The sequence below is a fragment of the Schistocerca piceifrons genome, chromosome 6 (genome assembly GCF_021461385.2).
Source record: "Schistocerca piceifrons isolate TAMUIC-IGC-003096 chromosome 6, iqSchPice1.1, whole genome shotgun sequence".
Taxonomy (NCBI): domain Eukaryota; kingdom Metazoa; phylum Arthropoda; class Insecta; order Orthoptera; family Acrididae; genus Schistocerca; species Schistocerca piceifrons.
In genome coordinates this window covers 470,120,186-470,192,274 of record NC_060143.1, presented here as the reverse complement: position 1 = coordinate 470,192,274, position 72,089 = coordinate 470,120,186, and the positions used below count along the sequence as shown (strand labels likewise).

General features: G+C 41.9%; 1 protein-coding gene across 1 annotated transcript; it reads right to left on the bottom strand.

Annotated features, from left to right (window-relative positions):
* Positions 1 to 37,011: 37,011 nt before the first annotated feature.
* On the bottom strand, positions 37,012 to 44,395 carry LOC124802402 (cuticle protein 64-like). Its single transcript, XM_047263155.1, has 2 exons — positions 44,369 to 44,395; positions 37,012 to 37,291 (listed from the first exon to the last, which is right to left on the bottom strand). The coding sequence occupies exons 1-2, from the start codon at positions 44,378 to 44,380 to the stop codon at positions 37,052 to 37,054; spliced, it is 252 nt and encodes an 83-aa protein (XP_047119111.1). The 5' UTR covers positions 44,381 to 44,395; the 3' UTR covers positions 37,012 to 37,051.
* Between the last annotated feature and the right edge of the window lie 27,694 nt (positions 44,396 to 72,089).

The window sequence follows — 72,089 nt, the reverse complement described above, 5'->3', positions numbered from 1 at the left end:
TTGAGCCCCTATACTTGCATGGAGTTCCCATAGGTGGCGGCATTATACGTAGCCTTAAAATGGCGTCTTTAACGGCGGTACGTTCCCAGCCGAAACCTGTAATAGGCGCTTGCAGAATGTGTACGCAGACCTAGCAGAGAACAAAAGCAAGATGAGGCGTCTGTCATCATAACAAAGAGGTCGCACTAAGCATTCCGATCTCCGGCATGCCGGCCGGCCGTACACAGCCTCAGGAAACCAAAAGGAAAGAAAAACTGACTTCGGAGTGTTCGTCGCCAGAAAATTTCAAACGACCTGCTGCTTCTACGTGGAAAAGCAAGGCCTCACACAAGTGAGTCCTCCGAGAGGAGCCCGCAAAACTTCATTTGATTCTTCTTCCTCATCCACCCTACAGCCCGGCTGTGGTACCCTCAGATATCCGTCTGTTTCGTCCAATGAAGGATGCACTCCGCGGGAAGCAGTACGTGGATGATGTGGAGATTATTGATGCTGCTGCAAGAAGTTGGCTCCGACGTCGACCAGAAGAGTGGTAACAAACGGGTATACGAAGCCTTCCAGTAAGATGGGATAGGGCCGTCACATTGAAACGATATCATGTTGAAAACTGGTGTTCTATACCCGAAAGAGTGCGGGATAATATGGTATATTGGAATCCAGAATAAAACCAATCTGCTTTCAGAGAAAATGCATTGCTTTATTTATAAAACGTCCCTCGTATGTTGAAGTGTACTCTAAACTGATTAATATTACAGTAGTTTTGAGCTTTTTATGTCTCGAATGTCATCGTCGTTTCACATGACATGTGAATTACTGCCTAACAAGAAAAGCGGATAAACCTGATTGACTCATTAAAGGTGAAATTTTGAGAGAGTTCCTCCACCACTGTTCACTGACAACAGTGACTTAAAATGGTTAAATATAGATTTGAATCAGGTTATTATAAAGTTATCGACTCCCATTCAGTGACAACAGGATGTTGTCCAGTAACATTTAACGAATTCCTTATTTACCAATATGAAATAAATCAATGTGTGGCTGATCCTCATTTTTTTATGTTGGCAGGAATAGCTTGTATAACAGAAATCAGAAACGTCAAACTTCCGAATTTGATGGTTCCTGTAGGATTTTAAATTAGCTACAATAGTTGCAAAGATCAGAAATGGCTGCTAAGATAAGTCACTATATTAATGCGAATAGTTTCAGACGCAACAGATCACCAGCAAGCAATAATCAATTTTTGTGCATGACAGTGACATGCTGTTATTGAAATTTTTTGCGTTTGTAATCGGAATCATCATAGCAATTTCAGGGGGCACACTGTGGCGTACATTGAACGCTTGCAAGTTATGGGGCAGTATCTTTTATAATTACTCTCGTAGTCCCAATATATTCAATATTATTTCTCTGTGACTTTACACGTTAATTTAATGTAAATGGAAATTCAGATTGGTTTGCAAATTCTAGTGTTGTAATCTCCATCCACCATTAATAACCACGTTCTCGCAGTGACTTTAAAGTTCATCTTCGTTCCTTCTGTCGTTCTCCCTCTGTGGAGAAATGTTACACTCAAAGATATAACAATACTAGAATCAAATATTTTTATTCCACAACAGTAACAGGTTATTTACGCCGGATGTAAGGTGCCTATCATTGGGCGCCTTGACGTGCAAAATTGTGGTGGGTTCGTCGTCTCACGCTGAACAGCTTCCCAGCTCGTAATTTGCAAACTCCGAGTTTCGTATCTCTTTTATTCTGTGTCTAACGAAGAAGATTGTTGAAACTTATTGTGGCATCTGTAGCTGCCGGAGATGGTTCTGAACTTCGTTCCACAGTGGCTATTTTAAGGAGGCTGGTGTTCCTCATTCTGTTTTTGATCATCCGTGGAGTGTGTGTTTTAAGTGGTTTTCATGTAAATTGTGACTTGTTTTAGGACATATTATCCGCTTTGGGACTGGCGGCGGTTGTGTACGTGCCCGGCAGCCGTAGAGTTAATGATTTAATCATTTGTCACGCAAAAGAAACGTCCCAAATTCGGCGAAGACCGATGTGTCATTCAGTTGCTAGAAATGGATATTTTCTGTACGGATGTATCTACACTCCTGGAAATGGAAAAAAGAACACATTGACACCGGTGTGTCAGACCCACCATACTTGCTCCGGACACTGCGAGAGGGCTGTACAAGCAATGATCACACGCACGGCACAGCGGACAAACCAGGAACCGCGGTGTTGGCCGTCGAATGGCGCTAGCTGCGCAGCATTTGTGCACCGCCGCCGTCAGTGTCAGCCAGTTTGCCGTGGCATACGGAGCTCCATCGCAGTCTTTAACACTGGTAGCATGCCGCGACAGCGTGGACGTGAACCGTATGTGCAGTTGACGGACTTTGAGCGAGGGCGTATAGCGGGCATGCGGGAGGCCGGGTTGACGTACCGCCGAATTGCTCAACACGTGGGGCGTGAGGTCTCCACAGTACATCGATGTTGTCGCCAGTGGTCGACGGAAGGTGCACATGCCCGTCGACCTGGGACCGGACCGCAGCGACGGACGGATGCACGCCAAGACCGTAGTATCCTACGCAGTGCCGTAGGGGACCGCACCGCCACTTCCCAGCAAATTAGGGACGCTGTTGCTCCTGGGGTATCGGCGAGGACCATTCGCAACCGTCTCCATGAAGCTGGGCTACGGTCCCGCACACCGTTAGGCCGTCTTCCGCTCACGCCCCAACATCGTGCAGCCCGCCTCCAGTGGTGTCGCGACAGGCGTGAATGGAGGGACGAATGGAGACGTGTCGTCTTCAGCGATGAGAGTCGCTTCTGCCTTGGTGCCAATGATGGTCGTATGCGTGTTTGGCGCCGTGCAGGTGAGCGCCACAATCAGGACTGCATACGACCGAGGCACACAGGGCCAACACCCGGCATCATGGTGTGGGGAGCGATCTCCTACACTGGCCGTACACCACTGGTGATCGTCGAGGGGACACTGAATAGTGCACGGTACATCCAAACCGTCATCGAACCCATCGTTCTACCATTCCTAGACCGGCAAGGGAACTTGCTGTTCCAACAGGACAATGCACGTCCGCATGTATCCCGTGCCACCCAACGTGCTCTAGAAGGTGTAAGTCAACTACCCTGGCCAGCAAGATCTCCGGATCTGTCCCTCATTGAGCATGTTTGGGACTGGATGAAGCGTCGTCTCACGCGGTCTGCACGTCCAGCACGAACGCTGGTCCAACTGAGCCGCCAGGTGGAAATGGCATGGCAAGCCGTTCCACAGGACTACATCCAGCATCTCTACGATCGTCTCCATGGGAGAATAGTAGTCTGCATTGTTGCGAAAGGTGGATATACACTGTACTAGTGCCGACATTGTGCATGCTCTGTTGCCTGTGTCTATGTGCCTGTGGTTCTGTCAGTGTGATCATGTGATGTATCTGACCCCAGGAATGTGTCAATAAAGTTTCCCCTTCCTGGGACAATGAATTCACGGTGTTCTTATTTCAATTTCCAGGAGTGTATACTGGTAGATATTCAGATGGAGATACGCTTTCAGAAGAAGAACGAAAGTTCTCAAAACAGACATGAAATGCGACAGGACTATCGAAGCTTACACAATGAACAAATAGGAACGCCAGAAGGGGCAATTAGTTTTCTGCCGTAGAGTTTGTGTTTATTGTCGTGTCTTACAGCTTCGATACAACACAAGGCAGAATGCATCGTGAGTTGGCAGTAAACCCTGATACGATCTTACCAATCCGCGGCGTGCTTGACGCCACATCTCCTGCTACATGCACACGGAACATAAGAAGACTACGCCACGATGTCAGGACAGGTTACAACCAGCCTGCTTGCGAAGTCAGCCAAATCCTCAGTTAGTCTATAGTAGTGTTTCGGTATTATGATTATTTATGTCGATTAGGCTTTGTTAAAGGACTCTGTGGGGCTTACTGTACCAAGTTGAGTAAAGACAGTGCTATTCAGATTACGTATGCTTCTAATCTTTTTTGGTTTCGGTCCAAGCATCCACCTATTCCTCGGCACCCACCTCTGGCTGATACAAGAGCTATAATAGAGACAAAGTTAATGACTTGTGTAACGCAACGAGGCGAAATAAGAGAGATACGAAGGAAATTCTTCAAAAAATGGCTCTGAGCACTATGGGACTTAACATCTGAAGTCATCAGTTCCCTAGAAGTTAGAACTACTTAAACCTAACTAACCTAAGGACATGACACACATTTATGCCTGAGGCTCGATTCGAACCTGCGACCGTAGCAGCAGCGCGGTTCCGGACTGAAGCCCCTAGAACCTCTCGACCACAGGAGTCAGCGGAAATTCTTCCCTTGTAAATCCACAGAAGTAGGTTCCTGGCTATTTGTAATTACAAAAGACAAGGCTACTGTAATTTGGTACGTGCCAGAAAAGAAATAAGCGGTGATAATCATCAATGTATCATGAGGTACCTTTTGGCATCAACACTGAGAAAACGGAGATGACACAATTTAATACCCGCACCAAAGGAAGAATAGATTCTCTGTGTGAGATATGCCCCAACTACTGCAGTGGACGAAGTAAAAAATAGTAACCAACAGAAATATTTTATCAGATGGCAATTCATGTATGGTATACACCTCCTTCAGACGTCACAGAAAGACAGACTTGATTACACGAAGAATCTGAACAAAGCTCTCATCTAACCTCAACAAGATAGAAGACTGAGTGACATGGAAATAAATCGTCCATTCCTGGCGTGTTTTCGAAGAGTCCCGAGGGTATCAGATGCTCACACAGTAGCAGGAAAGCTCGAAAAGAGGAAGACCTGCTCCTTGTGCGAACCTGCGAACCACGTGAGAAGGGGAAGACATATTTGTTTTCTGCCTAAAAATCCAGTGTATCTTAAATCCACAAAGGAATTTTACAAACAAAGTGCAGAACGGTTTTGAAGTGCAAGTGATTTTCGTCGTTGCAAAAACATGTATTCTTTTGTTTACAATACAATAGTATTGTTTCTTTCAGTTGTCTCCTGCATGTATTGACAAGTGAGTTTTCATGTTTTCTTCATAACTGTATAATAGCTGTTAACATTATACACAAGTGTTTTTTTCTTCTTTACAAAACATTGCTGTTGTTCGTCATCGGTAAACGGATAGTTCCTATGTATTAAAAATGTAAAAAATCTATACATTACCATACATCAAGTTTTTAATGGTTCAGTTGCAAACATTCATTTCTAAATGTGCAATCAATTACTAAACATTTTTACTAATCCACGTAGCACAAAATTGGAATCAATATGAGTAATACTCTTTGAGCTTTTAAGTTGAATAAAGCATAAATACACAGAGTTTAGTCAGCATATGTATTTTATTGGTTGCTGTTAGTCGCTAAATACTATTCTGAACAATCAAAATACCAGATTGAGATTTCTAAAAAGCTGAGGAAAAATGAAGTAGTGTGGCCTGACAGACCTCATCTAACAAAAATTTAAATACCTCGCAACTTAAGATTTAAAAACATTTCTTTCCAGTAACACAAAGCATCAGGATAGCTAATTCCAAAGAACAATACAATTAGACCTCTTGCGGCAGAAAAAAACAACTTGAATTAAAGGGGGTTATGCTATGTTCCTTGACTCTGGTAAGTTTCTGGACAGTTACTCATTTCATAAAAGAATTCAGGTCCACTAATTCCAAACAGCCGGCTCAAGTGTAGCTCCACGTAACTTTACGAATTATTTTGCTAGAATTCTGTATCCCAAATGGCCAGGACTGTCCAGTAAAACAATTAATTTGACATTCGTAGAGAACCTCATCGCATTAAGTAGGCGGCTGCGACAGACCAATTAAACAGCATATTTAACATTTAAAGCAAATAACACAGAATTAAGCAAGTGGCCATTATTAGATATCAGCTAATACACAAATCATAAAATTAATACACCAACACGAAAATTGATGTACCGAATTTTGATATTAATTATACAAGAAGACAGATGAAATTACACAATTCTTGAAATACTTTGCCATAGATGCGCAGAAACAAAAAAATCGCGTATGCACGTAACCATTAAGAGAGGATAAAAGGAAGTAGATGTTTTCGTATTCATAGCTTTGATTTTATCGTTTCTATCATACATTAAAATCGCAAAGTTCTATTTAAACATGGCTGCTTGGTTCAGTAACCGTTTCTAAACTAAAATTGAAACAAATGAGCCCTCGGTCATCGTTATTTTAAGTCTTATTGACCAGGTATCAACACTTCTAAGAGTGCCTTCATCAGAATTAAACAATTAAAATGGCCTATAACATAGTTACAAATGTATAGGTAAAGATATTTTTATATGAAAAGTGTAAGTACTGACTAACAATAAAAGACAGAGGCAGTACTTACATGTCACATATAAAATAATTAAAAAGCCAGAAGGGCTTTAGTTCAAATGGTTCAAATGCTCTGAGCACTATGGGACTTATAATTCGGAGGTCATCAGTCCCCTAGAACTTAGAACTACTTAAACTTAACTAACCTAAGGACAACAGAGACATCCATGCTTGAGGCAGGATTCGAACCTGCTGTCGCGCGGTTCCAAACTGTAGCTCCTAGAACCGCACGGCCACTCCGGCCGGCGAGGGCTTTAGACACAAAATATATAAAAAGGAAGCGTGAAAGCGAGCCACTATGGGCTGCTCGTACCTGTATAGCCACAGGTTGCAACCTGGTCAATAAGACTTGAAATAACTGTAACCGAGGGCTCATTCATTTCAATTTTAATACTTTAAAATCTCCGATAGGTGAAGATTTCAAATTGAAGTTCTGCCAACTTGTCTAACGTACCATTCAGGTGCTATGGTATAGATGAAACATGAAAGAAAAACTTTTCATGAAATCGCATTCTAGAGACGTTTATTTTTACGTAGTTCATTTGCAATAACACACGCAATTCAAGCAGCTATAATGCGGCAACTGGTACGTCGATAATATCAACAATGGAAGTCAAAATACCATATTAACGAAGCTGTAAATAACATTGTAGACTAGTGGCGTTATTTCGCTTACTTTTGTGTAAGTGTTACTTTGTGGTCATCTGCCACTGTTAATTTGAGGCACGTTCCTTATTTTTAATTTCTTCATTTTGAATAAGTACGACTTCCGACTTCCCTTGTTATGCGGAAACTATATTTGTTTTAGGCTATGCCTAGAAGGAGAACGCTAACGAGTCGACTAAAAGACGCAGAGCTAGACAGAGAAAGTGACAGGAATGAGGACATTCATAATGATAATGGAAATGTTTTACTGAACGATATATTTAAATATACACTGAAGGTCATTCCATACAAGTTTGATAGTGATAATTTCGGTTTGATGAATTTACTGTGGAGATTTTGTAATGCAAAACACGTCGCATCAGACGTTACTGTATGTGATACAACGGCACCCACATTGTTTTGTCTTAAACGAAAAGGTAATTTGCAGCGTTAACGCAAAATTCCCCCCCATGAACCATGGACCTTGCCGGTGGTGGGGAGGCTTGCGTGCCTCAGCGATACAGATAGCCGTACCGTAGGTGCAACCACAACGGAGGGGTATCTGTTGAGAGGCCAGACAAACGTGTGGTTCCTGAAGAGGGGCAGCAGCCTTTTCAGTAGTTGCAAGGGCAACAGTCTGGATGATTGACTGATCTGGCCTTGTAACAATAAACAAAACGGCCTTGCTGTGCTGGTACTGCGAACGGCTGAAAGCAAGGGGAAACTACAGCCGTAATTTTTCCCGAGGGCATGCAGCTTTACTGTATGATTACATGATGATGGCGTCCTCTTGGGTAAAATATTCCGGAGGTAAAATAGTCCCCCATTCGGATCTCCGGGCGGGAACTACTCAAGAGGATGTTGTTATCAGGAGAAAGAAAACTGGCGTTCTACGGATCGGAGCGTGGAATGTCAGATCCCTTAATCGGGCAGGTAGGTTAGAAAATTTAAAAAGGGAAATGGATAGGTTGAAGTTAGATATAGTGGGAATTAGTGAAGTTCGGTGGCAGGAGGAACAAGACTTCTGGTCAGGTGACTACAGGGTTATAAACACAAAATCAAATAGGGGTAATGCAGGAGTAGGTTTAATAATGAATAGGAAAATAGGAATGCGGGTAAGCTACTACAAACAGCATAGTGAACGCATTATTGTGGCCAAGATAGATACGAAGCCCACACCTACTACAGTAGTACAAGTTTATATGCCAACTAGCTCTGCAGATGACGAAGAAATTGAAGAAATGTATGATTAAATAAAAGAAATTATTCAGATTGTGAAGGGAGACGAAAATTTAATAGTCATGGGTGACTCGAATTCGAGTGTAGGAAAAGGGAGAGAAGGAAACATAGTAGGTGAATATGGATTGGGGGACAGAAATGAAAGAGGAAGCCGCCTGGTAGAATTTTGCACAGAGCACAACATAATCATAACTAACACTTGGTTTAAGAATCATAAAAGAAGGTTGTGTACATGGAAGAACCCTGGAGATACTAAAAGGTATCAGATAGATTATATAATGGTAAGACAGAGATTTAGGAACCAGGTTTTAAATTGTAAGACATTTCCAGGGGCAGATATGGACTCTGACCACAATCTATTGGTTATGACCTGTAGATTAAAACTGAAGAAACTGCAAAAAGGTGGGAATTTAAGGAGATGAGACCTGGATAAACTAAAAGAACCAGAGGTTGTACAGAGATTCAGGGAGAGCATAAGGGAGCAATTGACAGGAATGGGGGAAATAAATACAGTAGAAGAAGAATGAGTAGCTTTGAGGGATGAAGTAGTGAAGGCAGCAGAGGATCAAGTAGGTAAAAAGACGAGGGCTAGTAGAAATCCTTGGGTAACAGAAGAAATATTGAATTTAATTGATGAAAGGAGAAAATATAAAAATGCAGTAAGTGAAACAGGCAAAAAGGAATACAAACATCTCAAAAATGAGATCGACAGGAAGTGCAAAATGGCTAAGCAGGGATAGCTAGAGGACAAATGTAAGGATGTAGAGGTCTATCTCACTAGGGGTAAGATAGATACCGCCTACAGGAAAATTAAAGAGACCTTTGGAGATAAGAGAACGACTTGTATGAATATTAAGAGCTCAGATGGAAACCCAGTTCTAAGCAAAGAAGGGAAAGCAGAAAGGTGGAAGGAGTATATAGAGGGTCTATACAAGGGCGATGTACTTGAGGACAATATTATGGAAATGGAAGAGGATGTAGATGAAGATGAAATGGGAGATACGATACTGCGTGAAGAGTTTGACAGAGCGCTGAAAGACCTGAGTCGAAACAAGGCCCCCGGAGTAGACAATATTCCATTGGAACTACTGACGGCCGTGGGAGAGCCAGTCCTGACAAAACTCTACCATCTGGTGAGCAAGATGTATGAAACAGGCGAAATACCCTCAGACTTCAAGAAGAATATAATAATTCCAATCCCAAAGAAAGCAGGTGTTGACAGATGTGAAAATTACCGAACTATCAGCTTAATAAGTCACAGCTGCAAAATACTAACACGAATTCTTTACAGACGAATGGAATAACTAGTAGAAGCCAACCTCGGGGAAGATCAGTTTGGATTCCGTAGAAACACTGGAACACGTGAGGCAATACTGACCTTACGACTTATCTTAGAAGAAAGATTAGGGAAAGGCAAACCTACGTTTCTAGCATTTGTAGACTTAGAGAAAGCTTTTGACAATGTTGACTGGAATACTCTCTTTCAAATTCTGAAGGTGGCAGGGGTAAAATACAGGGAGCGAAAGGCTATTTACAATTTGTACAGAAACCAGATGGCAGTTATAAGAGTCGAGGGACATGAAAGGGAAGCAGTGGTTGGGAAGGGAGTAAGACAGGGTTGTAGCCTCTCCCCGATGTTGTTCAATCTGTATATTGAGCAAGCAGTAAAGGAAACAAAAGAAAAATTCGGGGTAGGTATTAAAATTCATGGAGAAGAAATAAAAACTTTGAGGTTCGCCGATGACATTGTAATTCTGTCAGAGACAGCAAAGGACTTGGAAGAGCAGTTGAATGGAATGGACAGTGTCTTGAAAGGAGGATATAAGATGAACATCAACAAAAGCAAAACAAGGATAATGGAATGTAGTCTAATTAAGTCGGGTGATGCTGAGGGAATTAGATTAGGTAATGAGGCACTTAAAGTAGTAAAGGAGTTTTGCTATTTGGGGAGCAAAATAACTGATGATGGTAGAAGTAGAGAGGATATAAAATGTAGGCTGGCAATGGCAAGGAAAGCGTTTCTGAAGAAGAGAAATTTGTTAACATCCAGTATTGATTTAAGTGTCAGGAAGTCATTTCTGAAAGTATTCGTCTGGAGTGTAGCCATGTATGGAAGTCAAACATGGACGATAAATAGTTTGGACAAGAAGAGAATAGAAGCTTTCGAAATGTGGTGCTACAGAAGAATGCTGGAGAGCTGCATCAAACCAGTCTCAGGACTGAAGACCACAACAACAACAACAACGCAAAATTAATTTTTCTATGCACTATATGAAGGACGCACTTCAAATTAAGCAAGAATTCAAGCGAAATAAAAGAATTATTTCAATAAGATAGAAATATTTCAATAATATGGAAATGACACATGAAAGTAACATTTCGTGAAATTACATTCTAGGTACGATCATGTTTAAGTGTTGCATATCGTTCATTTGCAATAACTTACGCCTACCGGGCGGTAGCATTCCCACGGCTGTTAGGTCGCTGATGATGTCAGCCGCGGAAAACGAAACATCATAGTAATGAAGCAATCGAGGACAAGGATGACTGTACATAAAGTTTTTTGCTGGCTCCATTTTGTAACTTAATTTTGTCTCAGAGTAAAAAGAACTAACTTCTTATTCATTTGCCGCCGTTACCATTAAACCGGAAGTAAGCTCGTAACTTTCAGTTTCTTCATTTTGAATAGCTGCGGCTTCCCTTATTATATTGTATATATGCCTCTGAAAAGAACACAAACGGGTCGGACTGAAACACGGAAAGCAAGAGAGATACAATTTTTGCGTTCACAGAATGATACACTGAAGAGCCAAAGAAACTGGTACACCTGCCTAATATCGTGTAGGGCCCCCGCGAGCACGCAGAAGTGCCACAACACGACGTGGCATGACCTCGACTAATGTCTGAAGTTGTGCTGGAGGGAATTGACACCATGTATTCTGTAGGTCTGTCCACAAATCGTATGAGTACGAGGGGTGGTGGTCTCTTCTGAACAGCACGTTGCAAGCCATTCTAGATATGCTCAATAATCTTCATGTCTGGGGAGTCTGGTGGCCAGCTGAAATGCTTAAACCCAGCAGAGTGTTCCTGGAAACACTCTGTAACACTTCTGGACGTGTTTGGTGTCGCATTGTCCTGCTGGAATTGCTGAAGTCCGTCGGAAAGTCTAATGGACGTGAATGGATACAGATGATCAGACAGGATGCTTACGTATTTCATCTGTCAGAGTCGTATCTAGATGTGTCAGGGGATCCATATCACTCCAGCTGCACACGGCCCACATCATTACGGAGCCTCCACCAGCTTGAACAGTCTCCTGCTGACATGCAGGGTCCACGGATTCTTAACCGGGCGATGGAATTTGAAACGATACTCATCTGACCAGGCAACATGTTTCCAGTCGTCAACAGTCCACTGAAGGTATTTATGGGCCCAGAGCTTTGTGTCGTGCAGTCATCAAGGGTACACGAGTGAACTTCGGTTCCGAAAACCAATATCGATGATGTTTCGTTGAGTGGTTCGCACTATGACACTTGTTGATGGCCCAGCACTGAAATCTGCAGCAGTTTGCAGAAGGATTGCACGTCTGTCACGTTGAACGATTGTCTTCAGTCGTCGTTGGTCCCGTTCTTACAGGTCTTTTTCCGGCCGCAGCGATGGCGGAGATTTGATGTTTTACTGGGTTCCTGATATTCACGATACACTCCCGAAATGTTCGTACGGGAAAATCTCCACGTCATTGCTACCTCGGAGATGCTGTGTCCCATAGCTGGCGCGCCTGCACTAGCTTCACGTTCAAACTTACGTAAATCTTGATAACCTGCCATTGTAGCAGCATTAACGGATCTAACAAGTGCGCCAGACACTTGTTGTCTTATTTAGGCGTTACCTTCCGCAGCGCCGTATTCTGCCTGTTTACATACCTCTGTAATTGAATACGCATGCATATACCAGTTTCTTTGGCGGTTCATTGTAGGAATAATATGGACATTGATAATGATAATTCTATTGTTGTTTTGAAAGGTGGCGTTCAGGTAAGAAATAAGAATCTGTATACGAATAAATACCAATAAAAGACATTAGATATTCCTTAATATAACACAGTTAGTTGAATTTCGACTACAGACGATACTAGTATTCTTTAACTGACGGCGACCGTTATTGACCAGTAAAAGAAACAATTAGATAAAATATTTAAAAACAAAGTAACACAGCATTAGACAAGTAACCATTACTGCCCACCACTCAGCTTACGCACACAATACCAGGCACGTACTCAAAGAATGCTCAAGGACAACTAGTACATGAGTCTATGAATACGCAAATATTTCTTAGACACAGACAGCCGTACCTTACCAGTACAACAAGCAATTATATCCAATATTTAGAAGAAACATAACATAGCATTAACCAAGCGATACTAATACGTGGCACACCAAACTTATAGTTCAATAAAACAATACCAGTCGCCGTTATTTAGGTTTTATTTTTAGGCTACCATTTTGACGATACACTACGTCATCTTCAGGCCTACTTCAATCGAGTAACCTTCGTGTTACAAAATGCAGCAGCACTTTTAATTTGTCTCGTAACGATTATTACGGGCATGCGTGCTCCTTGGACAACTGTCAATCAACTAACACACATTGAAAGGCGCCGTTTTACGTAATCTTCTCTAATTGCCATTGCCATTGCCTCGCCACACTGTATAATGTAATTTCAGGAGCTGGGTAATTCACAGAGAGCACTAGTTCCACAGGCAAATCGTTCTCCAAACCGGATTGCAGCCTTCATCACTGCTCGGAGCCGTACCGGTGCTGCAGCCCTCACCCCTGTGCCAACAAGACAACCCCGGTGTGCCGCATAAACTTCCACTGACAGCGGTCGCCCGTTTCTCCTCGCGCTCTCATCCACTACGTGCGTGTACGCAACACCGGAGCCCAACGCTGGCCGTTCACAGCCGGTCCTCCGATCACTATAGCCTTTGATGGCTGGCGAGATGCTCTTTTCCCACAACTAGTGAACCAATGACAGCATGACTTTGTTGGCTTCACTGCGTTTCCTGTGTATATATCAGGTCTCCCTTCAAATGTTATACTCACATCTTCTGGCCTGGAGCCACGCGTCAGTGTCTTTGCCTGTCTCAATAGACACCGTACAAAATCGATAGGCACGCATCAGTTACTATTGCGAAACCTCAACCATTGCCTAGAAAGGACGATAATGCTTTAATAGCGATTTCGAAGGAAAAACTGTTCCTCAACATGACATCTGCATCAGCCTCCGTGAACGGAAGAAAAACAGACTCAGAAGTGGGGCACAACTGGAGTGTAACTGAAATGACCAGCGGTTGTAATGGAATGAGTTACGCTAAAAATAAGATACATCGAAGATAACCTTGCGACATCGAAGAAAACCTTGGGATAAAAATCCAGAGCGACCCATTCAAATACCAGTCGAGAAATACTACTTCCTACATCGCTCGTACATCTTGCGAATACAGTATTACAACAACTCTACTTTCATAGACTATTAGTTACAATATTTTTTACTTACACGCTGGGTGCGATTGTAAGGCAAAAAATTCTGTAGTCCATTTTGAAGTACGTGGCGTTTTATGGCTGGTGAGCTGCACTTTACCCACAACCAGTGAACCAATGAGAGCCTAACACTGTTAGCTTCACTGCGTTTCCACTTGCGCTGTGCGGAGCATTGAGCCCCCAGTTATTGTGTAGGAAAATTTTCCAGACCGTAAGACCTGTCCGTTTAAGGAAGAAACTGAACTCCGACTCCAATACAAAAGTAAAAAGAGATTTTGACATTCTTAGAGGTCGTATGAGATCTAACACATACATTAATTTAAGAATATTTTCCCGTTTTGTACGAGATGTAGAATTCAAACTTCATATTTTCTTAGAGTAAGCTACAGGCAAAGACGGTTAATGTACAATATATACAATAACCGAGATGCATATTCGAAACTTCACTTTGGTAAATAAGATGAAGGTGGCTCGCTGTTTATTGGTTCCTGCCATTCTAGTGGCCGATTTTATCCATAAGGTTGGACAGATTCTAGATTGGAGGAGAGGGAAATTTTCTTTTGTATTTAATAAGAGTGCTTATGACGAGTGAGGGTAGCAAGCAAGATCATGAGTTTCATCACTCATCTCTTGAACAAGCTGGCCAGCTGTGCCAAGTATGCAGTCAGCTTCCTTATATCTTGTCCAATCACTTGCGTGAAGTGAAAGGTGAAGAATATAAGACAGAACTCACTGACAATATGCCAGTAAGACATCTCCCATATCGGTTCTCCCCACCTCACATAAAGCAGATGAATATTGCCAATCAAACTGCTTAGGCAGGGAGTATTCGGCAATCCACAAGGCACAAGGCGGTGTACATCCTGCGACAGACTACTGTGCATTAAATAGAACGATAGTTCTTCAGTCGATACTACTAGCCAACCAGCGCATTTGATTTGAATGGTTTCAGAAAGAAATATTTGTACTACTCTCGACCTGAATCAGGCGTATTATCATATTACTCTATCTGAAGAATAGAAATCTGTGCCGGCTTTTACCACTGAGTGGAACCTCTACGAATACAACAGAGTTACATCTGGGTTGCCGACGGGGCCTGCGGTGCTGTCCAGGAGTTTAGACATTTCCCTGATGTTAAGTTCCGTAGCGTTTATCGCTACTTTGACGACCTGGTAATTTTGAGCGGAAGTTTCGATGAACATTTGGAACATATTAATAAAGTACTAGAGCGTATTCGCAAGGCTTGGTTCGGTGTCAAGCCATCGCAGTGAAGTTCGCGCTATCCGAAATTTCATTCTTGGAGCACTTAGTTTGCGCTACTGGTATCAGATTAGATCAGAGCCATACTAAAGGTATTCAGTCACTTCCACCTCCCAAGGATTACGAAATCAGTTGCATTATTTGTTGGGCGTGATCGCGTTTTTCAGAAAAACTTGTAATTTTCCCAGCTGGTGTCACCACTGTATGATCTCAGGAAAAAAGCGGAGGAAATTCGAAGTCTGAAATCTGCATTGGGCATTGGGCCAGTACTAGCAACGTCCAATTTCATAAAGAGTTCATCGTTCAATCAGACGCATTGATATTAGGGATTAAAGGCGTGTTACTACAGGAGGAAAGTGATGTAGCGTGTCCTGTTCCTTATGCATCGTGAGCCCTCTGGCCTGTTGCAGCAAAGTACTCCATATGTGAATTAGAGGTCTCGGCTGTGTTTTTAATCACTGAAAACGTCAAGATCTGCTTGGAACATCGCCATTTCTTGGTGTCTTTAAGACCAGAAGGTCAGGGAATACTATATATGGAAGGGAATAGATAAACAAATTACGGAATAAGTTCTTACCTGCAAGAAGTGTGCTATAAGAAAACTAGTGATTGATACCCGGCAGTGTTTTTTGTCATCTGAAGTAGTCAGCCTTTGGAAAGAATGTATATTGGTGATGTGGGTCCTTGTCCACATTCATGAGAGGGGAACAGGTACATGCTTTTATGTGTCGACGCATTTAAGCGTTTTGTTGGTTGACTCTGCTGCGAGTCACTACCTTCAGTGTTATCATGAAATTTCTCCAGTCAGTATTTGTCACATTTGGCCTGTAGGGTCTTGGTTGTGGGTAATGCCCTGAACATTACATCGGCGTCCTTCTGGAACCTGTATTTCGCTGTCGGCATTAGCAATACCACGACTATGGTGGTTTATCCCAATCTATCTTTTGCTGAAAGAGTTAACAACAAGCGTAGTTGGCGCTCATTGCCTCCCATAGTGAGGATAAAACGCATCGGGCCAGTTCCCTGCCCTGGTTGGGATATGCTTTTGACACCGCCACGCATGAGACCCACAGGCAAACTCTGGCCACGTTAATGTTTGCCTTTATAACTAATTCTCTGCTGTAAAATTTATGGACGTTGAATTACTTGTTTTCCAAGAAAGTTGATGCCATTCACAGTCGGGATAGCTAGAACTGCGTACGGAGCAATCTTAAACTCGCTCATGAAAAATCGAGCGCCGCTACAATGCTGGGAGGAAGCCGATATTGTTGAAGTCAGGTGTCAGTGCTTACAGCAGTAAGCCAGGGGCATGATAAGACAAAGGGGAAACTCTTGCTCATATTTGTGGGCCTGTTTCATGTCTTGCGTTTTCTGACGCTGGTCATCCTGCTCATAGAAATCCGAAGACCAAGAGACTATTTCGGGTACAAATTTCATAAAGTATGCCACTCAGGAGCACGATACTGCCAGTGAAAATAAATTGTTTAAATCTTTTGAGTAAGTGGTTACTTACGAAGTGGTTTTTGTATAGATTAGAGAGCTAGTCTGCTAAGTGCTTTGAATGTTGTCACTAGCCATATAATGAGAATCTGATGCTGTTCTACGCACAGGAGTGAGTAAAAGGATTGCATTTAGAGGTGGATTGTGATAACATTCATAGGATGATACAGTGCTGTAACCCAAAGGCTAGTATACCTTGTGAGTGATTCACTGTTCCCTCCCTCCCTCCCGTAAGGTTTTATCTAAGGGAAGGGAGGATGTGACGGTTCATTTTCGTCCCCGGTACCCACTGATTTGAATTCCCGCTCGCTGCCTAGGACTGACTGTGTGCAAGATACCACTGTTCTGTGTCACGTGGATATATCATCAACAGGGTACAATGACCAAGGCTCAGTTTGATATTATCCATTACACTCGTGACGTAATGATCGCCAAGTTTTTACGGTAGTAATTGGGAGCATTTAGCCGCCTCTCTGTCCTACGCACAGCTCAACAACCCATTTAAAGAAACAGTTCTCTCATCATCTGGCTTTATAACAGCTCAGGAAGCTAATACTCTCAGAAAAGGCTACCAAAAATAATAATTTCGGCATTCATAAGATAAAATAGAATGAAATCACATTGAACTGGGGGTCCTAGTCCTATATTTAAGTCAACACCTGTCAGTGGCCGTAGCATCACTACACCCAAGCAGGGCAGTATGGCACGGCCTGGTTGAGTGTGCTTTCAGATATTGAATAGCCTAATAGAGATGTCGGTGATTTAAATGAAAATCGAGGATCCACAGCCCAATGTGTTTTATTCCATTTCATGTTATGAATGCCGCATACACTATTGTTGGTAGGTTTCTTTAGTGTTACATGAGCTATCGTTTCCAACATGAAGACGAAAGCATTGTTTCTGGAAATGCTGTGTTGAGAAGACAGTACGACATAAACATGGTTGAGTGCTACAAATGATTACTGAGGTCCAGCTGTTGCCTCACTGTATTGGCTCGAACCACAGAATGTTGGTCAATGTCCCAGGCTGTTGCCTCGCGGCAGCTTGGCAAACGGTAACGCCACATTCCTGCTGTATGAGCAGGCCAGCGACGCCAGAGGACGTAAACACTTGCGTTTCTTCTGTAGAACAGGTTTGTCCACAGGCCTCGTATATAACTTGCAGTTGCTGGAGGCATTCTCCTTTCACCCTGCAGAGGGCACTATTCCAACACTCGAGATTCAAAAGAACGAAATAAGACTACTAACTGTTGTTAATTGGTACCGTTAGATTAAAGGAGAACTAAAGCAAACATCTGAATCTATATCTAAGTCAACATTCTGCAAACCACTGTGAAGTGCATGACTGAGAATAAGTCCTATTGTACCAGCTATTACGGTTTCTTCCCGTTCAATTCACTTATTGGGCGCATGATTGTTTAAATGCCTCTGTGTCTTCTGTAATTAATCTAACCTTTCCCTGACGATTCTTATGCGAACGATAAGTTGGCGGTTGTAGTACATTCCTAGAATCGTCATTTAAAGATGCTTCTTGAAACTTTATACGAAGGCCTCCTTGAGATAGTTTCCGTCTATTATTTAAGTTGTCGATTGTGAATTTTTATGAGTCTCATTATTTAGAATTAAAATTGTGAAAAATATTGTTAATAAATAAATGAAATTGCGTTTGGCACATGTATTGAGTGCTTAAACTCCAGCGTTACAACATTAAGGCTAGATTCTCATTTAAATGAGCCAAAAAGTAGCCAAAGCCTGGAAATTTTCTTTGAGACAATGACAAGACATAGAAAAGATCTATTTGGGGACTGTAACGGATCATACTTTGAACCTTATTTCAGATTAAAAAGAAATAAGACAATGGTGCCCATAATTATGGTTTCATCAACGGTCTACGAGTTTGAAGGACACAGAGTGCGTGTAGCGTAGCCCCATTCGCAGTTATCTGAAATCAAAAATGGATAACATAACTCGATACCACATTAAAATTATGGGAGATTATACCTAATCACAACGAAATAAACCTAAATTTAACGATATGGTGCCAACTAGAATTTTGAGTTCAATTTTCGTTTTTTTTCGCTATGTATGGCTTTACTAAAAAATAGTTAATGTTGAAAAATTTCATATATTATAGGAATAAGATCACAAGACAAATGTTTGCGTGACTGGGGTTATAGGTAGAAGTTAATAGGTTCAACCGTTTTTAATTTATGCTGCACGAAGTTTTCAAAAATCGTTTCTGGAGAAAAACCTGTTTAAAGTTTAGGGAAAACTTGTGTATGTATTATTAGTTCAATTTCCATAACAACTACACGCTATTATATATTTTTGATGTCGCTGAACATAAACCTGAAGTTATTTTTTTCAAAATACAAAATTACTAATCCAGTATGGCGGACCAAAAATTATGTTTTGACTCCTTATGACCCAAATTTAACCAAAAAAGTGTTTTCGTTACTTTCATTTAGTCTGCAATTCTAGGGCCGTATATTAACGCTTCCTGTAACTCGAATTGTTCCTGAAGAGCAGTTCCCTCGTTCCTCTTGGCGAGAAAAGCCGATCTGGCTCAGCTGGATATGCTGTGTATGGCAGCCTGCGCACAGTGTTCTCACCTTTTTCGTCGAAAATGTTGCATGCATGCTCCGATATAAATCACTTTGTGAACCTGCGTGACCTCACGACAAGTTTTTTACCTGAGCCGGGCGTTGCCGGTTGAGAGCGCCCCACCGCTGCCGTGACACTGCTTCGAATAATGGGCTCTAGAAGCTTTTGTAACACAGGGCTTAAAAAATCTTTTCGTCTCAACATTCTAGACACATATAGCTTTCAAAAAATGTAATAAACATTCGATTTCTCGACCATTTTGAATGAGAACCTGGCCTTAATTTGCTTTTGCAAATGAAATGCCGTTTTTCATTACAAGGTTGTTGATATCAGTATTGTCAGTTGTTAAGAGGTAGTACTTTTGTGTTGTTGATGTATACTGAAGCCCACAAAACTGGTTTCACGCAGTTCTCCACTCATGTTTACGCCAGTGACTGCTATTCTTTCATTTCACCATTCCTCCTTCTGCAGCTTCCTTAAACGGCGTTCGTAGTAGTACGAACCTAGATTTTCTGCCTGTTAGTTATGTTCGTTATTAGATATTTTTAGTCGTTGACTCGTTTCAGGACGTCAGACGTTATTCGATCAGTACATCAACACTCTCGTGTAAAATCACAAATCAAGGGTTCTAACCATTACAGTTTTGTGTTTCCAATTGTCCACTTTGCAAATCCACATACAGCTTTATTTATAACACTGCTTTTTCAGTCTGGCTCCTCTAGAGCCAGAGACAGGCTATGTAGCGAGTGACATCGCTCTTTTCCGTAACTACGTATCACACATACTAACTGACGTGACTAGAGTACTAAGTGAAGTCTCCCTGGCTTTTTTTTCGGGTCCACCACAGTTACTTAGAATTTTCTGAATTATATATAATTGCCATTTGACTGGATAGGATAGGATTTATTTAAATTACGGTCTAGATTTTGGCATTAGCCCAGTTTCAGTTGTCATCCTAGGAAGATGATTAAACAGTAAAAAGTACAAAACAAAGCGCAGGAAAAAAATTACACGAAATAAAAATTACTGTATGAGTTACATTGCTTACACTTCAAAGAATCTAACAATAGTCGTCGTCATCAAGAAATACTATCATGTTATGTAGGCCAATGCTTCGAAGATAAGTGTGAGAACATATCTGCGACACAGAAAATTGCTGGAAATTGGCATATCTGGCAAATAGAGTAAATCTGTGGTGTAACTTGGACGTCCAAAACAAGTTTTCAGGATTCATTACACTGTATCTAAACATCACCTGACGTGAGCGTAAATTAAACGATCGCAAAGGTCATCATAGAGATATGACAATCTGCATTATCTAATCTAAGTAAGGTTAAGAAACGAGGTAGTTGATCTGTTTATTTAACTTGCTGTTCATATCAGTTCTGTAATAAATTTGCATGACAGTATTTAGAGTGAATATCATGGAGATCCACTTTCAAACCTCACATGTAAACACGGTAAAATGCACTAACATAGTATAAAAGCAACGCATCGTGGATTATTTATTTCCTTACAAGTAATCATCAGAAATAAAATCGCTGACACTGGCGAACATGTTGGTTAAAATCATGAAGAATCATGGAGGTTCGACTTCGTGAAATAATTAATTTACCAGTCATTTGTGCATTTGGGAGGCACGGGGTACTTATAAAAGGAATGAATTTTTTATCTGAACGATTAAATTTCATGAGGCCGTCCCGGAAGGGCGCTGCATAATTTTGTAAACAAATTAATACAGAGAAGTAATTGTTATCGGGTAAGCAGATACGTTTCCAATCAAATTATGCCGAATATTTTGTAGCGCAGTAGATGGTTACTACACCATCACCGCTCAAAGATTTCCGTGGTGCATCCCTAAGAATTACCAGAATCTTTGTGCGATGTTTTTACAGCACTAAACATATTTCAGAGTGCTGAAATATTCGTATAAAAATTAGATTTTTAACGTCGTAGGGCAATATTTTTACCTTTACTGAGATCCTTTCTTAGACGCTCGTCCTTAAGTCAGTTGAGCTTTACATATCATTCCGTATACTAACAAGTAGTGACATTCAGTGTTTGTAAGGAACGTGGCTAGAACAATTAAAAATCTTGATAAAGAAATAATAAATAAACAGAACTACCATTACAAGTACCTCAAGAGAGAGGCTTTAAACAGAAAAATAAATAAAAACTATGAGTAGCTAGATCAGTTTAAGAACTTTGGTGAATTTTATAGCTTGTAGATCACTGGATTATAAAACAAAATAAATAAAAGAGAGACAGTGAAGCATAACTGAAGAAACTGAAGCTACCACACCAAGTGACAAAAGATGCATGCCATTAAAAGTGCCTTAGAGTCAACATCGGACACTACGACACGGTTTTCAAACAAATAAGATTTTATGCCACGAAGTGTACATCATCTAGTCGAAGGTATTCAAACACCTACCAGTGTCCATCCTTCGGTTTGTGACGGCTTGAGCTCTGTGTGTGGAGGTATGGAAGCATATTCTTCCGAAAAAGCCGAAACCTGAGGAAGCGACGAATTCTACACTGGCGTCTAGAAAGAAGTCAGTGTTCTGTCTAACACCAAAGGTGCTCCACTGTACAATGAGCATGCCTTTTCACTTCAGGAATGTCATTGTCCTTAAACCGTTTCTTCATTGATGCTACTTTATGGCAGTGTGCACTTGTATCGTCCCCTTTGTAAAATTATGAATTACTGTTCTAGTAAACCTCTCACGTTATTTGATTTACAAACAGCTGAGCAAAACTCAACGTACTCAGACAGTTTTCTCTTTACTTATTCTGATCATCACTAAACTGACACACAATATTTTAGAGCAACGCAATCAGACTTTCAATAATCCCTGCAAAAGAATGGCCCTGACTAACAACAACGTTTACCTTTCATGAATCACTTGCCTCACAAAAATCTTGGTTACTCGAACTACTGCAATACAGCGAGCGCCAATACCGCCAGCTAAATAAAAGATTCTACTGAAGGCACTAACTACTGATAGGCATAGTTAGCAAATGAAAGATTTTGATAGAGAGCAAACAATGTATTTACTTTAATAGTGTTCAGATGTCATCATATATATATATATATATATATATATATATATATATCAGTTGATGACATCCAGTCTTACAAATTTCCTTTTTCTGGCGGACACACGTCCAGATCGACGGCTCTCAAAACTCTGGCATCTCTCTCCCCACATCCACCACGGCTCGCGGCTCACCTCCAACTGCCCAACGCTACACACTGTTCACATCCAACTGCCCAACACTACAATAGCGAATATTCCAACAATGTCAACCAGACACAGACTGCACACAGCACAGTCAGTGATTTTCATACAGAGCGCTACGTGGCGTTACCAAAAGAAAAACCTAAACAGCCTACTTACAAACTATCAAAGTGAAACTGTATGCAGTACACAACGCTATATAATGTGTTCTCGTCTTTCAAGATTTTGCGTTTTCTTCAGCCCAATTCGGTAACCATACCATAGGTACGAGAAACACCCCCATATCGTAACACTACCTCTTTCGTACTTCTCTGTTAGCACCAAACATGATGGCAGGTAGCCTTCTCCAAGAATTCACCAAACTCAGAAACTTCCATTGTATTGTCATTGGCTAGAGCGTCATTCGTCACTCCCAACCACTCGCATCCAGTCAGCCCCTATCCAGAGGCGTGGCGCTACACCATCTCAAATGTTCGAGTAGCTTAGCGCTGTCTACAGAAATGTGTGGATTACGAGCAGCTGCTCGATCATTGTACCCCACAGTTGTCAACTCCCCGCGCACTGTCACTGTAGTAGCTGGACTGTTGCAAACATTTTCGAACTCACAAATTATTCCTTCTGATGATTTCATACGACTTTTGACAACCACCATCCGCAGTGCTCGACGCTCCCTGCTCGTCAGTATATGACGTCTGCCTGGGGATTATTTTGCCGTGGTCGTTGCTTTGTGTTTCCACTCGACAACGGTCGATGTGTGCGTTGAACCTATTAGAAGAAGTCAACTAATAGAAGGTGTCCGCTATCTGGTTGCAGAACTGAAGCTGATACTCTATTCGAAAGTGGGATACCTTGTAAGTTAGCAGATTTTGCACCTTACATGATGCTAAATCAGTACTAATACACCGAATAATAATTGATTATTGGCCCACCGATAGGAGAGAATGGACACAGAAAAGGAAGTTGTGTGTGTCATGTCAAACTAACGAGGTGGCCGCAGAGGCTGGAACACGGCCGTAACCCCTAAGGAAGGTGTTTACGTCATGTCAATCTAACAGATGGCCGTGGCCGGACCCCTTTGTCTGCTGGCACTTCAGACCACCGAAGATGTTGGGAGAGGCTGGGCCATCACAACAAGAAGTGAGAACGAGCTATATGCGATAGAGAGAGACGCGATTTCGTTCCACAGTGGAAAATTTGCGGAAGACTGTGACGGGATTGGCGCAGAGCGAGTAGAGATACATACTAAAAGTTTGGCGGCAACAGTAACCGCGGGAGAATTCTGTGTCGTGGTTGGGTACAAACGCGCACGGATACATGGTAGTCTCTGTCGTGATTGGCTAGCAACGCGCACGGATCCATGCGGCGAAGTATGGCCAGGTTTGCAAAAACTCTGAAGGAGGACTCGAGGGTCTGCAGTGGACTAGAGCAGTCGCGGTGTCTGGCTGCCGTGCTTGGAGAGTGTGGAGAGAAGTAGGTTGGAGAAATTACCGGCAGCGAGTCTAGTGGTTACTCTCCCAGACTGAATAGTGTAGAGCATACGACTCCACACACGTAGCATTATCTGTTCCTCTGAGGAGAGAAACAAATTTGTACTAACTTGTGGTGTTCATATGCAATCTGAAGTGTACCTTTGCTGCCGCGCACTTGAGTCGACCATCTACTCTTGGCATATGTGCAAGTAGCTTGAGTATTGACTCGTGACGGACTCCGCAATACAACACTTACGTACAGGAGTTTACGGACGCAAACCCCGTCCACGTTGGAGATTAAAGCCAAGCTCACTCACGGGAAAGACGGCATCACGACGTTGGTTGCTCCGACCGTCGTAATCATCACGGAGCAATCATCAGCCAAAGTAGAGCACTGTAATTGTAAATAAGTTTGTATTCCGCTAGCTCTTTGACTGGCGCTCTCTGAGTCTGTGTCCGTTCAGGCAGAACTTCAATAGAGTCACTTGCGGGTTCAGTGTTGACTTAAGTAGTTAGGAAAAGAGGGTGCATTGTGCCAATGATAGGCTAGTTAGGTTAGCGAGTGTATTGGATTGTCATATTAGGCTAGAAATATTGCTCATCCTGTTTTCGGAATAAATCTTAATTTGGTATCATATGCTAATCACCGCATTATTGATTTCGTAGCTAGCAATCACCATATTTTTATTGAATAATTAGAGAGTAATTTCGGTGCAAACGATACTGGGGGCATAACCGCGCGCTTAAACAGAGCCAACGGAAGTCAGATAGCAACTAATGGTCGAGTATGACTACCAATAGATATTTTTCAATATATCGGTAATTTTACAATAAACTCCTTGTTCGTTGCAACCTGACAAGAAGTACATAGACATCCAGGCATTTGACAAAGAATTCCAGATACAACGACTCTATCAAGATATAGTGTTGGTGATGAAAGACCAACGAAGGAACATATAACCTCGTCAGCAGTCTCGACCATCTGTATGCATAAATCAGATGAATGAGGCAAATGTGGAAGAGCTGTACATAATTTCTTCGATGTTGCGTGTGAGAGAAGAAATTTACTGTAATGCATAGATCATAGAGACGATGATGAAGCAGATGTGGAAATATTGCGTGCACACACGTGGGGCGAAATATAATGAGAAGACAAAATAGTGTTTACAGAGGAAGAATGTTTAGCAGTATGTGTATGTGTGTGTGTGGGGGGGGGGGGGGGCGGAAAGGGGGGGGGGTTGGAGAACGTGTGTGTGTTGGCGACGATTTATTCAGTCCAGACGCTAATATCTTTGGTCATAACACCATTTTACGCAATTCATAACACCATTTTACGCAATTCAGAAGGGAATATCTCTGAATATGACACCAGTTCAATGAAGTTTACGTAATTTTTCAGGAAATACTGTGTACCTTTGGATTAGGTTCAGTTTCTATGCAATTCGTGTGAGTGGCTGTCTCTATTTTGAGACTGGATGGAAAGAGAAGAGGTAGAAGGAACGTGGAAAGGGGGACGTGAAAGGGGTAGGGTTAGACAGCACAAGTGAGTTTGTCCCGCCATCTCGGATTTTTAAATTTCCTTCTAACGCCATCTTTCATTTCTTTAGGCTCCTACCACCCTCACCTTCCAATATTAAATTTAAGATTTTGCCCCACCACTGTTTTTCATTTTTTAATTTCTCACCTCTGCCATCTGGGCTATTTCAGCAACTGGGGCATCAACTAAGGATGGAAACTTGAAACGTGAATCAGGTTTATCATACATACGCTATTTCAACAGTGACGTATTACAACGTGAAATGAAGCTGGAAGCTAAGGATATCTGCTTCAAAATGGCCAACTGTGGGAACTGGCCAGTTGCATGGGTGATAAAAGAATGCAGTCTACTTGGAGTATGTTTTCATTCTTAAAACACGTTGAGGCTGTGGACCCCCACAAAAATACAGTTTTAAAACATTTCAACAGCAACTGAAACTCGCCCATTATCCTACCCATACTAATTTCTGCAATATGATGTGGCAGCTGCATTGCCTCTGCTTGAGTACTGAATAAATTCTGTATTAGGTAAATGATTAAAAGTTTCTAAAGTAAGAAAAAGTAATTACTGTAGGTTTCAGTCAGACCTTGCAGTCCTCATGTTAATCAATCTTAACAACGTTCAGTAAACTTAAGTGCCAATATCTATCTTCAAGTAACATTTCTTTTTTTACTTCAATTTTTTGTCTTTTTTATACTTATTTTTCTCACAAAGACACCGTAGTAAAGTTCACTGAAGCGAGACTGTAAATGCAACGGCGTCAATCGTTTAAAATTGAATCTATGTCTCTCCAGGTACGAATGCTGAATGTTTTGGCTGTACAACTTGCCTGGTAAGTCTGTTCCACTGAATGGTGATCCCTTATATGTTTGTTACCACAGAAATCGGTAGTCTTTGGGTGGGAATACTCAAGTCGGCAATTTGAGTATCAATAATGACAACAACAGAAATTACAGTTTGCATGTAAGTGTTGTTAGAGGAACTGTATGGCAAGTACAGCCTTTTATCCTAAATAATCAGGGACTGTTACTAGATATGTGCCACATGGTTATTTTTAGTCATCAGTAATCGATGTTGAAGTTATTTCCTGATATAAGTCATATATGCCGGTTATCAGTAATTGTCAGTTACGTTTACAAATCCTTACAAAATAATTAGGTATACGGTAAGATATGTTTATATCAAGTATCTTTTTGTGCTATATATGTCACACTAATAGTTACTGAATGTATTAGTGAATAGCAGGGATGTCTGTTGACCTGTATGATGAGCCTAGTTGAATAGTATTACAGGAATTTTCGAATATTCATGTCTCAAATCCTATAGATGTTTGAAATATGTGTGTTACTACATAATCCAAAATTTTCTTCTGAAAACTGTAAGGAGAAATGCCACTGAACTGTTAAAAGTACAATTTTAAGTAACAGTTTTGGCCTCTATGCAGTGACAATGGTGCCATAACAACGGTGAAATAAAGATTGGAACCAGATTATTATGGTTTTCATGAAATCAACAGCAGGTGTTCTTTAAGAACAGGGTATCGGAAACATGTCATGAAGCACTTGTTAACGATTGTGAAATAAATCCATGTTAGCCTGATCTTCAGTTTCTTCCTGTTTTCACGAATAGCTTGTAGAACAGTAATAAGAAATGATAAATCTTCTAGACTCGTTGTATCTGTAGAGCCGTAAATGGTATCTAGCAGATGTATTGATCCAGCAGCAGCTGGTAGGTCGAGTCTATTTATGCACCATTGCACCTGTGATTCTGCGTGCAAAGAACAGGATTCGTTACCGGGTTATTTGGTAACGTGATAGCGTTACGGAGATGTTTAATAAACTCAAGTGGCAGACTCTGCAAGAGAGGCGCTCTGCATCGCGGTGTAACTTGCTCGCCAGGTTTCGAGAGGGTGCGTTTCTGGATGAGGTATCGAATATATTGCTTCCCCCTACTTATACCTCCCGAGGAGATCACGAATGTAAAATCAGAGAGATTAGAGCGCGCACGGAGGCTTTCAGACAGTCGTTCTTCCCGCGAACCATACGCGACTGGAACAGGAAAGGGAGGTAATGACAGTGGCACGTAAAGTGCCCTCCGCCACACACCGTTGGGTGGCTTGCGGAGTATCAATGTAGATGTAGATGTAGATGTAGATGCTTTTTACTATTAACGTGGGAAAAAGCCGAGAAATCCGAATTGTATAATCATCTGCAGTTATTTGTTCATCACCACTGAGTTGCATACAATAGTTCCTAGGCAAATACAACCATGTATTCTCAAACAGAAAAATCATTTTACAATACTGATTAACAGTGATTGCATTAATGACCAGAAGCTTTACAGATGTCAGAGTGCGTGTAACACTCGCAGTAGTTCATATTATTAATAACATGTAAGCATCATGTGGGTCTGATGAGGAATTCATTAACTGAGTAGATGGAGATGGACTCCAATAAATTCCTTAGGGTTTTATTCTATTGAATTTTATTGGTGGTTAACCTTCGTATGTCTCACAAGTTATTGGAAATGAGTGTTGCTTTCTAAATCAAAGTAATTAACCTGAGAATCCCATACGTTCAGTAAGAGCTATGGAATACTTGAGCAACATTGTACACATCTCTTACTAAGGTATCAATTACTCTTAATGTTATATGCTCCTCATCACATCTGATTCTGCCAGGCTTCTCCTTCATTGTACGCAAGACTGTCTTCATTTAGTTATCTGGTGAGATTATATTTTGCTCATAATGCTTTTTCTTTGATGTTCTTATTACTACCTTTAATACTTTGTAGAATGTCTTATAATGAGTTATAGCAACATATAACTGTGCTGTTTCTAACTGGCAGAAGGGGTTGCCTTTCTGTCTTACGTTATACATTTATTTCTTGAGTAATCCAAGGCTTCTTTGTAGACTCTGATTTAGTTTAGGTTAGTTTTGGGGAAAATAGTTTTCAAATAATTTAAGACCATTATTAATCAAAGTATTCTTTTCGTGCCATGGAAACTGTATTATTGAGGAGTTTGATAAAATACAATCAATTTTTGGCTTACTGGCTCTCCTATTGAACTCAGATTTAGTAGACTTTGCATCCTGTTTAATACTCATATTAAAATTTAACAAAAACAACTGCGAGGGCAGAGACTATTGGTTATGTAATATAATTTAGTCCATTAGACTTTTGAGTATAGATGTATATCAATGGCTGTTTTTGAGCAACTTTCTAACCCACCTGAGAAGTTTTCATTTGGATTTAATTTAAATGATAGTATTAGTGATTGTAATAACTTCTTATTTGAGGAGTTTTTAGAAAATCTACATTAAAATCGTCATTAAACTCTACTCATCTATTTGTCGCTGTTTATTCGGCCAATAGAGCACAAAGGTGATGTATGAACACATTAAATTTGCATGCAGTTATTTGGTACACACGTACTATTGTGAACAAAATATTGTGAAATTATATTTCTGTTGCACAAGCTTTCAAATACAGTCCAATACAAAATTTATGATGGTTTCTGGTGAATGTGACAAATCCTCCTTTCTCCATTTCTGCTGAAGTGATATACTAACATAATTTCTGTAACACGTAATCTACACATTATACAGAGGGGTCCAAAAATGTATCCACTGTTTAAAAGTCCATAACTTGCAAACTAATTGACGGAGTCGTCTCATTTTTGGTGAAAGTGTAGCCAAAAGTCCAACTTAAAGATATCGCTGTAGGTTTTCGAAATGGTCACCATTAACATCCACACACAAACGATGTCGCCGAATGCAGCACGAACTACTGACTGCAACGTGTTCAGTTGGATATTTGCACATGAATGTACGATCGATTCTTGAAGTTCATCCAGTGTGCGTGGCTTTCGTCGATAATTGACGTCCGTTAGTGTTCCCTACAGGTAAAAGTCCCGAGGAGTTAGGTATGGGGAACGTAGTGGCTACTCCACAGCACCTCCACTGCCTATCCATCTTCCTGGTAGATTTTCGTCGAGATACGCCCTAACACGATTTTGGTAGTGGGCTGGGGCACCATCTTGTTGAAAGTAAACCCTCCCGTCTCCATACAAGTCTCGGATGGCAGGTAAAATGGATGTCTGAAACTTCTGAAGGTACACCTCACCAGTAACTGTGCCGTCAAAGAAGAATGGCCCGATCAACCCCCGGTAAGACAACCCACAACCCATATTTACTCCTGGTAAATTCACGGCTTTGTGTACATGGACGTTCGGATTTTCGGCGGCCAGTAGATGCAACTGTGGCGATTTACTGTACCATTGAGTTTGAACGGTGCCTCATCAGACCACACAATCATCTCTGCAAACTCTTCATCTTTGCGCACCATGTTAGTAAACCACTCGCAGTACTCAATTCTACTATCTGGGTCGTCCTCGTTCATTGCGTGTAGCAATCGTGGGTTGTAGCACTTCCACTCTGCTGTCTTCAAAATTCGCCGAACACTTGAGCGACTCACTCCTATTTCACGGGCACACTGTCTCACAGACTTCTGTGGTGAGCGAGTGAATTGTTTGACACGACGGGAGTCAGCTGGACTTGTTACTGTTACAGGCCGTCCAGATCGTTGTTTGTGTGCATCTTTAACACAGCCTTCGGCTTCAAATTTGTATCGAATGCGACGAATCGTTAAACGTGTCGGTGGCTCTGTTTGGTACTCATTTCGCCATTGCCGTTGAACCTCATTAATGTTTTCGTACTTAAAATACCACTTCAAAACTGACTTCCTTGCGCCAGCCACGTTTACTCGAGTAACTAGGTGCAAGTAAGAACAAAACTCTGCCTACCTGGCGACTGCCATCTGACAAAACAAGAAAACGAAATACAACGCTTGTGTGGCGATTGCCGGAACTACAAACTATTGCACTACCAAAGATGAGACAACTCCGTCACTTAGTTTGCCAGTTATGGACTTTTAAACAGTGGATACATTTTTTTGGACTCCTCTGTATATCAGTATTCAATAAATTACTGAAAGATATAAGAATGTGTAACAATAAATATAGTTTAACAGTGTATATTGCCTTTGCAACAAATAGTCACCAAAATGAGCCATTTACCTTAATAGGCAAATGTGGAACGTAAGTTGACAAATTCAGCAACTACACAATCCACTAGCAAAAAATGCAATGACCTAAATCGTATGAGTTGATTCTGGAACTCAGTGGATAATGGTTCGGATTGCGTGATCAAGACATGATGTCGTAACTAGCTTGAAGTTCACGAGAAAAACAAATATCACGCATGTAACCAAAATATCATCTGTGCAAATCACCACAAGTTCACAACGCGGAATTAACGAATAATAGCCGTCGCGATTCAGACACCATGTGCATAAACTGACTGCAACACTTTGCGTATTAGCAACCACTCCGAATATATTGAACAGCTTTAACCAAAATTACCAATTGCAGCTGCTGCCACAGAGCTGTATCTGTCTCACATGTCCTAAATATTTGCCGTATGTATTCCACTCTCTGTCTTCCTCTACAGTGTTTTCTTTCTACAGCTCCTTCTTTCCGTGGACGTTATACCCTGATGGCTTAACAGATATTCTGCCATTCTCCATATATTTCTTTTTTCTCCGGCTCAGCGCAGAACCTCGTCATTCCTTTCCTATCAGTCCACTTAATTTTCAACGGTCGTCTGTACTACAACACCTAGAACACTTCATATCTATTCTGTTCCAGTTCTCCCACAGTCCATGTTTCAGTACCATACAGAATGATGTCCTCCAAACGTACATTCTCAGAAATTTCTTCCTCAAAATGAGGCCTATGTTTGATACTTGTAGACTTCTCTTGGCCAGGAATGCAGTGCTAGTCTGCTTTTGATGTCCTCCTTGCTCCGTCTGTGATGGGTTATTTTACTGCCTAGGTAGGGGAATTATTAACTTCAAATACTTCGTGACAATTAATCCTAGTGTTAAGTTTCTCGATTTTCTCATTTCTGCTACTTCTTATTCCTTTCGTCTTTCTCCGATTTACTCTCAATCCATATTCTGCATTGAGTAAACTGTCCATTCCATGTAGTAGATTTCGTAATTCTTCTTCACTTTCACTGAGGATAGCAATGTCACCAGCAAATTTTATCATTGATATCTTTTCACCTTTAGTTTTAATTCCACTCTTGAAATTTTGTTTTATTTCCATCAAAAATTGTTCAAATGGGTCTGAGCACTATGGGACTTAACTTCTGTGGTCATCAATGCCCTAGAACGTAGAACTAAGTAAACCTAACTAACCTAAGGACATCACACACAACCATGCCCGAGGCAGGATTCGAACCTGCGACCGTAGCGGTCGTGCGGGTCCAGACTGTAGCGCCTAGAACCGCTCTGCCACCTCGGCCGGCTTTATTTCCATCATTATTTCTTCGGTGTACAGATTGAACACTAGGGCGAACGGCTTCATGCCTGTCTTACACTCTTTTTAATCTGAGCATATCGTTCTTGATTTGCCACTCATTATTTCCTCTTGTATTATGTGTCTCTCCGTATAGGTTACCCCTATTTTCCTCAGAACTTAGAGCATCTTGTACTATTTTACATGGACGAATACTCTTTCCAGGTCGACAAACCCTATGAAAGTGTTTGATTTTTCTTTAGTCTTGCTCCTATTATCAACTGCTACGTCAGAAATGCCTCTCTGGTGCCTTTACCTTGCTATGGGGGCCATTCAAATGGGCTACGACGGGGCCTGTGGTTGTAACCAAGGCATCACGATCGGACCACCTGCAATCCCATACCTCGATGGCGTCTTGCAGTAGGATAACTTTGTCTCACAAGGCAGAACCTTGCTAAACACGCTTTAGGCCCATGATGGTAAGCACAAGTTGTTATCTTCATCACCAAATTCAGCTATTCTGGATCGGAGAAAACAGAAGAGCGCGTGGAGCTGGTGCATAGTGGTCCGCAGTATACCTGAGTTACGTGAGGTGTGCGAAGCCGGCTGGTGTTACATAACCTCCGCGGACCTGCCAACCATTTGTCGTATCAGTTCGACGCAGGATCACTGCTGTATTGTGTTGTGAACGTGGGCCAGTGAACTGTTAAACAGGTAGCCGTAATGTGTGGCCTGTCAATGTATACAGGGTGGTCCATTGATAGTGACCGGGCCAAATATATAACGAAATAAGCATCAAACGAAAAAAATACGAAGAACGAAACTCGTCTAGCTTGAAGGGTGAAACCAGATGGCGCTGTGGTTGGCCCGCCAGATGGCGTAGCCATAGTTCAAACGGATATCAACTGCGTTTTTTTAAATAGGAACCCCCATTTTTATTACATATTCGTGTAGTACGTAAAGAAATATAAATGTTTTAGTTGCACCACTTTTTTCGCTTTGTGATAGATGGCGCTGTAATAGTCACAAACGTATAAGTACGTGGTATCACGTAACACTCCGCCAGAGTGGACGGTATTTGCTTCGTGATACATTATCTGTGTTAAAAAGGACCGTTTACCAATTGCGGAAAAGGTCGATATCGTGGTTATGTATGGCTATTGTGATCAAAATGCCCAACGGGCGTGTGCTATGTATGCTGCTCGGTATCCTGGACATCATCCAAGTGTCCGGACCGTTCGCCGGATAGTTACGTTATTTAAGGAAACAGGAAGTGTTCAGCCACATGTGAAACGTCAATTACGACCTGCAACAAATGATGATGCCCGAGTAGGTGTTTTAGCTGCTGTAGCGGCTAATCCGCACATCAGTAGCAGACAAATTGCGCGAGAATTGGGAATCTAGAAAACGTCGGTGTTGAGAATGCTACATCAACATCGACTGCAACCGTACCATATTTCTATGCACCAGGAATTGCATGGCGACGACTTTGAACGTCGTGTACAGCTCTGCCACTGTGCACAAGAGAAATTACGGGACGATGACAGATTTTTTCCACGCGTTCTATTTAGCAACGAAGCGTCATTCACCAACAGCGATAAGGCAAACCGGCATAATATGCACTACTGGGCAACGGAAAATCCACGATGGCTACGACAAGTGGAACATCAGCGACCTTGGCGGGTTATTGTATGGTGCGGCATTATGGGAGGAAGGATAATTGGTCCCCATTTAATCGATGGGAATCTAAATGGTGCAATGTATGCTGATTTCCTACGTCATGTTCTACCGATGTTACTACAAGATGTTTCACTGCGTGACAGAATGGCGATGTACTTCCAACATGATGGATGTCCGGCACATATCTCGCGTGTGGTTGAAGCGGTATTGAATATCGTATTTCATGACAGGGGGATTGATCGTCGAAGCACCATACCATGGCCCGCACGTTCACCGGATCTGACGTCCCCGGATTTCTTTCTGTGGGGGCAGTTGAGGGATATTTGCTATTGCGATCCACCGACAACGCTTGACAACATGCGTCAGCGCATTGTCAACGCATGTGCGAACTTTACTGAAGGCGAACTACTCGTTGTTGAGAGGAATGTCGTCACACATATTGCCAAATGTATTGAGGTTGACGGACATCATTTTGAGCATTTATTGCATTAATGTGGTATTTACAGATAATCACGCTGTAAGAGCATGCGTTCTCAGAAATGATAAGTTCACAAAGGTACAGGTATCACATTGGAACAACTGAAAAAAAAGTTCAAACATACCTACGTTCTGCATTTTACTTTAAAAAACCTACCTGTTAGCAACTGTTCGTCTAATATTGTGAGCCATATGTTTGTGACTAGTGCAGCGCCATCTATCACAAAGCGAAAAATGCGGTCCAACTAAAACATTCATATTTCTTTACGTACTACACGAATGTGCAATAAAAAATGGGGGTTCCTACTAAAAGAAATACGCAGTTGATATCCGTTTGACGTATGACAGCGCCATCTAGTGGGTCAACCATAGCGCCATCTGGTTTTCCCCTTCAAGGTAGACAATTTTCGTTCTTCGTAGATTTTTCGTTTGACGCTTATTTCGTGAGACATTTGGCCGGTCACGATCAATGGACCACCCTGTATGTGGCACACCATTCACCCACAGATTTAAAACTGTGAACCTGTATTCATGTTTGAGCAGACAAGAATGTACTGGCAGCAGTGGGTCTGTGAGGGGGGCGTGGGTCTTGCTTGGGCAGCTAAGTCAAAGCTTCCAGGTTCATGTCTGGGTCTGAGGGACGGTCTTAATCAGCCAGGAAGTTTCAGATCATCGCACGCCCAACTGCAGAATAAGAGTTAATTGTAGAGAAAACAATTCGTTTGTATAATTCGCTAAAGGCTGTATCGATAGTAATGACTTCGACTGACGCCTCAGTTGCCTGCTTTGGTCAATCATTCACTTTTTTTCTGGGGGCCCAGTCCACGTGACCTAACACTTTTTTTAACCACAGTAGACCCACGTTCTCATTAAGAGAGAGTGTTTTATAGGACCATACGACTAGCAGATTTGTAGCCACTTCATCACAGAGTTATGTTAGATCTGTACCCAATCAATCCAGTATTTATGGCAGGTCGCTGAATATCTGTTTTCCTTTCTGTCTTCATGGTATAATTGTTCCTGAATAATATTGGTGGTTAATCGTAATTCTGTGTGATTATGTGATTTACTTTGAGTTAGTGATGACTGGAAGTTGCACATGAGTTGAACGAATTTTATAATTTCGTAGAATTTATCGTGTTCCTTTTTTTAATACTTTTGCGCTTCCCATTTGTGTTCTGGTGTGATTACGAAGATGTGATTACATGTGATTTTATGATTCACGTCTGGAGTATTTCACACAAACTGAATGTTCGTGTACTGCGAACTAGAGTGTATATAATAGGTTACTGACCATGTTATTAGCGGAAACCTTGGCTCCTTGTTGTATGAAACACATAACGCCAGTTTCTTATTCTAAAATACGTTATGTACTTTTGGACAGAGGGGCTCTTAATGGTAATGTTCTTACGACATAAAAAATCGTTAAATCAGCAAAGTGCACATTTTCTGATTCAGAGCGAGGGCTGTCACCCTCAGGTACGTTATCTAAAGACATATTCTAGATTTCGGCCCTATTTAACGAGGCGTGTTTTTAAGTAAGTACCGTTTTGAAATTAAAAAGAGATGTGCTAAGATATCTCAATAATTTAATTTTTACATAAAAGCTAGTACCTTAATCTACTTTTCTATATAATTTCCGTCAATATTCAGGCACTTGTCATTACGTTGTACCAGTTTTTGATTACCCTCCTCATAGAAGTTTGCTGCCTGATTTGTTAACCACTGCATCACCACTGTTTTGACTTCGGCATCGTCTTGAAGACGCTGACCGCCCAGGTGTTTCTTCAAGTGCAGGAACTGGGCGCAAGATCGGGTCTGTACGGAGGATGATCTAGAGTTTCCCATCGAAAAGATGTGATAAGATCTTTGTCTGATTCGCCACATGTGAACGGGCATTGTCTTGCAGCTAAACGATGCCCTTGCTCAACTTCCATGGACTGTTGCTTTGATGCTGGTGTGACATAGGCCACCCACGTTTCATCGTCCGTAACAATTTGGCTTAAGAAATCATCGCCGTCGTTGTGGTACCGTTCAAGTAAGGCCAATTCAACGTTTGGTTTTATGCACATCCGTCAATATTTTCGGTACCCAACGCGCGCAATTTTCGGTAATTAAAGTGCCCGGTCACAATGTCATACAAACACTACGAGAAACATTAGGAAAGTCATCCCGCAAGGAGGAAATCATAAAGCGTTTTCTCTCACCTTATTGTCCACTTCATGCACCAAACCTTCATTAACGACCGAAGGACGCTCACTCCGTTGTTCATCATGCACATTTGTGCGGCCATCTTTAAATGCTCTCACCCACTTTCTTACCATTCCATCACTCATAATCTTTTCTCCGTAAACTGCACAGACCTCACGATGAATATCGATCGCTTTTAGGCCTTCAGCACTAAGACATAACAGCCCGTACTTCTCAGTCGGCGGGACTCATGATTATAGGAGGCATCTTAAACGCTCAGTACACATCGTAAAAAAAGAAGAATCAGACTGTAATGGCGCCAGTGCGTAGATTAACGTACAGACTTTCATGTAAAAATAAAATTATTGAGATATCTTAGTACGTCGTTTTTTAATTTCAAAACGGTTCTTACTTGAAAAAACACACCTCGTATACGACATTTTTGACATAGTGTTTGCACTCCCAGTAATATACGCCAAAGTCTAAGGCCCTCCATGTCGATATAAGAAGAGTAAAGAAGGGTAACACAGTTTGACAGGGAAGTCTTCGGACTTTTCTGTTGCACAGTCGCAATTAGACACTCTCCAAACTTGACTATTTACTTTCAGTTTAAATAAAGATCTCCAGTATAGATTCATCTTATGAGCTATAGTTGCAGTTAGACTGCACTCTTAACTGCGGCGTTTTATCGACTGTTAACAGCATAGGAGGACTTGACATGTACATGTTAACTTCTGGTTTACTCGAGAAGAGCACTCCTTCATTATTGTAGCCCTTAGTCATAGGAAAGCACGATATTATGACATGCTACAATGGCGTTTTAAGAGAGAAAATGACAAAGAAACTCAGCATGTTATACTACAAAAAGGAGCTTTAATGAGGCCACAGCAACGAAGAAACACAATACAAGCTGGTTAGAGAGGAAGGCGCATCAGCCGTGGATGAGCTTTCCGTGAACACCGCCGAGGTAGCCATATCCGTAGCCGATGGCGGGTCCGGCGACAACTGCGGGGGCAGCGACGGCGGCGACTGCGGGGGCGGCGACCACAGCGGGGGCGGCGACGGCGGGGGCGGCCAGCAGTCCGGCCCCCAGGCCGAGGTATCCACGCTTCTCGCGGTGCAGCTCCTGCTGGCAGGACACTACCGCCACACACGCCACCAGCACGACCACCTGCAGAAGGCGACACGACACGGCTGTCACTCGATGACACCACAACATCGCAGCTTCTCTAGTGGCCTCAGCAAAGATTCGCAATGACGGATGATGTATGTGCCGAATAATGTAACACATTAATTGGGTTAACAAACCATCTGGGTCCTCCCAGTGATCTCTGTGAAATGGAACTACCTTCCCATTTCTATTCTTCCCATTACTATGTGCAGATCTTAGTGTCTACTTTCGGTTTTATGAAAATTATGTGCAGATCTTAATTACACATTTTACTATATGCAGATCTTAGTGTCTACTTTCGGTTTTATGCCAATTGTTAATCAAATCTTAATTATGCTTTTTCTAGTGTGACAGAATTATTGATATCAATTTTAGTGGAATTACTTATGTTAATTTTAGTGGTTAAGTCATTAATCTTCTATTTCCAAAGATGTTAGTGTTTTGTAAATTGTTTGTTCTTTGGGGGAGATGTGTTTTGGAGGGAAGTTGGAACGGCAGTTGAATGCACGTGGCAGGTGTGGATGGAACGATTGGACAATGAAAAAGTTTTGTATTTTTCGTGAATAATCATCGATGACTCAATAATTCTGCAGTTTATTATTGCAACATACACATATAGGAACATCAGCTGCAGTAAGACCAAGGATTCTCTTTCCTAGCGAAGAAATCTATATCCGAAGCGAATTAAGTATTCCCTAACCAGCAACAGAGAACCGTATGCTTAATTCGGTAAGTGCGATATTGCTATTCGATGCAATCTTTAACATCGATAGTAGTTGGAATGCTTCCCAAGGTAGCGGGAACATTTCATCTGGAGCCCATGTGTCATGCCAGGAGAATAGAGGCATAACAAAATCTGGAACTGGTCTAGGGTACCAGAACAATAGAGGAAGGGTTTGTTTCGTTTTTAACATATTATCGAGTGAAATGTTGTTCCACATTACAAGCAGCAATATGGAGAAACTGAAATGCTAAAATTGACCACTAGAATTGAAACTAAACCAGTAAAAAAAAAAGCGTCTTCGTATTTCACTGACGAAATGTGTGATAACTACAGAAACCTAATTCGTTTTTTTTAATTTATGTAATGGCCACCTACATAACCACAAATGTGGCTAAGAATTATTGAAAATTGTAGCACACTACAGCAAAATAGCACGGCAGCAGTATAACCATTTTCAGTCAGCAAGCTCACTCACTGCCCTTGCTTCATCTCAGCCCATGAATGAAATATTGGCTTCAGTTAGATACTGGCGCAAAACCAACAATTCCTGGCACAAATCTCGGTCTTTTCTCTGTGGAGGTAGAAGGGGTATTAAACGATAACGCCGATCTATAGTCCCATCTTTGTGCTCATTCGATTATCTTGTAAGCTAAGCACATTATGTATCCTCTTGGGTTTATCAGATGCTGGACCACTGCTTCCCTAGGCATCCTTTGGTATTGTTAATCCAGGAGTCTCTTTATGCCCTCTACATGAGTGGACGCTCAGTGACCTTCATTTGGACCCCAGGTCATGTTGGGATACTAGGCAATGAACATCTTGGCCACCAGTAAACCATCTCTGGACATTGGCCTCCCGGAGACCGATTTGCGAGCAGTCTTCCGCCGCAAAGTTTTCGCGCTTTGTGACATTGAATGGAGCAACCTGACCACACTAAACAAACTCCGTGCTCTCAAGGAGACGACGAATGTGTGGCGGATGATCCATGCGAGCCACTCGCAGGGAATCAGTTTTCCTTTGTCGGTTCCGCATTGGCCACACCTGGATGACGCAGAGCTATTTACTGCGCCGTGAGGACCCGCCTCTATGTCGCTGCGGGTCGGCTTTGACAGTGGTCCACATTTTGTTGGCCTGTTCCCTTTTAACTATGCTCAGGCAGACGTTTGCGCTGCCTAATTCACTCCCTGCCCTTTTAGCAGATGACGCTGCCATGGCAGGCTTAGTTTTCCGTTTTATTCGGGCAGGGGGCTTTTATCACTTGATCTAAGTGTTTGTCATGTTTTTTGTGCTGAGTCTGGCCTTTGGCCTATGATTTTAGACTGTTTTTTTTAGTGTGTTTCTAGGTGGCTGGCTTTTCCTTTTCTGTCTCTGTCGTCGGCCAACCACTGTCACACTCTGTGTGATTTTAATTCCTTTTGTCTGGTTTCTGTCTGAGTCTTTCTTGTCCTGTGTCGTCTCTTGTCATCTCCATTGTTCGTTTTTATTCTTTGTGGGTGTTTTTTTGGAAAAAGGGACAGATGGCCCTAGCAGTCTGGTCCCTTCAATCCCACAAAGAATAAAAACGTTTCCAGTGCAGTCTTATTGAGAGTATTGTTCAGCGTTTCAAAAAGCAAATACTTTGCATCCATGTATTGTGAAAGGAGACGTGAAACAGATGAAATAATTTTCTCTTAATTTGAAAAAACACTTTTAATGCCTGAACCACACGTTTTTCCTTTCCTTATACAATCAAACACGATAACTAGTTTCGGTTGATTTCTACAACCATCTTCAAATCGCCCAAACGGCAAAAATGTGGTGAATGTGCAGTAAAAATTATCATCGTTAGCCGTAATCGTGCAGTTACATACATTCGTATTGTGGACCAACAAAACTACGACACATTGTAGTTACAAACTTATAGTGAGAGAGTCAGTTTGCAAACCATAATCTTGCAAGGTGACGGCAATGACGAATGTGAAAAGCCAGTTGCGTTAGTAAAAATTGCATCAGGAATCCATTATTTACAATTTTACAGCAGCTGTTATAGTGTGGTATAAAATAGTCATCTTCATAAAATTTTCACAAGTTTGAGAATAAAAGTCAAATGCCAGAAGCGCACCCACGGCCAGACGTTGAGTTGGGTCACTCCTTCGTAAGCCAGGCTTTGGAACAGCCGACAATTGTAACCGTTGCATATACTATTCACACTACAATACCTGCTGTACAATTGCAAATAGTGGGAATTTGATGAAATTTTTACTGATGCAGCTGGTCATTTCTCTGTTACTGTCACCTTGCGAGATAATGATTTACGACCTGGCTCGCTCTCGATGAAGTTTTTAACTACATAACGCCATAGCGTTGTTGGCGCACGATACGAATACATGTAACTCCGTGCCTACAGCCAATGACGATACTTATACTACATATTCACCGCTTTTTATGATTTGGACCATGTGAAGATGGTTGTAGGAAGCAACCGGAACTAGTTATCGTGCTTTATTTGTATAACGAAAGAAAAGTGCTGTCCAAGCGTTAACATTTCTTTTTTTAAATTAAAGAGTTTTGATTTAATAAATTACTTTAAGATCGCCGGCTCTCCCTGATTTCACTAAAAATGTATTTTATTAGTGTTTACATAAACACCCTATGGACACTTTCATCTAAAGATCATGCACTGAATAGCCCACGATGAAGTGATTTAATCCGAAACCGATTACACTCCCCAGCTAACCAGCGGCTCAAACATTCATGTGCACTGATGAGTATTTCACATTGATTCTACGAGCACAACAACAGTCGTTCCCTCCTCTTTCAGAATGCAGCAATCCCATTACTCTTGGAAGGATGCTGACGCCAATGTAGTTATATTTTAAGTAACTGCTTGATTAGGTCACCAGCTACTGAATGGAAGACATGTTTAGTACATCGAGACATGTTTAGTACATCATTAAATATAACACATGAAATGTAGCTTCGCGGTAAGGTACTTTTAATTAAAATACTCATATAGCCTGATCTGTAGAGTGACGGTGACTGTTATCATTACATCCACTGAATGCATCTGTAGTGAAACTCATTCTATTTTTAAGTTATGGGCTTATGCTGTTACAAACTTTTTAAACGTCAAAATTCTCTTGTTACGAAGACTGAGTTAATGCACTTACATAAATGTGGCCATACTCGTTTTTTTACTTTATTATCTTCTGTATGTTTGCTACCCTACACTAGGAGCTACAGTAATACCAGAACAGTAGTCGATATGTTATTTCGTTTTTCCCTGTAATTAGCTGCTATGAGGCAATTTCTCCGTACCATGCGGTTATTGTACAGTTAGAGATCAAAGACGGTGAATATGTCATTTATCAGTAACAGAGGCTAGACTGTATCTGCATTATCACATAGGAGTTTCGTTTAAGAATCTTTTCCGAGACAGTCAGTTTCTCCGTAGATCATAATACTAAAAACTAGACTCCCGTATAAACTCTGAAATACCAATCGTAACACTGACGGTAATCAAGAATAAAGCTTGTGACAGCAGTTAATTAAATCAAGCCAGGAAACACAGACAACTAGAAAAGCACAGCATTCGGCCTCCATATATGTACTATAACCCGTTTTCAGTGTGCTTGCTAGATGCTATGCTGCCTCTCCGGATCGGATCCCACACAACTAATCACGACGTACTTACTGTAAACATCACACTAAACAGTACCGTGTAATTATCTAGGAAGGCGAGCTCAATAATTTCGTGAACTTTCAACCTGGAAATCACACCACTTTCATCGAATAAAGTACCACATATGTTAAGACAATGGGCTTGAACTTTCATACTTTGCCCCCGTCAGAATCTCTTGACATAGCTTCACGTACATGATGAGAAAGTTTCTGTGCATCCTACAGCAATTTAATTTCTAATCCATGCTTACCCAATTCAGGTTAATGATTCATCTCCACAGATCCTAAAAATAAATAAATAAGACTATGATGTTTTTCTTCCCTACTATGAATTCGTTATCTCAAGTGAAAAGTAATCCGAATATCAGAGTCGTTAGCTCCTGATTTTCATTCTGTGTGTGGTGCATATGAACGAAATGTGGGATGTATTGTTAGGCATAGTAACTATAGAATGAATCGAGGACATGTCTGTAATTCTCGGTCAGCTATTTTATTTTGGATTCTTCAATTACCTTTATTGTCAAACCTCATCTGTTTTCTAAAAAAAGATAACGATGTTTCCACAAGAGACTTAAAAGGAATAATTGCTCGTCATGGTGAGAAATGTCACAGTCTCGATGAACGGAAAAAATTCTGAAAAATGAGGAGTGTCGGAATGTAACTTAAATGATCAAGATATGCTATGGAATGAGTTAGAAGAAATGATGGATGTATCGAGAACTTCAGAGTACCAACTCAAACTCCAATTAGGAAACATGTTAATTCCCCCAACATACATCTTGGAAGAATAGTAATTGAAAGTCTGGCTTACAAAAAGGGGATACTGACCATGTTTCTTGACACGGGCCATCCTCGATTTTAATGTAAATAATTATGTAGTCCAGTCTGATATACCAAACATTTCACATCTATCTCTGTACTGTTCGCACTAGCAGTACACAAATGAGAATCTGGCATTGTCGGCTGAGCGAAGCATTGTATCTGCCAATTCTTAAGTAGTAAACTTTCCCAGGCGATAAACCCAGCCTACTTTTAGAAACAACTTGAGTGCAATCCTAATTGAAGTTAAGAAGGTATTTTGACGTTCTTAGACACAATACTGCCCCTATCATGAATTCAGAGAACCCCCAGGAATGAGCGTGGAAAATGAGGGGGAGCAGATGCAAGAAGCCTATATCGGCGTCCTAGGCAAGCTCCTAGCGGAAGTGGTTTGCGATTTCCTTTCTCCGACCTGTAACAAAGTGTCACGTGGTTATCTGGGTCCTATGTGTGACTGCGCTGACAACTTGTACAGTGTAGTGTTTGGTTTGTGTTTTTATTTACGATGGGAATTGTGCCGGCAAATACCCTACTCAGAAATTGTTCAAATGGCTCTAAGCACTATGGGACTTAGCATCGGAGGTCATCAGTCCCGTAGACTTAGAACTACCTAAACCTAACTAACCTAATGGCATCACACACATCCATGCTCGAGACAGGATTCGAACCTGCGATCGTATCAGCAGCGCGGTTCCGGACTGAAGCGCCTAGAACCGCTCGGCCTCATCGGCCGGCTACCCTCCTCATCTCGAGTGTTCCAAGGAGGCTGCCTATCTTAAGGCACCATTAGAGTGACGGATCACCATCGACGATGTCTGATGCACTCACTTCATGTAATCCAGGACTTTGACGCAAATACGCCATCACCTCCCTTCCGCTTGGTGGCCAAATACTAACAGTGAAAATGTTTCACCACTAGGATTCGAGCACCACTGCATAAGCGTCCATTAATGACCTCGGCTACAGGGGCGTGCATACAGCTCTACACCACATGTGAATTTCACACTTTCATGTGACTTTTTAGTAGACAGAGAATTTAAACTTCGTATTTGCTACTTGTTGCGTAACTACAAATTTGCGAAAAGGAAACGGCAGTGCGATACCCAGCTTTTGAAACATCCGTTGCAGTACGAGATTTTTTGGTAATGTGTTAATACATTTATGGTTTGATAAGCATAATGCTTTTGCCGTACAGAATAAATTCATTCGCTCCAAAACCATCAGCAAAACGCTAGGTGTATTTAAAATTATGAAGAAATTATGACAACCTTAGGGACAATGTATAAATACATATCACAGTTGAATTTCGGATGTTTTTGGTAGGAAAAAGAGAATGAACACAAATTTTATGTTGACACGAAAAACGTGTGGCTGTGGCGGTTGCCTCCACTCATGACAGACTCTCAAGTTCGGATCTGAAACGTCAGATGCCAACTAATTCAAATCAGACTACCGTGAATTATGTGTTTCATGCTCGGTTACGGAGTACAGATGTAGATGGAGGAGGTTTGGAATGTAATATCGCCCTTACCTAAACAAGACATTCATCCCATAAAAGAAATCTTTCATCATCATAGTTTTCGCACCCCTCGTTATAGGGTATCTCAAGTCCAAATGGCTCTGAGCACTATGGGACTTAACATCGGAGGTCATCAGTCCCCTAGACTTAGAACTACTTAAACCTAACTAACCTAAGGACATCACACACATCCATGCCCGAGGCAGGATTCGAACCTGTGACCATAGCAGCAGCGCGGTTCCGGAATGAAGCGCCTAGAACCGCTCGGCCACAACGGCCGGCAACTCAAGTCCTTGAGTGATTTAAATCTATTGGTAATAGTTTGAGTCTCCTACTGAGGACGGCAGCTACTTACCAAGAACTTCATGTTGCCGTGGAGAAATTTGCTACTGTCGCAACTGACTGTAGCCGCAGTCTGAAGGGAGCCGTCTTTTATATCCGCTGTTTCTCTGGGCGGTGGTCACCGCCACAGCGGGCGACCTTCCGCCGCGACTCTATTCGCTCCTAGAACTGGTCTCTCTCTAGGTCGCGTATATCACCTACGGTCACTGGAGCCGTTCTCCTTTCACCCTACAGAAAGTCTTCCAGCATACGAAATCGAAAAATAAAAATACTATTGGCTCTTTCTCATTCGTTACGCTACATTACAGGAACAGTGAAACAGGCATTAGTTTCCTCACTGTGACTTTATTACACTTCTTTCGCTGTCAGTCAACGTAATTATCGCTTATCTGATTTTAAGTCAGACTAGTACATTTAACCACAACTATCTGACGTATTGTCGCAGGTACACTATGTGATCAAAAGGATCCGGAAACCCCAAGAAACATATGTATTTCACATTAGGTGCATTGTGCTGCCACCTACTGCCAGACACTCTATATCAGCAACCTCAGTAGTCATTAGACATCATGAGAGAGCAGAATGTGGCACTCTGCGGAACTCTGGGAATTCGAACGTGCTCTCGTGATTGGGTGTTACTTTCCGCTGTACGCGAGATTTCCACACTCCTAAACATCCATATGTCCACCGATTCCGATGTGATAGTGAAGTGGAAACGTGAAGGGTCACGTACAACACAAAAGCGTACAGGCCGACGTCGTCTGTTGACTGACAGAGACCGCCGAAATTTGAAGATGGTCGTAACGTGTAATAGGTAGACATCTATCCAGAACGTCACAAAGGAATTCCATACCGCATCAGGATCCACTGCAAGTACTATGGCAGTTGGGCGGGAGGTGAGAAAATTTGGATTTCGTGGTCGAGCGGCTGCTCATAAGCCAAACATCATGCCGGTAAATGCGAAACGACGCCTCGCTTGGTGTAACGAGCGTAAACATTGGACGACTGAACAGTGGAAAAATGTTGTGAGGAGTGACGTATCTCGGTACACAATGTGGCGATCCGATGGCAGGGTGTCGGAAGGGCGAATGCCTGGTGAACGTCATCTGCCAGCGTGTGTAGTGCCAACAATAAAATTCGGAGGCGGTGGTGTTGTGTGTGGTCGTGTTTTTCATGAAGGGGGCTTGCACCACTTGTTGTTTTGCGTGCCACTATGGCAGCACAGGCCTACATTGATGTTTTAAGCTTCCCACTGTTGAAGAGCAATTAGGGGATGGCGATTGCATCATTCAACACGATCGAGCACCTGTTCATAATGCACGGCCTGTGGCGGAGTGGTTACACGACAATTACATCCCTGAGATGGAATGCCCTTCACAGAGCCCTGACCTGAGTCCTATAAAACCTGTGGGATGTTTTAGAACGCCGACTTCGTGCCAGGCCTCACCGACCGACATCGATATCTCTCCTCAGTGAAGAATGGGCTGCCATTCGCCGAGAAACCGTCCAGCATATGACTGGACGTATGCCTGCGAGAGTTGAAGCTGTCATTAAGGCTAATAGTGTGCCAACACTGTACTGAATTCTAGCGTTACCAATGTCGGGAACCACGAACTAGTAAGTCATTTTCAGCTAGGTGTCCGGATACTTTTCATCACATAGTGTGTGTGCTGTGGTCGAGACGATTCAGGAAGATGAAAGAAGGCAATTCGTTCGCCTCCCTCTACTTGTGAGCTACATACAGTGGTGAACAAAAACATTACGGCCACTACTTACGCCACCGCTGAATGCCTCCTAGTGACGTTTCGGCAACATGATGCTGCAAGGAAAGTTATATAAGCGGAACAGAGACGAATGGTGTATTGTTCCATCGATGATTCAGTCTGCAAGTTAGGAAATCCTCTGACATACGTGACATTCTTGAAGGGCAGATTGTTATGGACTGGAGCGTAGGAAACAACATCTCGAAAACAGTGAAGCTGATTGGCTGTTCGCGTGCTATTGTCGTGAACATTTAACGAAACTAGTTCAAGGAAGCTACACCAGGAGTAGACGATGAGGTGTCGAACGTCAGTGCCTCATCACAGAACGTGGAAGTCAGAGTCTTACACCCAATGTGAATCAAAATAGGTGGCTATGTGTGGCAGATCTACGACAGTGCTAATGTGAGGCGCATCGCTGAGCGTACATTGTTTAATATCTTGACCCAACGATAGCGTCATTAGTGGTGACAGTGGACAAGAAATCATGGAGATTAGACCGTGGTCGAATGTAAATGGGTCGCCTAATCGGAAGAATCACGATTCTTGTTAGACCAGGACAATGTTGGTGTCCAGATACGCCGTCAAGAAGACGAACGACTACTCGAGACATCTATCGTGCCGTGGACACATGTAGGTGGAGGCAGTATTATGCTACGGCAAACATTCACTTAGGCTTCTGGGTTATCTGTGGTAATAGTAATGGAAGGTACTTGACAACTGTTGATTCCTTGAACGTTAAAGGACATTTTGAAGTTTTCCGCTTCGGCTGTTTCGAACATCAAAAGACACTTTGAAGTTTTCCACCTCGGTTGTTTTTCACAAGTTATGCCCTACACGATTGACCAATTTCGAACTTACAGGCCATTTTCAAGTGCTGTTGGTGTTGATGTGTTGTACAATTATACAGTTATAAAACTGCGATATAGCCCATCTGAAAGCGAACACACATCGGTGCAAGCGTCAGAATTAAACCAGAAAGCTTACTGCATGTAGTAATAGTCGTCTTTATAACTAATGCCACGTCGTAGGACACTACATGTGCTCGCTTTCGCTGTTGAAAACCAGTTTGAACAATACTGCGAACAACTGCATCCCTTCGTCTTGGCTGTCTTCCCTGAAAGTGGTAGCATCATACAACATGGTAACTGTCCATTCCACAAGGGCACAGTCATGCTACAGTGGCTTCAGGGGCATTACAGTGAACTCAGGGTGATGTCTCGTCTGCCAGATTCAACTGATAGAACTCTCTGGAACCCATCTGGGACGCTATCGGATGCCAGCTACACGTCCAAAAAACCGGAAGCCCGGAGTTTACAGGTATGGGAATTGCGTTATCTCTGTGTACATATCTGGTGCCATATACCTGCAGACCTCCAAAGTTTTGTTTAAAACTTGCCACACAGGTTAGGCGTTGCACTGCGTTCCAAAGGAGGACTCAACTCACAGCTAAACAGGTGTTAGTCCAGCGGTGTATGTTGATGTCCATTGTTCAGAATTTCGAAAAATCGGACCAATACACTCTTCGGTGATACCGTAGGACAAGAAAATCCTGTAGACAATGGAAGAAAAACGTTTGCCTCGTCTTTAGGGTATATGTTCCTTCAGCGAAAATGCTATACCCTGTACCAACTGTACTCACAGGAAATGGAAATATTTTTCCTCATGGCGATGGGATAAACATGTCATTGATTTGGCGGTGAGTAGCAGAGGTGGAGTCTGTCTAACAGCAATGTTTATCGCTGCGCATCATTGAATGAGCCGAAAACAGCAAACGATAACTCGTGCGAAAGGTCATGTATCTAGAGTTTTCCGGTGTAGACAGAAGTTTGACCGTATATTTTAAGAATACTTATCGAATTGAATTCGTCAGAAAGATCATGTATCAAGAGTCTTCCGGTGTAGACAGAAGCTTCACCGTATATTTTAAGAATAATTATCGAACTGAATTCGTCAGAACATAGAACACGTCGAAACAGGTCAGATCATCTATCCAGCAAGTTTTTGATAGCTTGCTAAATGTGCAACGCAGAAAATTGTGAGTTTGAAATGGCTTGGATTATCAGCATAGTTACATAGTTGGAAATAAATATTTTCAGCTCTTATTTGTTTCAGCAATGTGTCAATGAGCAATTGACAAACGACTCATTTTAAGTGCAAGGCACTAGTATGAAGCTACACATTAAATTTCTGTGTTTTGGCTTTATTGCCATTACTTCAGTAATTAATGTACTATTACTTGGGCATTCTTTTATAAGCACCTAATAATTTATTTATAGTAAGGTTGTTACACTACGTGCACGTTATTTATATAACTGATAGAGTGAATTTATTGTCATATGAGTTAGGTTATAGTTTCTGAAAAATAATATAAATCAATGAATTAAAAAAAGATTGGCTTGTATATAATGAATGCTTATCCTCCTGCAAAACAGTTTTAAGTAGCACAGTGAATGATGTGACGACTTTCACTACAAGGTGTAGATTGCACAGTTGTACATTTTTAATTTCCGATACTATTCTGTTGTTAAAATATATTGTTATTAGCATAACTAAGCTGCTCCTGGAACAGCACTGAGAGCATAAATATCGACCATAGACGTATTCATATAGTAGCCACGACATCCAAGTGACAACCTCATGTATGATATCTTCACGCCTCTCCCTTCTCTTAAGTTACGCCTCCTTTCTTGGAAATAGATCAGTCAGAACTCTTTAAAGCCTACACACACTGTACAACATATTCGAGATTGATCACCGTTTTCCAGCATCATCTTAAGTGATACTCTTTGGTCGACAGATCCATCTTAAGCCAAGCCGCTCCGTTAGTGAAAGTGTACTAAGTTAACGAACACCCCCCCCCCCCCGCACACACACACGTATATATATATATATATATATATATATATATATATATATATATATATATATATATATATATATATATAAACCCAGGTTCCCGTTGACAATACCTCATGAGAGCCGCTTGCCAGGGATAGCGATGAAGACTTCAACGGCAGTGAATATGGAGATGAAGATCATTAGTACAGCGGAACTGGCAGAAGAAACGGCCCAAATCCACTAGCGTCTGTTCTGGAATCCAGTTGTTAGTGGTCAGCGTCTGTTCACCTAGTTGGTTCGATTAATATGTGCCCCTGTTGATCTCAGCAAGACAGAAGAACACCACAGAACAAGTTTCAGTTTGAACAGGTATGATGGAGCAAAAGGAAATAACTCCACTACCCCAGGCATGAGTCTCTAGCCTGAATTTTCCTGGTCATCCGATGCTAGGGTACCAGAAACGTCATGCGCAGAAAAGTCGAAGCTTCTCAAATTCTCTAAAACCAAAACAGAACAACTTCATAGGCCCCCTCAACACAAACACTCTCTCCAGAGTAGGTAAACTAAAACAGCTCACGAACACGACGGAAAAATTCCACATAAAATCCTTGCGATTCAAAAAGCACGACTTCCAGGTGAAAATGGTTTTGATTTAGGAAAATTCCGCTTTTGTTATGCGGAAATGAAGTATAGATTTAGGAATAAACTTCCACCAAACATCAGAAAGAATCTCTACAATCTCAATAAAATCTGGATACTAGGCATTTACACTGCTAAATGCAAATGCTGTCACAAATGACTACAATAGATGACTTCTGGGAACTACTGGAGGAAACCTTAAACAAAATCCCTACTCGTCATGTGAAAATTCTATTAGGAGATATCAGTCGACAACTCGGTAAAGAGAAAAAAATAAGGGAAATAATTAGGATTCATGCGGATCACAAGAGAACAAATAAAAATGGTGGAAGACTAATCAAATTCTGCGAAAACTTTGATCTTAAAATCAGGTCCACACAATTCCTTAAACCTGCAAACAAACTTACAAAATGAGAATAGGCAAACTCGACTTTTGGCGAATCTCAGATAAGCCATGTCGCTATATCCAACAAGAATACCAAAGAAACACTCAACGTACGAACAAGAAAAAGACTTTTTGAGTCAGACCACCATTTGCTTTAAATAAAGATTAGATTTAAACCTAACGCAAGAAAACAAATGAATAAATCATTCAGATTTGATCCAGATTACCTGAAACTCAACAAGAAGGTAAATTCCTTAGAAAATTAGGCAATCGAACACAATGAATGGCAAGGGACTTGAAGACGTACTGAAAAACAGTATGAGAAAACACTGGTGGTGGAACAGTGCATGTGATCAAGCAATAAAAGAGAGAATACAGGCATGCAAAGCTTTCAGTAGCAACAAAGCTCCAGAAAAATGGCAGAAATTTTTGAGAATGCAGAAAAGTTCATCTAAAACAATACGAAGAGAAAAATTCAGATGTGATATAAAAAATCTGAACAACAGTTTACAAAGAACAACACCAGGAAATTCTTACAAAATTTTCAGGTAAAACATGATAGGATATGAACCACATAATCTGTGCTTTTGCCGACTTGACAGACTACTGAAAACCAACAAAAGATCTAACGGTCAGATTTTAGCTAAGTATTTTCACTCACTTCTCAAATGTGAGCCTCCGATAGAACAACTAGGTATTGAAAATCCCCCATCTAAGCCTGATTCTAAACCACAATCTCTTAAAGAAGTAAAGGAAATAATCAACTCTTTGAAGAAGAACAACAAGTATCCCAGGGAAGACGGAATCATAGCAGAAATATGCAAATTACATGAGAGTAATCTTGCACAAGCAGCTCACCAAATTATGTCAACATTTGGGAAACTGAACAAATACCTGCAGAGTGGAAATGTGTATTAATTCATCTTTTCCAAAGAAAAGAACGAAAACCGATCCAAATAACTACGGAGAATTTCACTGGTCCTTATAGGATACAAAATTGTTTCAAAAGCCCTGTTAAGTCGACTAGAAGAAAAGGCGAACCAAATACAGGGTTATTACAAATGATTGAAGCGATTTCACAGCTCTACAATAACTTTATTGTTTGAGATATTTTCACAATGCTTTGCACACACATACAAAAACTCAAAAAGTTTTTTTAGGCATTCACAAATGTTCGATATGTGCCCCTTTAGTGATTCGGCAGACATCAAGCCGATAATCAAGTTCCTCCCACACTCGGCGCAGCATGTCCCCATCAATGAGTTCCAAAGCATCGTTGATGCGAGCTCGCAGTTCTGGCACGTTTCTTGGTAGAGGAGGTTTAAACACTGAATCTTTCACATAACCCCACAGAAAGAAATCGCATGGGGTGAAGTCGGGAGAGCGTGGAGGCCATGACATGAATTGCTGATCATGATCTCCACCACGACCGATTCATCGGTTTTCCAATCTCCTGTTTAAGAAATGCCGAACATCATGATGGAAGTGCGGTGGAGCACCATCCTGTTGAAAGATGAAGTCGGCGCTGTCGATCTCCAGTTGTGGCATGAGCCAATTTTCCAGCATGTCCGCGGGCTACGCGTGAAACTTGCCCGCACGCGTTCAACCGTTTCTTCGCTCACTGCAGGCCGACCCGTTGATTTCCCCTTACAGAGGCATCCAGAAGCTTTAAACTGCGCATACCATCGCCGAATGGAGTTAGCAGTTGGTGGATCTTTGTTGAACTTCGTCCTGAAGTGTCGTTGCACTGTTATGACTGACTGATGTGAGTGCATTTGAAGCACGACATACGCTTTTTCGGCTCCTGTCGCCATTTTGTCTCACTGCGCTCTCCAGCGATCTGGCGGCAGAAACCTGAAGTGCGGCTTCAGCCGAACAAAACTTTATGAGTTTTTCTACGTATCTGTAGTGTGTCGTGACCGTGTGTCAATGAATGGAGCTATAGTGAATTTATGAAATCGCTTCAATCATTTGTAATAGCCCTGTAATAGGAGAGCATCAGGCAAGGTTTCGCAAAGGTAGATCTTGCATTGAACAGATATGGAACCGAAAGACAATAATGTGGTAACTTTCGTCGACTGTGAAAATGCTTATCATTCAATAGGTAGGCAAACATTATTCCACATTTTACAGGAATTTAATATTGACAGCAAAACAAGATCAGTTATAAAACAGACATTAATAAGCACAACCTCCAAAGTTAAATTCATGGGACAAACGTCAGAAGCACTTCATATTGATACTGGTGTTTGCCAAGGAGAAGATCTCTCCCTCCTGTTATTTAACATGGTTCTGGAGAAAAACGTGAGTATGAGGGGAAAGGTAATAAAGGCAACTGAACTCAGGATTGAAAAGGAGCAGAGAATCAGTGTGAAGTATCTGGCTATCGCTGGCGATCTTGCCCTTCTAACCAGCAACAGAGAAGAAGCAAATCTTACACTGGAGTAGCTTCACGAAATCTCAGAGAAAACTGGCCTACAAATTTGCTACAAGAGAACACAATACATGGAAAGCAAGACTGAAGATAATCTCCCCATTACAACTCAGTACCTGTAAGTGGTACGAATTGCACACTTCAAATATCTGGAAGAGATAATCCATCCATCAGGACTGAACTCCATAGCCAATCAAGAAAGAATCCCCAAATTACAGAAAACATTTAAGGTCATTTGGAATAACTACAATAAAAATCTATTTCTGTCAATGCAAAACTAAGATATTGTATCACAGTGGTTCTACCAGAAGCACTCTACGCTGCAGAAAATAAAGTGATTCATGATCAAATCAAAATCATAGAAATTGATAAGCAAGAAAGAAAAATTCAGAAAAAAAATTTTTTTCCAATGTTTCGTGAATGAATTTGAATATGAGGCCAACACGAGAGATCTACAAAGACATAGAAACAATAACAGACACATTCAGAAAGAGAAGGATGAAATTTTATGGACATATCAGCAGGAAGAACAACAACAGGCTCACAAACAAAATCTTTGACATAGCAAACACTAGGAAGAACAAGACAAAGTGTATCAATGAAACAGAAGGAGACATTACCGCGCTGGGAATCACACAATACAATATAAACTAAAGAGAACAGTTCAGGAACATCATAATGAACCATAAACTTAAACAAAAACACAACGAGAAAAGAGCAGAAAATAAATAAATAGTGAAAGAATGCAAGAGAGAGCACTGCACTTGGGCTTCGCAGCGCGACTCCTCATAAGCCTGCGATAAATGAATGTCTATCACAAAATTACGTCTCACGAGTACATCCGGCAGAAAAAGGACATCAAAGAGTGGCAGTCTGGCAACACTAAAACTGTATGTATGGGAACTACCTCTATCAGCATGTATTAGTCGTGCTGTACAGTTGGTGGATTGGACAGAGTTTTCAGTTAGCATCCTGGAGGTAGAAGGTTCGATCGTTGTTTGAGGCATATGTTTCTTATTTGGTAAATATAGTCCAGGTGGTACGGTATCTGGAATCTTCAACGTTAACATCGAGTGCAGGGGGTCCTCTAGAAAACATTTGCACTTACATATGAAGGGCTTATTTCAGTAGTGGTACAAGTCCATTTTTGTTCATCGGGAGATACAGAGTCCTTAAATTAAATGAGCGCTGAAAAATCTGCAGCTGAGATACCAGAAATATTCTAGCATATGGCTTCTTGCAAGAGATGAACCTTTCTATCTTTTTGTTTGGATCATTAATTTCAGAAGCATTATACACTCCTGGAAATTGAAACAAGAACACCGTGAATTCATTGTCCCAGGAAGGGGAAACTTTATTGACACATTCCTGGGGTCAGATACATCACATGATCACACTGACAGAACCACAGGCACATAGACACAGGCAACAGAGCATGCACAATGTCGGCACTAGTACAGTGTATATCCACCTTTCGCAGCAATGCAGGCTGCTATTCTCCCATGGAGACGATCGTAGAGATGCTGGATGTAGTCCTGTGGAACGGCTTGCCATGCCATTTCCACCTGGCGCCTCAGTTGGACCAGCGTTCGTGCTGGACGTGCAGACCGCGTGAGACGACGCTTCATCCAGTCCCAAACATGCTCAGTGGGGGACAGATCCGGAGATCTTGGTGGCCAGGGTAGCTGACTTACACCTTGTAGAGCACGTTGGGTGGCACGGGATACATGCGGACGTGCATTGTCCTGTTGGAACAGCAAGTTCCCTTGCCGGTCTAGGAATGGTAGAACGATGGGTTCGATGACGGTTTGGATGTACCGTGCACTATTCAGTGTCCCCTCGACGATCACCAGTGGTGTACGGCCAGTGTAGGAGATCGCTCCCCACACCATGATGCCGGGTGTTGGCCCTGTGTGCCTCGGTCGTATGCAGTCCTGATTGTGGCGCTCACCTGCACGGCGCCAAACACGCATACGACCATCACTGGCAGCAAGGCAGAAGCGACTCTCATCGCTGAAGACGACACGTCTCCATTCGTCCCTCCATTCACGCCTGTCGCGACACCACTGGAGGCGGGCTGCACGATGTTGGGGCGTGAGCGGAGGACGGCCTAACGGTGTGCGGGACCGTAGCCCAGCTTCATGGAGACGGTTGCGAATGGTCCTCGCCGATACCCCAGGAGCAACAGTGTCCCTAATTTGCTGGGAAGTGGCGGTGCGGTCCCCTACGGCACTGCGTAGGATCCTACTGTCTTGGCGTGCATCCGTGCGTCGCTGCGGTCCGGTCCCAGGTCGACGGGCACGTGCACCTTCCGCCGACCACTGGCGACAACATCGATGTACTGTGGAGACCTCACGCCCCACGTGTTGAGCAATTCGGTGGTACGTCCACCCGGCCTCCGGCATGCCCACTATACGCCCTCGCTCAAAGTCCGTCAACTGCACATACGGTTCACGTCCACGCTGTCGCGGCATGCTACCAGTGTTAAAGACTGCGATGGAGCTCCGTATGCCACGGCAAACTGGCTGACACTGACGGCGGCGGTGCACAAATGCTGCGCAGCTAGCGCCATTCGACGGCCAACACCGCGGTTCCTGGTGTGTCCGCTGTGCCGTGCGTGTGATCATTGCTTGTACAGCCCTCTCGCAGTGTCCGGAGCAAGTATGGTGGGTCTGACACATCGGTGTCAATGTGTTCTTTTTTCTATTTCCAGAGGGTAGGTAGAAAAGTGGAGGTAATGGTCTTGTACATTACTGAAATAAGTCCTTCATATTACAGTCGTAGAAATGGAAAGAAATTGAGAGAAGCCCTTTCCACGTTGCCCCACTTCATCTACTAGAAGCGAAACATGTTTTCTTTGTACGCTCCTCCACTGGTCCCACAGATTAGTGTCAACTATTATTCTTGCCGCGTTCAGGTCCATTACATTTCGTTAGGGCCTTACGTTACCAGTAGTACTAGCAACATTTTTTGCCAATAATGTCTAAACTCGGTTAGTATTTGCATGTGTTACCACCATGGTCCCACTAATTATGTCTTTCAACATTGAGTCTGGTAACCGCATGCTGTTTAGTATCTATCTCAATGCATTATTATTATTGTTATTATTATTACGCTATCGAAGGTATTGTGGAAACATCACGTTTATTACCGTTAAGGAACCAGTGTAACTTAAAACCGAACATTTCACAATTAACGGTGTCATGATGAATCAAGCAGAACAATATCTGTCAGAGGGGTAATGCGCGTTAGGTGGAACAACGCACAGGCCTCACGGCGTGTTTATACTGTATTCGGTGTCCACCAGACAGGGACTAGTTTCGAGCGTAGTAAAGCGACCGTGACAGACCCCAATATACTTGCGTACACGTATCGAATTTTCTCATTGTAAGCCTCTAAACCAGTGTAGCAGACGTATGGCATACATAAACGATGAATATGTCGATATGCTTCTGGTCCTTGGTGCATCTGATAACCCGGCTGGTGTTGCCCCTCGTGAATGTGCTGATAGATATCCTCGTCGACGCCATCCAGATAAAAATGTGTTTCTTCGTTTGGAGCTGAACCTTTGGGAGTCAGACTCTCTCCTTCCACCATCACGCGACAGAGGTCGTCCACAGACTCTTGGTACTCCAGCTACCGTGGAAGCTACTCTGGAGGTCATACACCACGAACCTTAGCCAAGTACACGTAGCGTAGCAAGGCAGTTGCGTGACTCACAATGCACGATCGTTGACGTGCTGCATGAGCATGGGCTTCACCCCTATTATTATTCTTTCATTCAACACCTGCATCCTGCAGATCGCCATCAGCGGATTCAGTTCTGTGAATGGTTCCAACAACAACAGGAAGCCAACGATGACTTCGTGAACACCCTAATATGGTCGGATGAAGCAGCATTCACTCGTGACGGTGTCTTCAATATGCACAATGCCCACCATTGGTGAGAGGTTAACCCGCATATCACCGCGACCATGAAGTTCGCTTTGGTATCAACTTCTGGGCCGGAATATTGGGCGACAGCTGTTTGGGCCCCTACATATTGCCTGATCGGCTGACTGCACGAAGGTATCATGCATTCCTCTCAAACTATCTGCCTGATCCGCTGGAAGATGTTCCACTACATGTTTGGCGGACGATATGGTCCCAACAGGATGATGTACCTCCACACTTTCGAATTAATGTGAGACAGTATTTGTACACGACATTTCCAGGGAACTGGCTCTGACGTGGACGTCCAGTTGTATGGCCTCCGCGTTCACCTGACCTAAATCCCCAGGATTTCTTCCTGTGGGGACACCTGAAAGGGCGCATGTACTCTGCTCCGCCGACGAATGTGGAAGAATTCGTAGCGCTTCTTCATGCTGCTCTTGTTACTGTGCACGCAGCTTTGCTGCGAAGGGTCCAGAGCTGTATGTTCCGGCAGGTTGCGCAATGTTTGGACGTGCTGGGAGGTCGCTGTGTGCGTCTGTTGTTCAGAGGACAATGTATTCTGCTGTGAAGCTCATGTGGTCATTAATACGGACCTTATTATTGTCACTGCCTGCTAACGTGCGACGTCTGAGCGCTCGTATTACACGTAGTATAAGTGACAAGTAGATGTTGTGTTGTTGTAATGTGCTATCATCTTCAGCATCTGGAAACTGATATTGTTTCTGTAGTTATTCTATTCGATGGCAGGTCATTTGTTACAACTATTTCTTATTTATCTAACCACGTATTTCTTGTATTTAGCATTACAAAATGATGTAAATTTAGGATACATATGACCTAAGAAACGGTGTATATTACAGTATGAAACGTCAGAATGAAATTAACAAAAAAATAAATAAATAAATAAAATTCACCCCCAACCCAGGATCGAGCCCTCCACCATCTGCATGCTAACCCAAAACTCTAGGGACTACACCAGCTGTCCCAATAACGTACCAGTATTTTAACACTCACTGAAACAAAAAGCCAATAACATATCAGAAATCTACTTCGCTTTAAAATGCAACCACCAATCGCCATCATTTTCTGTTATCTCCCATATGGCAGTAATCAAAGTTCGATCATTGCGCTGCACTTAAAAAAAAAACCGAAAGTGGACTGTATTGTTATTTGTCAAATTCCTAAAACATTTGCTCTTTACACAAAACACACATGGAACTACACATCCAAATTACAAGCGAAGCTGCACTTGGTAATGAATAATCTTCGATTACCATGCCACAGTTTGAATAAAGAAAATAACTGTCTGTACTATTTTTTCAAAATCGTAAATACATTACCGATGGTCATGTAGCTTGCAGTATTTATACATGCAAAATGTCTGAGATATTTATCAAACACGCATAAACTTCGTCAAATACCGTGTATCAAACATCAAGATGCTATTTCCAACCTGTAAATGTAACAAAAATATGTATAGAAGCTGATAATACATGTGTAACTTACAGTAATTCCATGTCTAGTACATCTGTCAAAATACATGTGACACTGCTGGTTTAGCATAGAGATGAAGTTGTACTGGACAGTGTGTGTCTTTCGATCATGGTACCACAGCTTGACCAAAACTCAATGAAAACCCAAAATAAAAGGTTTTCCCATCTTAATTGTTTGTATTTTTGTTCTACAAAGTACACATTAGGTATAATAATATGTCTGCTACAGGGAGAATGCAATTAATGTGTAACTTAACGGGTTTATGGATTTTTAAATTAATTGCACAACAGTACTGGCACGTCAAAATTTTGATTATTCCTTGTTGTGTACATAGTTCCGCGTAGTCAGCGCGTACACAACTTTCCCAATAGAACACGCCCCGCTAAGCACAACAGCGCAGGCGCAGCGCTCGTCCATCTCCGCACTGTGAGATGGCGCTGCCTTAGATACGGACCAAATTCTGCTTCCGCCGATCGGCGTATTAATATGTAACGCAGCCAATGAGATTGCTGCTAACTTAGAACCTTTTCTCCTCGTGAATCACACTCGCGCAGTGATACATGAACGCGCGAGGTATTATAACGAGTGTACAGACCTCCGATTAGTCAGTCTGCATTAGTCTGCATTTGTCTGTACCAGTCTATAGTCAAGTTTCAGTCTGCGCCTAATAAGATTATCACATTCCTGTACATAGTCATGAAGATAAATGTATAGACACTTTGTCAAGTATCAGAGATATGTGAGAATAAGATTAACGTACCAAGACTTCAGATTGTCAATTGTAAACAGCATCCAGAATCAAGTTTGGTAATATGCTTTTTATTATTTTAATAAATATATGTGAAAATTAATCAAGTTCTGTTTAAAGTTGGTCATCATCAATCTGCTACTCTAAGTGTGCAAGTGGCATTTCTATCTCTGACCTAACGGCAGAAGATAAACACGCCACGATAAGACCACGAGACATATTGCTGACACTCGCATAGAGCGACAAGTCAAATAATCTGATGGTGTGTGTACCGAAGGTCTTACAGTATGCACACCACATTCCTGTTCTGTAAAAGGAAAAGCCACATTCAGCTAAAATCATTGTATACAGGCAAAGCAGTAAGAGTTTAATTAAATAAAGCTATGTTGCTGGTGAAACAGAAAGGAGTATACCAGTCACCATTTAGGGAGGAAGAAGATAACTGATTAAGAAAATTATAATGAACGTTATTGACAAGGTAATATGGTTCTTATTACTTCTCATTTTGTACCCAGCTGTCGTTACGTTCCACATGTGTATAAAAACTAACTTTCAATGAAAGGTGCGATATTTACGGCTCAGAAACATGGTACAAGGCTATCTAAAATGTCGCTTCAGGTGTATCTCCATAGTCAACTAATACCTAACACCATCATATTTATCCATCTATGTTATATTTTTCGACATTTCTGCGCAATAAGCCGTATTCAAAATAGGGCATTTTGTGAGATCTTAAATGTGTTGTATTACTCAAACTCAGTATTGTCATAATATGCAAGTAGAACTTCAAAATGCCCCAAATACGTTCTTGTAAACACTGTTCACTCAGAGACAGTCATGGACAACGTTTCACACAGAAGAAACTTGATCTCTCGACAATTCAACCTTTATACCAAAATAAACATATAAGAACCTTCAACATCGCAGGGCGTCAGCAATCCTTGGTTACTATATTAAAAAACTAGAAACCCCCTTCGATTGCGAAAAAAGCACCTAGTGTTAACCTAGGTTTCGGCGTAGATAACTACACCTTCTTCAAAACAATAAAACCCACAAGTGCCTAAGAAGATCTTTGTCAATGATTAAAAGAACACCATAGCTATACATTTATAAACGAAAAAAGGAAAACACAAACAGTACATATGTACAAAGTCTAAACCGTTACTAAACCGTTACTTAACATAATCGCTACGGTCGCAGGTTCGAATCCTGCCTCGGGCGTTGATGTGTGTGATGTCCTTAGCTTAGTTAGGTTTAAGTAGTTCTAAGTTCTAGGGGACTGATGAACTTAGAAGTTAAGTCCGACGGTGCTCAGAGCCATTTGAGCCATTTTTGAACTTAATGGCGTAACCTCCACCTCAACCAGCCTATGTTCGATAAACTACAGATTATGGCGGGTCATGGCCCATCGAACATAGGCCGGTGTGAGGTGGAGGTTACACCATTAAGTTAAGTAACGGTTTGGACTTTGTACATATGTACTGTTTGTGTTTCCTTTTTTTTTCGTTTATAAATGTATAGCTATGGTCTTCTTTTAATAATTGACGAAGGGCTTTTTAAGAACTTGTGGGTTTATTGTTCTGAAGAAGGTGTAGTTATCTCCGCCGAAACCTAGGTTAACACTAGATGCTTTTTTCGCAATCGAGGCGGGTTTCTAGTTTTTTAATACAAAATAAAAATATTTCTATACTTTATCAAAAACATGTAAAGATTTGTTCTGTAGCAGTACAAATACATATAACATTACTGTTGTGAATTAATTTTTCTATAACACTAAAAAGTACACACAATTTTCATTGTGGCACTAATACCCTCTCTTACAGATTAAGTTGCATTTGGAAATTATTACAGTTTGATCACTGTATCACATCTTAAGGAATTGTCTACATTATTTATCAAAATCGTAAAGATATTGATAATACCGGTGTCGCAGTATTATCTCATTTCAAATATCTCTATTATTTATCAAAAATACAGAAGCTTCATCACACAAAATGTTAATATCAAGTATCGCAATGTTACTTCCATATCTAAAATGTGATAAAAATATTTAAAGATGTTGAGAGTACTTGCGTAAGTTAGACTACTTCCACAACTAAATTGTATTTATTGTTTATGAAAGATACACAAACGCAACTGCTTATGTCATATGTCACAATCTTATTTCCATGTCTAAAATATCACTCGAAGACGTGTAAAAATATTTAATATTCTGATGTGACTTACAGTAATTGCATGTGTAAGAGATCTGTATTATTTATCAAAAGACATAAGACTGATCAGAAACACGCACACAAAGACACATACAAAATGATTTTTGCAGTTCTAAAAATCTCTCAAAATAGGTAAAGACAACGAAAGTACTTGTGTCCTGTGACATTTCTGACAGGGAATTACGAATCCAGTCGCACAAGTGAGGCAACAATCAATAGGCATGCAAATTGATTAGACGTCGCGTGTGAGGACCAGTGTCAAAAACTCTCTGGAAGTCAAGAAATATGGACTCAGTTTCAGATTCCCTTTGGTTAACATTCACTACTTCGTGTGCATGAAGAACTAGTAGCGTTTCACAAGAACGACGTTTTCTGAAACCAAGTATCAAATAAATTGGAGCTGTTTCTTCAGACCATCTGGAATTGTTGCTGGGTTACCACTTACCCCAGTGCTTCCAGAAATCCCGATCTATATCAATACTCTGCAACTCACACTTAAGTGCCTGACAGAGGGTTCATCGAACGAATTTCGCAGAGTTTCTCTATCGCGCACACTCGAACAGCGCGTGGCTATTCGATTTCCGTAGCTCTGTTAAATTCTGACTCTGATCCTATATCCCCTATCTCTTCCAAAGCTACACAAATTTCTTCTTTTATCTCATCAGCATACGATTTCGCTTCCTCATGTAGGCCTCTGATGTACTCTTTCCACTTTTCAGCTCTTTCCTCTGCGTTGAAGAATGGAATTTCCTTTGTATTCTTAATGTTGCCACATTTGCTTTTCATTTCACTGACTGTTATTTTGACTTTACTGTATGCTGAATCAGTCCCTCCGACGAACACTTCTTTTTCAATTTCTTCACACTTTTCCTGCAGCCATGTCGCCTGGGCTTCCCTGCGCTTCCTATTTAGTTTACTCCTAAGTGATTTATTTCTGTGTTTCTGTCATTTCCTGAATGTTTTTGTACTCTCTTATTTCGTCAATGAGATGAAGTAATCTGCTGTTAAACGGTGTTTCCTCGCAGGCACTTTCTTTGCACGTACATCTACCTATGAAACATGTGACTGCTCTCTTAAGAGTGTCTACATCCATTAAACTGAAATGACTACTGCGTTTTTCCCCATCGCAGTATTCTCGACCTTAGCGAACTTCAAATGCATCTCATCATTCCTCAGTATTTCAGTATCCGAGTTTTTACCGCACTTTCTTCCGAACGATGCTCTTGACCTTCACTTTCCCTTTCATCATTACCAAATTGTGACATGAGTCAGCTTACAATCCAGTCTCTGGTTTCCGAATTTCTGTCTGGCCATGACGTAATTCAGCTGGAATTTTCCAGTGTGTCTGTGCCTTTTCTCAGAAAAACTTCTCCTTCAGTGATTTTTGAACGCAGTATGCGCCATTAATAGCTAAAATTTATTGCAGAACTCTATAAACCTTTCTTCCTTCTCACTTCAGCTACCAGACCATATTTCCCTATGAACCTTTCTTCTACTCATTCCCCTACAACCACATTCCAGTCCCTATCACTATTAAATTATCATCTCCCTTTACATACTGTATTACCCGTTCAGTATTCGCATATTCTTTAACATACACTTGTGATGTCGGCATATATTCCTGAGCTACGGTTGCCGGCGTTGGTTTCCTGTCGAATCTGAACAATTCTGCCATCGAACTGTTCACAGAAACTCACTCCCTGGCCTTCCTTCCTATTCGTAATGTTATAGCATTTTCCGCTGCTATTGATATCACTCCATATTCTTCTCATCAGATATCCTTATCTTCTCCCCATTTCTCTTCAGTGGCCCCAGCTATATGTGGATTGAGCCTTTCTGTTTCTTTTGTGTTTCCTTTTGCAGATTTTCTGTCTTCCGTACCACGTTCAAACTTCTGACGTTATATGCTTCGACTCGTAAAATGTTGCCCTTTCGTTGGAAATTCCATCTTTCACTCACGGTCACTTCCCCTTTGTAGCCCTCGCGGTTATCCAATGGTGGGGTAATGCGAAATCTTTTAACAATGGAGAGATCATGATGCTGTTTCAATTACAGGCCGTATGTCCTATAGAAACATATTACGTGATTTCAAGGCAGTGGTTTCCGTTGACTTCCGAATCCTCATGTCGTTGATGATTGCTGATTCTTCAGCCTGTTACAGCAGTTTCCCGTCCCATTTGCAAGACAGTTCTCTAAACCTCTGTCTCCTTCTCCGTCCTGTGTGACAATGCCGTTGGCAGAACAAGGCGAGTTCTTGTGCTGGAAGTCTTCGTTTACCACTGTCGACGATTTTTATTCCTAAGTTAAGCAGTCTCTGTGTTCAAACTCGTGATCCAGGACGTTAGTTACTGGTCAAAGACACTGCCCCTTAACCACGCCTCCTATACAAAGGTGAACTGTCGCCATATCCTTCCACCAACTAGAGATGGATTGTTGCAGGTTTTTATCGCCCCAGATGGATAAAACGACTCACCACACGAACCTCCAGTTCAGTAGCACAGTGCGGAAATTGGTTTTGCCTCCTCTAACGGCGTAAAACGATAATTTGGAGCGGTAAGTGCAATGTGGCCAGGCGTCTAACCTGTATCTGCAGCTAAACATAAAGTTTAATCTTTAATTTCATGTTTTCGACATGAAAAGTAAAACTTTATGGGTATCTTTGTGGGTGAGTAACGGAACGAAGTGGGATGGGAAGTAAGACTTGAGCCAACGGCACTATTGTCAGGGAATAACCACTAAAGCTTACTGGTGAATGAATGGAGAATAAAATGGGCCTCATTCTTTTCGCGGGAGACGTATGAGTGCAAAGATACACCAGGTTCAGGGAAGCCGCAGAAAGGCTACATCTGAATTGCTGGAAGGGATTCAATTTATTTATTTATTTTGTTTTTAGATTCCTTCAGGCCCATCTCTCTGTTTAAACAATAGGGCCTGTTCCCAACATTTTTTTGAAGTTGTTACACGGTTTAATTGATTATGAAGATTGTCTCAGTACAGTAACAGTAATATAATAAATTAAATCCACCTTTCCCACTTACCGTTCGAACACATAATTCTGTAGAATAATGAAATTTTTAAATTTATTGTCTGGAAGAGTGGACAGGCAGGAGCTACCAAGAATAAAATAATATTTAACAGAAGTATGATATAACAGAAAATATGACACATAAAGGAGTATTCTATTAATGGTTCAAATGGCTCTGAGCACTATGGGACTTAACGTGTGAGGTCATCAGTCCCCTAGAACTTAAACATAACTAACCTAAGGACATCACACACATCCATGCCCGCGGCAGGATTCGAAACTGCGACCGTAGCAGTCGCGCGATTCCGGACTGAAGCGCCTAGAACCGCTCGGCCACCGTGGCCGGCTATTCTATTAATGAGACACATAATTTTTTTTCCTGTACATAAAAAGAAAATAATGAATTTTGTACGAAGAAAAGCATATACAAGCATGGAGAAGTAAACTGTGTTAATCGAAAGAGAAAATGGAACTGAAAGAAAGTGAATGTATTCTGAAATCGGAAGTGGAAGGTATCAAACTTTTGGCGAACGAGACAAACCGTTTCATTCAGTCGACAGGCGTATGCGGAAGTACGATAAGCATGCCCAATATCACCAACTGTTTTTAATATCCATATTAAACTATTACCCTAAAATGGAGACAACACGTAGGAGAAAGAATTAAAATATCACAAGACACAAGGTTAAATGCTTTACTTTATGCAGACGACGTGTGGATATTGCAAGAAAAATATGACGATATACAATGTGCCCCGTACCATCCGAATCATCTTTTTTAACATACGTTGTTGAGATTTCTAAAGCAAAGACGAAAGTGATGGCTTTCTGTGACAAAGATCAGATCCGATTTAATATCATTATGGGTAATCTTATTTTAGAAAAGTGTCGTCCTTCACTTATCTGGGGTATCAAAATGGCGTAAATATAAATGAAAAACTGGCTAGATTTGAAAATCTATATGCCGCCGTTCATAAGACCGATAGAAAATTTTTATAAATCTGTTGCTGTTCCAATACTCCTTGATGGGAGTAAATGCTGGGTACATACGAAAAAATACCAATACAACGTGCAGTAACGAAATTTCTAAGAAGAACAAAAGGTTACTCAAGAACAGATCACATTAAAAACGAAACAGTGCGACAAGAACTACAAGTAGATCCACATTGAAAGCATAATATCCAAATAACGCGAAACCTGATACGAAGATGAGCAAAAGATAGACGGTAAAAGACTTCTCAAACTAGCCTTAGCTTATAAACTGCTTGGAAGAAGTGATATTGTTAGGCCAAAGAAGAGTTGGGAGACAATTTATGAAAACGGAGCACGCTTAATGCTTAATTTATGAAGTGTAGAACAAGAAGACATCAACAACGATGGATATCGAAAATGTTTCATAATTGCAAAAGTGCATAACCCTTCGAAATCAGGACATCGAATCCATAGACGTCACGTCAATGAATGTTTCGAATCCATATATTCATTTATTTATTGTTTATCGTTGCCTGAAAGTCTAGAGATGGAATTAAACCGGAAGCAAGGCTGCTTGTGAAGTCATGACCGACCGGGAAGGCTGACCGCATTGACTTTCACTGGGCTCATGAATAATTCACCGTCGTGGACGCCAGATTTCCGTTGGCGGCGATCCACGAGATCAGTTATACACTTGGCTGAAGTGTATGAGATCTGTAGGCAGGACAGAGAGAGAAAAGAATCAAGAAAAGTGGAAACCGTTCGAGCAACTTCACACATTACAGGACTTCAAAACTGAGTTCACTGAAACGCTGACTCAGTAGTTCGCACAACAAATGGAATCCACAGATATGGAACACTGGCTTTTTCTATGGCCAAAATGTAAAATTTACAGAAGAAAGTAACTGCTCAACATTTACCTTATTTTGTATTTACCTGCCAGTGACAGAATTCGTATTTTCCCATCGTATTATGAAGAAAAAAACACAATATCTGATTCACCTCGATTCATCGTTATCGAGCGCAGTGATCACAACACTGTACTAGCGTTCTGGTGGACCGAGGTTCAGTTCTCCGTCCAGTCGCCCCTGTTTGGGTACATCGTTTCAGGTAAATGTCGAGATTAACTTCGACAGGAACATGGTTGATTTCCTTCCTATCCCTTGCCTATCCAGAGTTGTACTCCGTTCTTGTAACCTCATCGTCAAAGGAACGCGAAAACTTAATCTCACGTCTTTCTATTCACAATCTAAGGATATCAAGTCTTCCGTCACTGTTGGCCTCCGTATGGTTCACGACCGCAATTCTGTTGGCTATATTAATCGTCAAAGGCATAATAACTAGTTAGGATAGATTAATGTTCCGGTTAACCAGCACTTACTACGGATTATCATTTTTGTGGATACCAGTGTTCATCAGGCCTTGTATGCGGAAAGCAATTTATCCGCTCAACTTTTAGGACGCAGCTGTGTCCATTGCGTATGCGAAAACTGTTGGTATCGTGCTGTTCAGTACACACAGTCGCCGCAACTCCCGTGCTATTCACAGTGTTTCTCTCTGCAATACGGACCACAGGATATTAAACAAATGACATGTTGGAAGAACATGCAATATGGGTAACAAAAAGCTCTTCGTTTTCCACCAGTTTATATAGAAATGTTCTAAGAGCGAACCATATATGGCTATTCACCGAAGAAAACTGAGGTGCTGTCCATCGGAAGCGATTTAGTGTTGTAAGGCCGCTGTGTGTTCTCTAGTTATCCCCACATTTACACCATTTGAGATTTAAAATGCTGTGGGACCAAATGGCATAATATCATCTCCAGTGCGCACCTTTGACCTCGTCGACATATTCTGCAGATTATAAAATAATGGCCAGGGGATCAAAAGTGTTAAACGTGTTAATAACAAGTTTACGACGTCAACATTTCTAACACATACAAGATCAGAATATCGTCTCTTTATTTTGTTCCTTCATTCGAGACGTGAAACAGTCACTGTGCTGTCAAAACTGGGAATTAACCACAATATAAGTTGGAGAATATTAGCTGCATTCTAGGATAACACTTCGTTAAACACTGATCCTCTTCCATCTCACTGGTTATCTAAATAGCAAATTTTTTTTTCAAAACCCGCTGTGTAAAATTTCTCTTAACCCACCAAATCCGACTGCGGGCAAGCCACCTCTTTAAGAACTAAACTCCATATCTTTGTACCCAAAATTAAATGGATAACGCAAATATTACGGCCCTAAGCATAGCTCTCACAGTACTGAATTTGCACAAAACTTAACTATGACTAACGGTAGCCGGCCGCGGTGGCCGTGCGGTTCTAGGCGCTGCAGTCGGGAACCGCGGGACTGCTACGGTCGCAGGTTCGAATCCTGCCTCGGGCATGGATGTGTGTGATGTCCTTAGGTTAGTTAGGTTTAAGTAGTTCTAAGTTCTAGGGGGCTGATGACCTAAGATGTTAAGTCCCATAGTGCTCAGAGCCATTTGAACCAACTAACGGTATCTAACTGGAGTAGTGTCATGGTTATAATTTTTTGCTGATTTCTAACATCTTCTTGAACTCAGATTAAAAGCCTGCAACTTACAGCTAGTTAAGTCGAACAAAAGCAAAGATTAAACTCAATACTCACATTTATTCATTAATACATTTATGGCACAAACATATAAACTGCATATGAAAAAACCTGTGACAGTTATATGTGTCCAAGTCTGCATGAAGACAAAAAGAAAAACAATGTCACACCCCTATCACGTAAACTGCTTCTTGCCATCTTAAGAATTTGCTTTCTCCCGAAGTTAAACGATAACTGACTGGTATTTACTCGTGTAATTCTCTATCGGAACAGTGACTGGAAGTTGGTCACTGAAACCCATATGTCCACAAATTCTTTACCAGTGCAAAAGGAGATCAGACCGGCGACAGCCCTGGATTCCACAAGGCGAAATCAAACAGAACTTCTCTGCCGGTGCTGCAGTTTATGCTCACCGCATGTAGGACTGCACCACGCCGAACTGTTCACTGCAGATATGCTAGTCCCATCACGAAGACTGAGTCGTCAATGTGTTTGCGGGACTCCAAGATGTGGCAGCCTCTACCGCCCTCCTACGCCAAGTCGATCAGTACATTTCGGCGAGCATAACCCGAAATCGATACCGACATTCTCGCACCCTACCCCGATCTGCTTCATTCGTACAGCTCATTTTGTTTTTCTTCAAGTCATCAATCTCTGGTTTGCTGCCGCCGGCCATGAAATCCTCTCCTCTACCAACCTCATCACCTCAGAAACTTTCTGTTTACATCCTAAATTATTTCACTGGCACAACCCAATCTTTGTCTTTCTCTGAGTTTACCAACTACAGCTCCATCTAATACCACTCAAGCTATACCCTGATGTGTTAAAATATGCTCTGTCAGCCTGTCTCTTCTTATAGTTTCTGTTTTCCATAGACTATTGCCAGTGTCGTAGTAACTGCCGTCTGCTTCACATCTCCTGTGCAGCAAGCTACGTAAATTTAAGTATTGACTGTGGTTTTCTCACTTGTCACTTCTTGTTCCGTGTGGTTTTTCTTTTAGGAAGCTTTAATTTTCAAGTACTAGTAACAATGTTCCGTAGATTTCGTGTTTGTTTTGAATACAGTCCAGAGACGGTACTTATTTTCATTGTTTCCAATAAGAAGTGTCTAGTAACCACAGTTTAGTCAGCTATCAGCCACCATTAGTGAATTAGCAGTCTAGTTAAAAGTTGATCACTTAACTCTCTGCAGTAAATTGTTGATTTCTTAGTATGGATAGGATGTGTGACTGCTGTGTACGGACGCAGGAGGAGCTGGCCACTCTTCGCGAACAGCTGAAAGTGCTGATGGCCACGGTCAGCCGTCTTCAGGCTGCTGCCTCGGAGTGTAGCGGCAGTGGGGATTCTGGTGCGTCGCATAGTACACCCCACGTGTTACATGCTTCACCCACTGTCCCTGCTGTTGAGACATCTTCGCGGGTACCGGGCGCGGTTGGGCCACCCTCTCCCCAAGGGGAGTGGCGGGTTGAAAAGCGTTCGCGTCGCACGAGGCAGAGGGTCAATGTTGAGACTGGCCGTGTGGCGTCGCCCGCTCTGCCTGTGAGTGGACATGTGGCCGGTCCTTCAGCAAGGTCCGAGCAGGCACACGGGGGGAGGGGTTTATTAGTGATTGGAAGCTCCTCTGTTAGGCGGGTGACGGAGCTCCTTAGGGAAATAGCGGAAAGGTCGGGGAAGAAGTCCACTCTGTCTGCTTGCCGGCGGGTCTCATTCGAGATGCGGAGGATGACCTGCCGGCGGCGATAGAGAGCACTGGGTGCACCCGACTGCAAAATGTTGCTTATGCTGGCATCAATGACTCCTGCCGTCTGGATTCAGAGGTCATTCTCAGTTCATACAGGCGGTTGGCGGAGATGGTGAAGGCGGAAAGCCTCGCACGCGGGGTGGAAAGTGAGATAACTATTTGTAGTGTCGTTGCCAGAACCGATAGCGGTCCTCTGGTTTGGAGCCGAGTGGAAGGCTTAAACCAGAGGCTCAGACGTTTCTGCGGAGATCTGGGGTGCAAATTCCTCGACCTCCGTTATCGGGTGGATAAATTTAGGGTCCCCCGGAATAGCTCAGGCGTGGACTACACGCAGGAAGCGGCTACAAGGGTAGCGGGCTACGTGTGGAGTGCACATGTGGGTTTTTTAGGTTAGAGAATTCCCTCCCTTGGCCCCACAAGGCGCCTCCTGAGACGCGACAAGATAGCAGTAGGCAAAACGCAACAGGGAATGAAAATATTAATTTGGTAACAGTAAACTGCAGGAGCGTCTACAGAAAGATCCCCGAACTGCTCTCATTAATAAACGGTCACAATGCCCACATAGTACCAGGGACGGAAAGTTGGCTGGAACCAGAGGTAAACAGTAATGAAATCCTAAACTCAGACTGGAATGTATACCGCAGAGACAGGCTGGATAGTGAAGGGAGAGGCGTGTTTATAGCGATAAGAAGTGCAATAGTATCGAAGGAAATTGACGGAAATCCGAAATGTGAAATAATTTAGGTGAATGTCACGGTTAAAGCAGGCTCATACATGGTAATTGGATGTCTCTATAGGCCCCCTGACTCAGCACCTGTTGTGGCTGAGCACCTGAAGGAAAATATGGAAAATATTTCGAGTAGATTTCCTGACCATGTTATAGTTTTGGGTGGATATTTTAAGGATATTTTAATTTACCAGATACAGACTGGGAGACTCAAACGTTTATAACGGGTGGCAGGGACAAAGAATCCTGTGAAATTTTTTAAAGTGCATTATCCGGAAACTACCTTGAGCAGCTAAACAGAGAACCGACTCGTGGCGATAACATATCAGACTTTCTGGTAACAAACAGACCCGAACTATTTGAAACAGTTAACGCAGAACAGGGAATCAGCGATCATAAAGCGGCTACAGTATCAGTGATTTCAGCTGTACATAGAAATGTTAAAAAAGGTATGAAGATTTTTCTGTTTAGCAAAAGAGACAAAAAGCAGATTTCAGATTACTTGACGGCTCTACACGAAAGTCTTATCTCAAGTACAGATAGTGTTGAGGATCAGTGGACAAAGTTCAAAATCATCGTACAATATGCAATAGATGAGTATGTGCCAAGCAAGATCCGTAAGAGATGGAAAAGAGCCACAGTGGTACAACAACCGAGTTAGAAAACTGCTACGGAAGCAAAGGGAACTTCACAGCAAACATAAACATAGCCAAAGCCTTGCAGAAAACAAAAATTACGCGAAGCGAAATGTAGTGTGAGGAGGGCTATGCGAGAGGCGTTCAATGATTTCGAAAGTAAAGTTCTATGCACTGACTTGGCAGAAAATCCTTAGAAATTTTGGTCTCATGTCAAAGCGGTAAGTGGATCAAAACAAAATGTTCAGACACTCTGTGACCAAAATGGTACTGAAACAGAGGATGGCAGACTAAAGGTCGAAATACTAAATGTCTTTTTCCAAAGCTGTTTCACAGAGGATGACTGCACTGTAGTTCCTTCTCTAGATTGTCGCACGGATGACAAAATGGTAGATATCGAAATAGATGACAGAGGGATAGAAAAACAATTAAAATCGCTCAAAAGAAGAAAGGCCGCTGGACCTGATGGGATACCAGTTCGATTTTACACAGAGTACGCGAAGGAATTTGCCCACCTTCTTGCAGCGGTGTAGCGTAGGTCTCTAGAAGAGAAGAGAAGGGCACAGGTCATCCCCGTTTTCAAGAAGGGTCGTCGAACAGGTGTGCAGAACTGTAGACCTGTGTCTCTAACGTCGATCAGTTGCAGAATTTTTGAACACGTATTATGTTCGAGTATAATGACTTTTCTGGAGACTAGAAATCTACTCTGTAGGAATCAGCAGGGGTTTCGAAAAAGACGATCTTGTGAAACCCAGTTCGCGCTGTTCGTCCACGAGACTCAGAGAGCCATAGACACGGGTACCCGGGGAGATGCCGTGTTTCCTGACTTCCACAAGGTGTTTGATACAGTTCCTCACAGTCGTTTAATGAACAAAGTAAGAGCATATGGATTATCAGACCGATTGTGTGATTGGATTGAAGAGTTCCTAGATTAAAGAACCCAGCATGTCATTCTCAATGGAGAAAAGTCTTCCGAAGTGGGAGTGATTTCAAGTTTGCCGCAGGGGAGTGTCGTAGGACCGTTGCTATTCACAATATACATAAATGAACTTGTGGATAACACCGGAAGTTCACTGAGGCTTTTTGCTGATGATGCTGTAGTATATCGAGAGGTTGTAACAATGAAAAATTGTGCTGAAATGAAGGAGGATCTGCAACGAATTGACGCATGGTGCAATGAATGGCAATTGAATCTCAATTTAGACAATTGTAGTGTGCTGCGAATACATACTTAGCTAGACTATAGCAGGTCAGCAACTGGAAGCAGTTAATTCCATAAATTATCTGGGAGTAGCCATTAGGAGTTATTTAAAATGGAATGACAATACAAAATTAATCGACGGTAAAGCAAATGCCAGACTGAGATTCATTGGAAGAATCCTAAGGAAATGCCGTCCGAAAACAAAGGAAGTAGGTTACAGTACACTTGTTCGCTCACTGCTTGCATACTGCTCACCGGTGTGGGATCCGTATCAGATAGGGTTAATAGAGGAGATAGAGAAGATCCAACGGAGAGCAGCGCGCAACGTTACATGATTATTTAGTAATCGCGAAAGCGCTATGTAGATGATAGATAAACTCCAGTGGAAGACTCTGCAAGAGAG